The 72089-nt window shown below is 46.4% G+C and overlaps 1 protein-coding gene across 4 annotated transcripts; it reads left to right on the top strand.

The window, feature by feature from the left end:
• The first annotated feature begins 41153 nt into the window (after positions 1-41153).
• On the top strand, positions 41154-71323 carry LOC116943468 (uncharacterized). Of its 4 annotated transcripts, none has more exons than XR_012942201.1 (10): positions 41154-41452; positions 49338-49391; positions 49920-50029; positions 55249-55451; positions 60987-61066; positions 63497-63689; positions 64367-64543; positions 68117-68758; positions 69257-69422; positions 69623-69715. XR_012942201.1 is itself a non-coding variant. In XM_032956258.2 (10 exons), exons 2-10 carry the CDS (start codon positions 49339-49341, stop codon positions 69741-69743), a joined length of 1728 nt encoding a protein of 575 aa, XP_032812149.1. In that variant the 5' UTR covers positions 41155-41452; position 49338; the 3' UTR covers positions 69744-71323. The 4 variants fall into 4 exon arrangements, 2 of the variants coding, with proteins under 2 accessions (XP_032812149.1, XP_075924014.1); XR_012942202.1 differs by having other exon boundaries at positions 69628-69713; XM_032956258.2 differs by having other exon boundaries at positions 41155-41452; positions 69274-69422; positions 69623-71323.
• The last annotated feature ends 766 nt before the right edge of the window (positions 71324-72089 follow it).

Below are 72089 nucleotides of genomic sequence, written 5' to 3'. Positions count from 1 at the left end.
CCTGTGGGAGGCTCACTGAATAACACTGAACCCTATGGGAGTCTCACTGATTAACACTTAACCCTATGGGACTCTCACTGATTAACACTGAACCCTATGGGAGTCTCACTGATTAACACTGAACCCTATGGGAGTATCATTGATTAACACTGAACCCTGTGGGAGTCTCACTGGTTACCCCTGAACCCTGTGGGAGTCTCACTGATTAACACTGAACCCTGTGGGAGTCTAACTGATTAACACTGAACCCTGTGGGAGTCTCATTGATTAACACTGAACCCTGTGGGAGTCTTACTGATTAACACTGAATCCTGTGGGAGTCTTTGATTAACACTGAACCCTGTGGGAGTCTAACTGATTAACACTGAACCCTGTGGGAGTCTCACTGATTAACACTGAACCCTATGTGAGTCTCACTGATTAACACTGAACCCTAAGGGAGTCTCACTGATTAACACTGAAACCTGTGGGAGTTTCAGTGATTAACACTGAACCCTATGGGAGTCTCACTAATTAATACTGAAACCTGTGGGAGTCTCACTGATTAACACTGAACCCTGTGGGAGTCTCACTGATTAACACTGAACCCTATAGGAGTCTCACTGATTAACACTGAACCCTATGGGAGTTTCACTGATTAACACTGAAACCTGTGGGAGTCTCACTGAATAACACTGAACCCTATGGGAGTCTCACTGAATAACACTGAACCCTATGGGAGTCTCAGTGATTAATACTGAACCCTATAGGAGTCTCACTGATTAACACTGAACCCTATGGGAGTCTTTGAATAACACCGAACCCTATGGGAGTCTCACTGATTAACACTGAACCCTATGGGAGTCTCACTGATTAACACTGAACCCTATGGGAGTTTCACTGATTAACACTCAACTCTATGGGAGTCTCACTGATTAACATTGAAACCTGTGGGAGTCTCACTGAATAACACTGAACCCTATGGGAGTCTCACTGATTAACACAGAACCCTATGGGAGTCTCACTGATTAACACTGAACCCTATGGGAGTCTCACTGATTAACACTGAACCCTATGGGAGTCTCGTTGATTAACACTGAACCCTACGGGAGTCTCATTGATTAACACTGAACCCTACGGGAGTCTCACTGATTAACACTGAACCCTGTGGGAGTCTCAATGATTAACACTGGACCCTGTGGGAGTCTCACTGATTAACACTGGACCATGTGGGAGTCTCACTGATTAACACTGAACCCTATGGGAGTCTCACTGATTAACACTGAACCCTATAGGAGTCTCACTGAATAACACTGAACCCTATGTGAGTCTCAGTGATTAACACTGAACCCTATGGGAGTCTCACTGATTAACACTGAACCCTATGGGAGTCTTTGATTAACACCGAACCCTATGGGAGTCTCACTGATTAACACTGAACACTATGGGAGTCTCACTGATTAACACTGAACCCTATGGGAGTTTCACTGATTAACACTGAACCCTATGGGAGTCTCACTGATTAACACTGAAACCTGTGGGAGGCTCACTGAATAACACTGAACCCTATGGGAGTCTCACTGATTAACACTTAACCCTATGGGACTCTCACTGATTAACACTGAACCCTATGGGAGTCTCACTGATTAACACTGAACCCTATGGGAGTATCATTGATTAACACTGAACCCTACGGGAGTCTCACTGATTAACACTGAACCCTATGGGAGTCTCACTGATTAACACCGAACGCTATGGGAGTCTCATTGATTAACACTGAACCCTACGGGAGTCTCATTGATTAACACTGAATCCTACGGGAGTCTCACTTATTAACACTGATCCCTGTGGGAGTCTCAATGATTAACACTGGACCCTGTGGGAGTCTCACTGATTAACACTGGACCATGTGGGAGTCTCACTGATTAACATTGAAACCTGTGGGAGTCTCACTGATTAACACTGAAACCTGTGGGAGTCTCACTGATTAACACAGAACCCTATGGGAGTCTCACTGATTAACACTGAACCCTATGGGAGTCTCACTGATTAACACTGAACCCTATGGGAGTCTCATTGATTAACACTGAACCCTACGGGAGTCTCATTGATTAACACTGAACCCTACGGGAGTCTCACTGATTAACACTGAACCCTGTGGGAGTCTCAATGATTAACACTGGACCCTGTGGGAGTCTCACTGATTAACACTGGACCATGTGGGAGTCTCACTGATTAACACAGAACCCTATGGGAGTCTCACTGATTAACACTGAACCCTATGGGAGTCTCACTGATTAACACTGAACCCTATGGGAGTCTCGTTGATTAACACTGAACCCTACGGGAGTCTCATTGATTAACACTGAACCCTACGGGAGTCTCACTGATTAACACTGAACCCTGTGGGAGTCTCAATGATTAACACTGGACCCTGTGGGAGTCTCACTGATTAACACTGGACCATGTGGGAGTCTCACTGATTAACACTGAACCCTATGGGATTCTCACTGATTAACACTGAACCCTATAGGAGTCTCACTGAATAACACTGAACCCTATGGGAGTCTCAGTGATTAACACTGAACCCTGTGGGAGTCTCACTGGTTACCCCTGAACCCTGTGGGAGTCTCACTGATTAACACTGAACCCTGTGGGAGTCTCACTGATTAACACTGAACCCTGTGGGAGTCTCATTGATTAACACTGAACCCTGTGGGAGTCTTACTGATTAACACTGAATCCTGTGGGAGTCTTTGATTAACACTGAACCCTGTGGGAGTCTAACTGATTAACACTGAACCCTGTGGGAGTCTCACTGATTAACACTGAACCCTATGTGAGTCTCACTGATTAACACTGAACCCTAAGGGAGTCTCACTGATTAACACTGAAACCTGTGGGAGTTTCAGTGATTAACACTGAACCCTATGGGAGTCTCACTAATTAATACTGAAACCTGTGGGAGTCTCACTGATTAACACTGAACCCTGTGGGAGTCTCACTGATTAACACTGAAACCTGTGGGAGTTTCAGTGATTAACACTGAACCCTATGGGAGTCTCACTAATTAATACTGAAACCTGTGGGAGTCTCACTGATTAACACTGAACCCTGTGGGAGTCTCACTGAATAACACTGAACCCTATGGGAGTCTCACTGATTAACACAGAACCCTATGGGAGTCTCACTGATTAACACTGAACCCTATGGGAGTCTCACTGATTAACACTGAACCCTATGGGAGTCTCGTTGATTAACACTGAACCCTACGGGAGTCTCATTGATTAACACTGAACCCTACGGGAGTCTCACTGATTAACACTGAACCCTGTGGGAGTCTCAATGATTAACACTGGACCCTGTGGGAGTCTCACTGATTAACACTGGACCATGTGGGAGTCTCACTGATTAACACTGAACCCTATGGGATTCTCACTGATTAACACTGAACCCTATAGGAGTCTCACTGAATAACACTGAACCCTATGGGAGTCTCAGTGATTAACACTGAACCCTATGGGAGTCTCACTGATTAACACTGAACCCTATGGGAGTCTTTGATTAACACCGAACCCTATGGGAGTCTCACTGATTAACACTGAACACTATGGGAGTCTCACTGATTAACACTGAACCCTATGGGAGTTTCACTGATTAACACTGAACCCTATGGGAGTCTCACTGATTAACACTGAAACCTGTGGGAGGCTCACTGAATAACACTGAACCCTATGGGAGTCTCACTGATTAACACTTAACCCTATGGGACTCTCACTGATTAACACTGAACCCTATGGGAGTCTCACTGATTAACACTGAACCCTATGGGAGTATCATTGATTAACACTGAACCCTACGGGAGTCTCACTGATTAACACTGAACCCTATGGGAGTCTCACTGATTAACACCGAACGCTATGGGAGTCTCATTGATTAACACTGAACCCTACGGGAGTCTCATTGATTAACACTGAATCCTACGGGAGTCTCACTTATTAACACTGATCCCTGTGGGAGTCTCAATGATTAACACTGGACCCTGTGGGAGTCTCACTGATTAACACTGGACCATGTGGGAGTCTCACTGATTAACACTGAAGCCTATGGGAGTCTCACTGATTAACACTGAAACATGTGGGAATCTCACTGATTACCCCTGAACCCTGTGGGAGTCTCACTGATTACCCCTGAACCCTGTGGGAGTCTCACTGATTAACACTGAACCCTATGGGAATCTCACTGATTAACACTGAACCCTGTGGGAGTCTCACTAATTAAGACAAAACCCGGTGGGAGTCTCAGTGATTAACACTGAACCCTGTGGGAGTCCTACTGAATAACACTGAACCCTGTGGGAGTCCCACTGATTAACACTGAACCCTATGGGAGTCTCACTGATTAACACTGAACCCTGTGGGAGTCTCACTGATTAACACTGAACCCTGTGGGAGTCTCACTGATTAACACTGAACCCTGAACGAGTCTCACTGATTAACACTGAACCCTATGGGAGTCTCACTGATTAACACTGAACCCTGGGAGAGTCTCACTGATTAACACTGAACCCTATGGGATTCTCACTGATTAACCCTGAACCCTGTGGGAGTCTCACTGATTAGCACTGAACCCTGTGGGAGTCTCACTGATTAACACTGAACCCTGTGGGAGTCTCACTGATTAACACTGAACCCTGAACGAGTCTCACTGATTAACACTGAACCCTATGGGAGTCTCACTGATTAACACTGAACCCTGGGAGAGTCTCACTGATTAACACTGAACCCTATGGGATTCTCACTGATTAACCCTGAACCCTGTGGGAGTCTCACTGATTAGCACTGAACCCTGTGGGAGTCTCAATGATTAACACCGGACCCTGTGGGAGTCTCACTGATTAACACTGGACCATGTGGGAGTCTCACTGATTAACACTGAACCCTATGGGAGTCTCACTGATTAACACTGAACCCTATAGGAGTCTCACTGAATAACACTAAACCCTATGTTAGTCTCAGTGAATAACACTGAACCCTATGGGAGTCTCACTGATTAACACTGAACCCTATGGGAGTTTCACTGATTAACACTGAACCCTAGGGGAGTCTCACTGATTAACACTGAAACCTGTGGGAGGCTCACTGAATAACACTGAACCCTATGGTAGTCTCACTGATTAACACTTAACCCTATGGGACTCTCACTGATTAACACTGAACCCTATGGGAGTCTCACTGATTAACACTGAACCCGATGGGAGTATCATTGATTAACACTGAACCCTACGGGAGTCTCACTGATTAACACTGAACCCTATGGGAGTCTCACTGATTAACACCGAACGCTATGGGAGTCTCATTGATTAACACTGATCCCTACGGGAGTCTCATTGATTAACACTGAATCCTACGGGAGTCTCACTTATTAACACTGATCCCTGTGGGAGTCTCAATGATTAACACTGGACCCTGTGGGAGTCTCACTGATTAACACTGGACCATGTGGGAGTCTCACTGATTAACACTGAACCCTATGGGAGTCTCACTGATTAACACTGAACCATGTGGGAATCTCACTGATTACCCCTGAACCCTGTGGGAGTCTCACTGATTACCCCTGAACCCTGTGGGAGTCTCACTGATTAACACTGAACCCTATGGGAGTCTCACTGATTAACACTGAACCCTGTGGGAGTCTCACTAATTAAGACAAAACCCTGTGGGAGTCTCAGTGATTAACACTTAACCCTGTGGGAGTCCTACTGAATAACACTGAACCCTGTGGGAGTCCCACTGATTAACACTGAACCCTATGGGAGTCTCACTGATTAACACTGAACCCTGTGGGAGTCTCACTGATTAACACTGAACCCTGTGGGAGTCTCACTGATTAACACTGAACCCTGTGGGAGTCTCACTGATTAACACTGAACCCTATGGGAGTCTCACTGATTAACACTGAACCCTGGGGGAGTCTCACTGATGAACTCACGAACAATAGGGGAGTGTCACTGATTAACACTGAACCCTATGGGAGTCTCACTGATTAACACTGAACTCTGTGGGAGTCTCACTGATTAACACTTAACCCTGTGGGAGCCTCACTGATTAACACTGAACCCTATGGGAGTCTCACTGATTAACACTGAACCCTATGGGAGTCTCACTGATTGTCACTGAACCCTATGGGCGTCTCACTGATTAACACTGAACCCTGTGGGAGTCTCAATGATTAACACTGAACCCTGTGGGAGTCTCACTGATTAGCACTGAACCCTGTGGGAGTCTCACTGATTAACACTGAACCCTATGGGAGTCTCAATGATTAACACTGAACGCTGTGGGAGTCTCACTGCTTAACATTGAACTCTGTGGGAGTCTCACTGATTAACACTGAACCCTATGGGATGCTCATTAATTAACATTGAACCCTGAGGGAGTCTCACTGATTAACACTGAACCCTATGGGAGTCTCACTGATTAACATTGAACGCTGTGGGAGTCTCACTGATTAACACTGAACCCTGTGGGAGTCTAACTGATTAACACTGAACCCTGTGGGAGTCTCACTGATTAACACTGAACCCTATGCGAGTCTCAATGATTAACACTGAACCCTATGGGAGTCTCACTGATTAACACTGAAACCTGTGGGAGTTTCACTGATCAACACTGAACCCTGTGGGAGCCTCACTGATTAACACTGAACCCTGTGGGAGCCTCACTGATTAAGACTGAACCCTATGGGAGTCTCACTGATTAACACTGAACCTTGTGGGAGTCTCACTGATTAATACTGAACCCTGTGGGAGTCTCACTGATTAACACTGAACCCAGTGAGAGTCTCACTTATTAACATTGAACCCTGTGGGAGTCTCACTGATTAACACTGAACCCTATGGGAGTCGCACTGAATAACACTGAACCCTGTGGGATTCTCACTGATTAACACTGATCCCTATGGGAGTCAGCCTGATTAACACAGAACCCTGTGGGAGTCTCACTGATTAACACCGAACCCTATTGGAGTCTCACTGAATAACACTGAACCCTGTGGGAGTCTCACTGATTACCACTGAACCCTATTGGAGTCTCACTGATTAACACTGAACCCTATGGGAGTCTCACTGATTAACACTGAACCCTAAGGGAGTCTCACTGATTAACACTGAAACCTGTGGGAGTCTCACTGATTAACACTGAACCCTATGGGAGTCTCAGTGATTAACACTGAACCCTGTGGGAGTCTCACTGATTAACACTGGACCCTAAGGGAGTCTCACTGATTAACACTGAACCCTGTGGGACTCTCACTGATTAACACTGAACCCTGTGGGAGTCTCACTGATTAACACTGCACCCTATGGGAGTCTCACTGATTAACACTGAACCCTGTGGGAGTCTCACTGATTAACACTGAACCCTAAGGGAGTCTCACTGATTAACACTGAACCCTGTGGGAGTCTCACTGATTAGCACTGAACCCTGTGGGAGTCTCACTGATTAACACTGCACCCTATGGGAGTCTCACTGATTACCACTGAACCCTGTGGGAGTCTCACTGATTAACACTGAACCCTATGGGAGTCTCACTGATTAACACTGAACCCTATGGGAGTCTCACTTATTAACACTGAACCCTGTGGGAGTCTCACTGATTAACACTGAACCCTATTGGAGTCTCACTGATTAACACTGAACTCTATGAGAGTCTCACTGATTAACACTGAACCCTATGGGAGTCTCACTGATTAACACTGAACCCTATGGGAGTCTCACTGATTAACACTGAACCCTGTGAGAGTCTCACTGATTAACACTGAACCCTATGGGATTCTCACTGATTAACCCTGAACCCTGTGGGAGTCTCACTGATTAGCACTGAACCCTGTGGGAGTCTCACTGATTAACACTGAACCCTATGGGAGTCTCACTGATTAACACTGAACCCTGTGGGAGTCTCAATGATTAACACTGAACCCTATGTGATTCTCACGGATTAACCCTGAACCCTGTGGGAGTCTCACTGATTAACACTGAACCCTGTGGGAGTCTCACTGATTAACACTGAACCCTATGGGAGTCTCATTGATTAACACTGAACCCTATGGGAGTCTCACTTATTAACACTGAACCCTGTGGGAGTCTCACTGATTAACACTGAACCCTATTGGAGTCTCACTGATTAACACTGAACCCTATGAGAGTCTCACTGATTAACACTGAACCCTATGGGAGTCTCACTGATTAACACTGAACCCTATGGGAGTCTCACTGATTAACACTGAACCCTGTGAGAGTCTCACTGATTAACACTGAACCCTATGGGATTCTCACTGATTAACCCTGAACCCTGTGGGAGTCTCACTGATTAGCACTGAACCCTGTGGGAGTCTCACTGATTATCACTGAACCCTATGGGAGTCTCACTAATTAACACTGAACCCTGTGGGAGTCTCAATGATTAACACTGAACCATATGGGATTCTCACGGATTAACCCTGAACCCTGTGGGAGTCTCACTGATTAACACTGAACCCTGTGGGAGTCTCACTGATTAACACTGAACCCTATGGGAGTCTCATTGATTAACACTGAACCCTGTGGGAGTCTCACTGATTAACACTGAACCCTATTGGAGTCTCACTGATTAACACTGAACCCTATGGGAGTCTCACTGATTTACACTGAACCCTATGGGAGTCTCACTGATTAACACTGAACCCTAAGGGAGTCTCACTGAATAACACTGAACCCTGTGGGAGTCTCACTGATTAACACTGAACCCTATGGGAGTCTCAGTGATTAACACTGAACCCTGTGGGAGTCTCACTGATTAACACTGAACCCTAAGGGAGACTCACTGATTAACACTGAACCCTGTGGGAGTCTCACTGATTAACACTGAACCCTGTGGGAGTCTCACTGATTAACACTGCACCCTATGGGAGTCTCACTGATTAACACTGAACCCTGTCGGAGTCTCACTGATTAACACTGAACCCTATGGGAGTCTCACTGATTAACACTGAACCCTATGGGAGTCTCACTGATTAACACTGAACCCTGTGGGAGTCTCACTGATTAACACTGAACCTTATTGGAGTCTCACTGATTAACACTGAACCCTATGGGAGTCTCACTGATTAACACTGAACCCTATGGGAGTCTCACTGATTAACACTGAACCCGAAGGGAGTCTCACTGATTAACACTGAACCCTGTGGGAGTCTCACTGATTAACACTGAACCCTATGGGAGTCTCAGTGATTAACACTGAACCCTGTGGGAGTCTCACTGATTAGCACTGAACCCTGTGGGAGTCTCACTGATTAACACTGAACCCTATGGGAGTCTCACTGATTAACACCGAAACCTGTGGGTGTCTCACTGAATAACACTGAACCCTATGGGAGTCTCACTGATTAACACTGAAACCTATGGGAGTCTCAATGATTAACACTGAACCCTATGGGAGTCTCACTGATTAACACTGAACCTTATAGGAGTCTCACAGATTAACACTGACCCCTGTGGGAGTCTCACTGATTAACATTGCACCCTGTGGGAGTCTCACTGATTAACACTGAACCCTATGGGAGTCTCACTGATTAACACTGAACCCTGTGGGAGTCTCAATGATTAACACTGAACCCTATGGGATTCTCACGGATTAACCCTGAACCCTGTGGGAGTCTCACTGATTAACACTGAACCCTGTGGGAGTCTCACTGATTAACACTGAACCCTATGGGAGTCTCATTGATTAACACTGAACCCTGTGGGAGTCTCACTGATTAACACTGAACCCTATTGGAGTCTCACTGATTAACACTGAACCCTATGGGAGTCTCACTGATTAGCACTGAACCCTATGGGAGTCTCACTGATTAACACTGAACCCTAAGGGAGTCTCACTGAATAACACTGAACCCTGTGGGAGTCTCACTGATTAACACTGAACCCTATGGGAGTCTCAGTGATTAACACTGAACCCTGTGGGAGTCTCACTGATTAACACTGAACCCTAAGGGAGTCTCACTGATTAACACTGAACCCTGTGGGAGTCTCACTGATTAACACTGAACCCTGTGGGAGTCTCACTGATTAACACTGCACCCTATGGGAGTCTCACTGATTAACACTGAACCCTGTGGGAGTCTCACTGATTAACACTGAACCCTATGGGAGTCTCACTGATTAACACTGAACCCTATGGGAGTCTCACTGATTAACACTGAACCCTGTGGGAGTCTCACTGATTAACACTGAACCCTATTGGAGTCTCACTGATTAACACTGAACCCTATGGGAGTCTCACTGATTAACACTGAACCCTATGGGAGTCTCACTGATTAACACTGAACCCGAAGGGAGTCTTACTGATTAACACTGAACCCTGTGGGAGTCTCACTGATTAACACTGAACCCTATGGGAGTCTCAGTGATTAACACTGAACCCTGTGGGAGTCTCACTGATTAGCACTGAACCCTGTGGGAGTCTCACTGATTAACACTGAACCCTATGGGAGTCTCACTGATTAACACTGAAACCTGTGGGTGTCTCACTGAATAACACTGAACCCTATGGGAGTCTCACTGATTAACACTGAACCCTATGGGAGTCTCAATGATTAACACTGAACCCTATGGGAGTCTCACTGATTAACACTGAACCTTATAGGAGTCTCACAGATTAACACTGACCCCTGTGGGAGTCTCACTGATTAACATTGCACTCTGTGGGAGGATACCACCACAGTGAGTATGCAATGCTGTAGTCATAGCAGGATACCACCAGTCAGCATGCAATGCTGTAGTGATAGCAGGTATTACCACAGTCAGTATGCACTGCTCTAGGGAAAGCAGGTCCCACCAAAAGTAGGTATGCACCATATTATTGGTTCTATCGGTAAAGTCACGTAGAAGGGAAATAATAAAATAATAGAAATCAAACATAATATAATAAAATTCTCACGTTTAGGCCACAACGCAAGCAGCCGTCCTCAGGTGAAGAAACAGAGCTGTCGGAAAGACAGCGTCCTAATGAATACTGCTAAGCTTGGCAGCGTATTTTAAATTGGGTGGGAGGAGGAGAGCGTCTTGACAAAGAAGTTTACATAACAGAGGAATTTAGCATGTTTATGACAAATGCAGATATGGGATTAGTCACTCCTTGTGGAATGTGTAGGCAGGTGGGGTGTCTCAAAGTCATATTATGCTAGTGTATGATGTAGGATTGGCAATAATAAAGGGAGATACAATTTTAATAATAAAGAACTGCAACAGCCCAAACCACCGCGTATCAAGCTAGTGCATTATGTGGAAAATAAAAAAGGGAGTTTCTAAAGAACTACACATACCCTACTACCATGCAATAAACCGATGTGAAAAAAATAAATATAAACTACATCAATATAAATTTTGATTTAAAACTTTCGTGACTGCAGTAATTCATATTCTTAGTTTTTTCGGTAAAGTCACGTTGAAGAGAAACAACAAAATAACAAAATATATATAAAACAATAAAAAATTCTCACGACGTTTCGACCATAACTCAAACGGTCATCATCAGGTGTGTCGGTTTGCATAAATTTATTTTGAAAACGGCATATTTATTTATTTATATTTATATAAAAAAAAATAACGTTTGCGTCACGCGCAACTATGGCAGTTTGCCAGGACTAGTCCATCTATTTTTTGAAAAGAGGAGGGGGGAGACGAAATTTGTTTTTATGTATGCTGTCTGAAAGGCACTGTAAGCGTGAACAATCAATCAAGAACTGAAATGATTTATCAAATCTTTCCAATGATTGCTAAGATAGAATCCATCTTCTCGGTTGAAATTGTCTCTGTGTTTGTATATGTGGATAGCCTCATGAACGAATCTCTCATGGAAGCCAGATGGCTTACAAAGAACCTCCGTCTTGGAAAAGTCAATGGCATGTGAGCCTACTGAATTAGAACAATGATCTGCTACGGCCGAGGTGTTGGTCCTACCGTGATTCAACCGCATTAATTGATCAATCTAAACAGTTTTCGTTGAAACCTTCTGCTGCCAGGCCACCAAGATTATACGGCTTACCAAAAATACATAAAGTTGATACACCTCTTCGTCCCATAGTCTCTACTATCAGCTCCCCCACCTACAAACTAGCTCGTTTTTTGTCTGAAATCCTGCGTCCTTTCACTGGAAAGACCACCTCTGCGGTACAAAATTCTACTCACCTGGTATCAACAATCAAGGGTATTTCCCTGTCCCCAGACGACCTGCTTGTCAGTTTTGATGTAGTTTCCTTATTCACCAAGGTTCCTGTACCTGACACCATTGCAATCATTGAAGACTTGGTTCATCAAGGACTAAACACTGAGGTACCCCCCCTGGTGAGACACTGTTTAACCAATACATACTTCACTTGGAATGGAACTTTCTACAAACAAACTGAGGGCACCCCAATGGGCTCCCCCCTTTCTCCAGTTATAGCTAACATTTTCATGGAGAAATTTGAGACTGACGCCATCCAGACTGCCACTCTGCGCCCAACCTTATGGAAGAGGTACGTGGATGACACTTTTGTCATCTGGCCACATGGCCGGCCTGCTCTAGACCAATTCTTCGACCACATCAATTCCATACACCCAGCCATCAGATTTACCATGGAAGTCGAAATAGATGGCAAGATACCTTTTTTGGATGTCCTAATTAAAAAGAGACCTGATGGTTCAATGAGCCACTCTGTCTACAGGAAAGCTACCCATACGGATGCTTATCTGAAACCGGATTCCCACCACCATCCATCACAGAAGAATTCTCTCATCAAGACTCTGTATCATAGAGCCCAATGCATATCCGACCAGGAACACATAAGCAGTGAACTCAAGCACGTACACCAAGCTCTTAGGGCTAATGGTTACTCCGACTATACAATCCGCAAAGCTATCACTCAAACCATGAAGAAGAACCCTCTTGAGGAGCCTTTCAAAACCATCACTTTACCCTACATTGCTGGGATCACAAAAAAGATCTCCAAAATCTTGAATAAACACAAGATCCAGGTCCGTTTCAACACATTACATAAAATCCGTGATCTGGTTCCGTCTGTAAAAGATGTGATTCCGGACATACAATACCCTGGTGTCTACAAACTAAGTTGCCTCTGTGGTAGTAGTTACATTGGAGAAACCAAACGCCATATCTCGGACCGCATTCGTGAACATAAAGCAGACCTTAAACACGGTAGGACCAACACCTCGGCCGTAGCAGATCATTGTTCTAATTCAGTAGGCTCACATGCCATTGACTTTTCCAAGACGGAGGTTCTTTGTAAGCCATCTGGCTTCCATGAGAGATTCGTTCATGAGGCTATCCACATATACAAACACAGAGACAATTTCAACCGAGAAGATGGATTCTATCTTAGCAATCATTGGAAAGATTTGATAAATCATTTCAGTTCTTGATTGATTGTTCACGCTTACAGTGCCTTTCAGACAGCATACATAAAAACAAATTTCGTCTCCCCCCTCCTCTTTTCAAAAAATAGATGGACTAGTCCTGGCAAACTGCCATAGTTGCGCGTGACGCAAACGTTATTTTTTTATATAAATATAAATAAATAAATATGCCGTTTTCAAAATAAATTTATGCAAACCGACACACCTGATGATGACCGTTTGAGTTATGGTCGAAACGTCGTGAGAATTTTTTATTGTTTTATATATATTTTGTTATTTTGTTGTTTCTCTTCAACGTGACTTTACCGAAAAAACTAAGAATATACATCAATATAATCAATGTACTCAATATACTCTGCAATAAGCTGAGCTGTTAACATTAAGTAACTGGGTATACACTAAATTATATAATGACTACCATGTAGTAAACTGATAAAAAACTAAAATATAAACTACATCAATATTATCAATATACTCAATATACTCTCCAATAAGCTGAGGTTACATATCAGCAGAGGATTTTAGTATATTGACACTAAGCAACTGCAACTACCCTACTACTAACCATAAGTCATTATACATTACAATTTTACGTCACAAAAAATATAATATGCCTCCAACTAAACTTTTTTCTACATCACACGACTCTACCCCATCATATATAGTCAGTATAGTTGCGTGATGTAGAAAATGTCATGTCATGTTCAAGTGATGAGCTCAATTCATGTCACTTTCAAGTGATGAGTACACTGCATGTCACGTCCAAGTGATGAGCTCACTGCATGTCACATTCAAGTGGCGAGCTCACTGCATGTCTTATTCACGTAACGAGTGCACTGCATGTCACGTTGAAGTGGTGAGTTCACTGCATGTCACATTCAAGTGATGAGCACACTGCATGTCCCATTCAAGTGATGAGCGCACTGCATATCACATTTAAGTGATGAGCACACTGCATGTCATATTAAAGTGGCGAGCTCACTGCATGTCACATTCAAGTGGCGAGCTCATTGCATGTCACATTTAAGTGATGAGCGCACTGCATGTCACTTTCAAGTGGTGAGCTCATTGCATGTCACTTTCAAGTGATGAGCTCACTGCATGTCACATTCAAGTGTTGAGCTCACTGCATGTCACATTCAAGTGATGAGCGCACTGCATGACGTTCAAGTGGTCAGTGCACTACATGTCACATTCAAGTGTTGAGCTCACTGCATGTCACATTCAAGTGGTGAGCTCACTGCATGTCACATTCAAGTGGCGAGCTCACTGCATGTCACATACAAATGATGAGCGCACTGCATGTCACATTCAAGTGGTCAGTGCACTACATGTTACATTCAAGTGTTGAGCTCACTGCGTGTCACATTAAAGTGATGAGCTCACTGCATGTCCCATTCATTCATGTGATGAGCTTCCTGCATGTCACATTCAAGTGATGAGCTCACTGCATGTCACACTCAAGTGATGAGCGCACTGCATCTCACATTCAAGTGATAAGCTCACTGCTCGTCACATTCAAGTGGTGAGCTCACTGCTCGTCACATTCAAGTGATGAGCTCCTCCTCCTGCACGTAGCGTGGCAACCCATGGCACCTGTTGGGTCTGGGTTCCTGCGAGGAGGTGGGAGGTGGAGGAGGTTGAGGTGGAACTGGTGGTGGAGGAGGTGGACCCCTGACAAGGCCATTTTACCCCACCCTACCTGGCCATTATAACCCCACTCTCACTGGCCATTATAACCCCACCCTATATGGCCATTATAAACCCACCCTACCAGCCTATTATAAACCCCAGTGACACGACAAATATGGACCCAGAACCCACACATCACTGACAATTATCACGATTGGTAATACCCCTAGACAACAAAGCCGAGCCTAATTAGCATAATTGCATAAATTGACATAATTACCTAATTTTGTAAAATTACACTTTTTGCATTTTTCATTTCATTTTTATTATTTTTCAAGACAATATATACAACAATCCTGACCCTGATGCCTGTTGTATATTTGGAGTTCGCATGTTTCTCTCACTCTCCCCTTCGTTGTGTGAATTTTTGTCTGGCTCCTGTTTGTCACTCCACATTTATAGTTGCTGATATAAATTGACACGTAAAATGCCACTTAATTGGGCAATCATATGTGGCCAGGTTACGTCTGAAAAAGAGATATATATCTTATGGGCCTTACCTGGTAAAATAAACAAATAAGCAGGTGGCTAGGTGAGTGATTGAATGAGAGAGTGGCTGAGTGATTGAGTGAGTGGTTGAGGGAGTGAGTGGCTGAGTTAGTGAGTGGCTGAGTGAGAGGCTGAATGAGTGAGTGGTTGAGTGAGTGGGTAGCAGAGTGACTAAGCAGCTGAGTGAGTGGCTGGGTGAGTGAGTGGTTGATTGAGAGCTTGAGTACGTGAGTGGTTGAGTGAGTGGCTGAGTGAGTGGCTGGTGAGAGGCTGAGTGAGTGAGTGACTGAGTGAGTGAGTGGTTGAGTGACTGAGTGGTTGAGTGAGTGGCTGAGTGGGTGGCTGAGTGAGTGGCTGAGTAAGTTAGTGTTTGAGTGGCTGAGTGAGTGAGTGGTTGAGTGAGTGGCTGAGTGAGTGGCTGGTGAGAGGCTGAGTGAGTGAGTGACTGAGTGAGTGAGTGGTTGAGTGACTGAGTGGTTGAGTGAGTGGCTGAGTGGGTGGCTGAGTGAGTGGCTGAGTAAGTTAGTGTTTGAGTGGCTGAGTGAGTGAGTGGTTGAGTGAGTGGCTGAGTTGGTGGCTGAGTGGTTGCGTGATTGACAGGTTGAATGAGTGGCTAAGTGAATGAGTGGCTGAGTGAATGAGTGGCTGCGTGAGTGAGTGGCTGCGTGAGTGAGTGGCTGCGTGAGTGAGTGGTTGAGTGAGTGTTTGAGTGAGTGAGAGGTTAAGTGAGAGGTTGAGTGAGTGGCTAAGTGAGTCAGTGGCTGGGTGATTGAGTGGCAGAGTGACTGAGTGGTTGAGTGGCTGATTGAGTCAGTGGCTGGTGATTGAGTGGTTGAATGAGTAGCTGAGTGGGTGGCTGAGTGAGTGAGACACGGGAAGCAAGAGGGAGACAGGGGGAGATAGAAGAGTGAGACACGGGGAGAGAAAGGAGACACGGGGGGAGAGAGGAGGGAGACAGGGGGAGGTTGGAGAGGGAAAAGCGGGGAGAGAGAAGAGACACGGAGAAAGATAGGAGGGAAACGCGGGGAGGGAGAGGAGAGAGACACGGTGACATAGAGGAAGGAGACACGGGGAGAGAGAGGAGGGAGACCCTGGGAAAAAGAGAAAGGGGGAGACACGGGGAGGAGGTGAGAGGTAGGAGGAGAGTGCGTGGAGATGAGAGGGGAGAGATAGGAGGAGAGTGCCTAGAGGAGGCGAGGGCTCCTATAATGATGACTTCAAGGCATGCTGGGAGACAAGTTCATGTGACCCACATAGCACAGGGAGCCATCGCTGTTGGAACCGCATGGGCAGGGAACGTGGCCTCCAACCCACCACCTGCACCAGCCTCACCACCACAAACCAACAACCACAACTATAACTACAAATTCAACCACAAATGTAACCACAAATGTAACCACAGCCACAACCATAACCAACAACCATAACCACTATAACCACAACTATAACCAAAACCAACTACAATTATAACCACACCCACAACTATAACCACAATTATAACCATATCTATAACCACAACGCTAAGCACTAAAACCAGACACAACTATAACCACAACCATAATATAACCACTACAACTATAACCGCATCTCCGGTTATCACAGTTGGCAACATATGGTTCGAAAGAAGTTCAACACACATACAACAACAAAAGACAAAGACTTATTCTATAGCCTATAACAGACTGTTGGGGCAAGTTCTGTTAGCGAGCACCTATGGAGGCCCACAGTGTGGAACACAAGCAGGTGGGTGGCCAGCACTACACCCGACCGTCTTTGTCTCCCGAGTGGCGATGTTTATTACACACCACAACAGGTACTCATTTCAGGAAGAGTCGACGTAGGGGAAGCCCTGGACTGGTTCAGATGATCGTCACTGGTGTTGGCCGTGAGCGGGAATCGAACTTCCTCGGGTCCGTGGTGTGGCGTTCAACCGCTACTCTACCGCTCCCTACACATACAACAACCATGAAAGCCAACATAACCACCTTCACCACAACTATAACCACAAAAAACATAACATAACCATCACAACTTTGACCACAATCACAATTATAACCACAACCCCAAGTGAAACAACAACAATAACATAACCACAACTGTAACTATAACCATGAAAACCCCAACCTCCACGTACACAACTATAGCCACAAAAAATATACCCCCCACAACCGCAATTATTACCACAAACAAAAGGACCATAACAACCAACATAACCACCTACACCACAACTAAAACCTGAACCACCACTACAACCAGCGATACAACCACAACTATACCCGCAGCTACCACATCCAAAACCACCACAACCAACATCACCTCAACCACCACAACCATAACAAGCAACATAACCACAACAACCACATTGATGCTGATACTCTAACACCACCTACACAACCACTTTATCAAGGCTCTATGTATCCGTGTGTCCATGTGTCTCCGTGTATCTCCACATGTCCCTGTGGGTGGGTGAATAGATGGGTTAGTGGGTGAGTTGGTGAGTGGGCAAGTGAGTGGGTGGGTGTGTGGGCGATGTAATCGAACCTGCACCTCTGCAGTGCAAGTCCAGTGAGCTAACGACCCGCATGTGGTGGGGTAAAGTGTGGGTACGCCCACCTTGCTCCAAAACGTGGAGATCAGCGTGGAAGAGTAGAACAAATACCCTAATTAGCGGCGTCTAGTGGAGGCCTCCTCCGCCAGCACGCGATTCGCCTCCTTCACAATAAACCCTTCCTTGCAAAGATAAAAAAGTATATTTGACTCATCCCATCAGCCTCTCATCAGCAGCAATGGCTCAAATCGAGCGCCACTCTCGGCCGCTTTCCACCTTCAGTGCCTCAGCAGCAGAGCCAGGCTCTGCTTGAACCGATGCCGTGAGCCCAGCAGCTGTTTAGAAGCCTACGGCTGTGGGCCGCCTTTGTCTCTCCTCCACCACTGCTGAGGTGTCCACACCATGCGAGGTTCTCACCTTCAGGCTGAGTCGACCCAGAGGAGGCCCAGGCAGCGAACCGCTTCAGAAGTTGGCGCCACGTTCACCGGCGGAAGCGGAAGTAGAGAGAGCAGCAGAAGCATCGCGTGTGGGGAGCAGCTGAGGAGTGGATCAGAACTGTGTATTAGTGGTGGTGTGGTAGTGGTGGTGTGGTAGTGGTGGTGGGGTTGTTATTGGTGGTGGCGTTGTTAGTGGTGGGGTTGTTGTTAGTAGTGCTCTGTTAAGGCTGTATACGCGGGAGCTTTGTCTTTGGTGGTGTTAGTGGGTGGAGGGGGCGTAGGGGGGGGAAGGTGCTGGGGGGGAGGGGCTCACAGGATATTGCGTCACTGAGGGTGTGATCACCGAGCCCCGCCCCCACTTGCTTCTGCCGATCATTTTTCTCACGTGGCGGTAGAGAAGCACCGAGAGGACAGAAGCAGCGACTCTCTGGAGGAAGTGAGGAACTGTAGGTGAGTGGTGATGTGAGTGGTGAGGACGTGTGTGTTTGTGTAGTGTACTGGCAGGAGGAGTGGTGGCGTTAATGGTGTTACTGATAGTGATGGTGGTGTGTTGTGAGTGAGTCGTGACGATGTGAGTTCATGTCAGAATCAGAATATTTATACTGGAGTCAGATGAGCTATACAGCTCTTTCTCACAGATGTCCAGTGTTGTGGATGAGTGGTAAAGATGTAACCTCGTGTTGATGTGAGTTTCTTATTAATGATGTCGGTCCGTGTTAATGATGTGGGTTTGTGATTTAAAGCTTTTGTGGCTGCAGTAATTCATATTCTTAGTTCTTTTGGTAAAGTCACGTTGAAGGGAAACAATAAAATAATAAAATATATATAAAACAATAAAAATTCTCACGACGTTTCGACCATAACGCAAACGGTCGTCATCAGGTGTGTCGGTTTCCAATATTGATTTATTTTTAAACGGTGTATTTATTTACTTATTTAAAAAAAAACGTTAGCGCCACGCGCAGCGATTTCGCAATTTATTTAGAAGGACGAGTCCATCTATGTTCTGAAAAGAGGAGGGGGGAGACGAAAAATTTTATGTATGCTGTCTGAAAGCCACTGTAAGCGTGAACAATCAATTAAGACCTGAAATGGTTTATCAAATCTTTCCAATGATTGCTAAGCCAGAATCCATCTTCTCGGTTGAAATTGTCTCTGTGCTTGTATATGTGGATAGCCTCATGAACGAATCTCTCATGGTAGCCAGATGGCTTACAAAGAACCTCTGTATTGGAAAAGTCAATGTCATGTGAGCCTACTGAATTATAACAATGATCTGCCACGGCCGAGGTGTTGGTCTTACCGTGAATAAGGTCTGCTTTGTGTTCACGACTGCGGTCCGAGACATGGCGTTTGGTTTCTCCAATGTAACTACTACCACAGAGGCAACTTAGTTTGTAGATACCAGGGTATTGTATGTCCGGAATCACATCTTTTACAGACGGAACCAGATCACGGATTTTATGTAATGTGTTGAAACGGACCTGGATCTTGTGTTTATTCAAGATTGTGGAGATCTTTTTTTGTGATCCCCGCAATGTAGGGTAAAGTTATGGTTTTGAAAGGCTCCTCAAGAGGGTCCTTCTTCATGGTTTGAGTGATAGCTTTGCGGATTGTATAGTCGGAGTAACCATTAGCCTTAAGAGCTTGGTGTACGTGCTTGAGTTCACTGCCTATGTGTTCCTGGTCGGATTTGCATTGGGCTCTATGATACAGAGTCTTCTTCTTTGGTTCTTTCGGTAAAGTCACGTAGAATGAGAATAAAATAATAAATTGATAAAATAAAATAACACAATAATATTCTCATGACGTTTCGGCCACAACACAAGCAGCCTTCATCAGGTGAAGGGACGAGACTGTCTGGTAGGACAGCGCTGGAGTGAAAGAGACACGTTCAGATCACGGCCTTTAAGCTGTGTGAGAGGAACAAAGCGCCTTGACAAAGGAATTAGCATATAATTTAGCATTGAAATGGCTGAATGATTAGCTTGTGACTGGTCACAGAAATAGCTATGTTAAAAGTTAAAGCATACACATCCGCAGAGGCACCCCTTGTTAAAGGAATTAGCATAGAATTTAGCATTGAAATAGCTAAGTTAAAGCATACACATCCGCAGAGGCACCCCTTGACAATGGAATTAGCATAGAATTTAGCATTGAAATAGCTGAGTGAATAGCTTGTAACTGCTCACAGAAATAGCTACGTTAAAGTCAGAGCATACACATTCACCGAGGCACTTAGTACAAATCAAACAGGAGAATTTAGCATTGAAATAACTAGGCGAATTTAGCATTGAAATAACTGTGTGATTAGCTAGTGACTGGTCACAGAAATTACTATGTTGAAGTCAAGGCCTACACATCTGAGCTATTCACAGTACTATATAGTGAACCAATAAAAAACTAAAATATAAATTACCTTAATGTTATTCTCATTCTACGTGACTTTACCGAAAGAACCAAAGAAGATGAATCATTGCAGTCACGAAAGCTTTAAATCGAAGTTATCAATAAACTCTATATTCTCCAATCAGCTAAGCTACCAACAATAAGTCGTTATATATCACAATGCTATATGGCGAAAAAATGCGTGGATTCTTACCCTCAACTTTAGCACCACGGATAGCTACGGGCCCCGTTCAGACGGACGAGTTCGTCCATGGTCGAAACATAGGAGGGGGAGAGAGGCAGCTGCGAGGCGCTATTATACTCCATGTTGTAAAACCATACCATTAACCGTGGTGTGAGAGGTATTAAGAGTCAATGCTGGCAAAGGAGCTGCGGTCTGAAGGTCAACGCAAAAATACAATTAATTAAGAACAGAAATGATTTAAAACATCTTTCCAGTGGTTACTAAACCAGAATCCATCTTCTCGGTTGAAATTGTCTCTGTGCTTGTATATGTGAATGGCCTCATGAACGAATCTCTCATGGTAGCCGATTGGTTTGCAAAGAACCTCCGTCTTGGAGAAGTCAATGTCATGTGAGCCCACTGAATTATAACAGTGATCTGCCACGGCAGAGGAGTTCGTCCTACCGTGTTTCAAGTCTGCTTTATGTTCGCGGATGCGGTCCGAGATATGTCTTTTGGTTTCTCCAATGTAGCTACTACCACAGAGGCACTTTAGTTTGTAAACGCCCGGGTACTGTATGTCTGGAACAGCATCTTTTACAGATGGAACTAAATCACGGATTTTATGTACTGTGTTGAATCGGACCTGGATCTTGTGTTTATTCAGGATTTTGGAGATCTTTTTAGTGACCCCTGCAATGTTGGGTAAGGTGATGGTTTTGAGTGGCTCCACAAGAGGATCCTTCTTCATGACTGGAGTGATGGCTTTGCGGATTGTGTAGTCGGAGTAGCCATTAGCCCTGAGAGCCTGGTGTACGTGCTTGAGTTCACTGGTAATGTGTTCCTGGTCGGAAATGCATTGGGCTCTATGGTATAGAGTCTTGATGAGGGAGTTCTTCTGGGATGGATGGTGGTGGGAATCCGGTTTCAAGTAAGCATCTGTATGGGTAGCTTTCCTGTAGACAGAGTGGCTCATTGAACCATCATGTCTCCTATTAATTAAGACATCCAAAAAGGGTAGTTTGCAATCTTTTTCGACCTCCATGGTGAATCTGATGGCTGGTTGTATGGAATTGATGTGGTCGCGGAATTGGTCTAGAGCAGACTGGCCATGTGGCCAGATGACAAAGGTGTCATCAACGTACCTCTTCCATAAGGTCGGGCGTAGACTGGCAGTCTGGATGGCGTCATTTCAAATTTTTCCATGAATACGTTGGCTACAACCGGAGATAGGGGGGAGCCCATTGGGGTGCCCTCAGTTTGTTTGTAGAAAGTTCCATTCCAGGTGAAGTATGTGTTGGTTAAGCAATGTCTCACCAGGGGGGGGTACATCAGTATGCAGTCCTTGATGAACCAGGTCTTCAATGATAGCGATGGTGTCAGGTACCGGGACTTTGGTGAACAAGGACACCACATCAAAACTGACAAGCAGGTCGTTTGGGGACAGGGAAATGCCTTTGATTGTCGATACCAGGTGAGTAGAATTTAGTACCACAGAGGTGGTTTTTCCAGTGAAAGGTCGCAGTATATCAGCAAGAAAACGTGCCAGTTTGTAGGTGGGGGAGTTGATAGTAGAGACGATGGGACGAAGGGGTGTATCTTCTTTGTGTATCTTTGTATGGCCATATAATCTTGGTGGTCTGGCAGCAGAAGGTTTCAACGAGAACTGTTTGATCTCATCAATGAATGCTGTTGAATCAGAGATGATTTTGTTTGTTTTGGTTACCAGGCTGTTGGTGGGATCTCATTTTATTTTTGTATAGCTGCCATCGTTGAGTAGTTCTTGAATTTTGTTGTTATATTCTGTTTTGTCCATGATGACAGTGGCATTGCCCTTGTCGGCTGAGAGGACGACAATATCATCCCTCTTTTTTAATTGAGAACTACTCAACGATGGCAGCTATACAAAAATAAAAAGAGATCCCACCAACAGCCTGGTCACCAAAACGAACAAAATCATCTCTGATTCAACAGCATTAATTGATGAGATCAAATAGTTCTCGTTGAAACCTTCTGCTGCCAGACCACCAAGATAATATGGCCTTCCAAAGATACACAAAGAAGATACACCCCTTCGTCCCATCGTCTCTACTATCAACTCCCCCACCTACAAACTGGCACGTTTTCTTGCTGATATACTGCGACCTTTCACTGGAAAAAAACACCTCTGCGGTATTAAATTCTACTCACCTGGTATCGACAATCAAAGGCATTTCCCTGTCCGCAGACGACCTGCTTGTCAGGTTTGATGTGGTGTCCTTGTTCACCAAAGTCCCGGTACCTGACACCATCGCTATCATTGAAGACCTGGTTCATCAAGGACTGCATACTGGTGTACCCCCCCTGGTGAGACATTGCTTAACCAACACATACTTCACATGGAATGGAACTTTCTACAAACAAACTGAGGGCACCCCAATGGGCTCCCCCTATCTCCGGTTGTAGCCAACATATTCATGGAAAAATTTGAAACTGACCCCATCCAGACTGCCACTCTACGCCTGACCTTATGGAAGAGGTACGTTGATGAGACCTTTGTCATCTGGCCACATGGCCAGTCTGCTCTAGACCAATTCCGCGACCACATCAATTCCATACACCCAGCCATCAGATTTACCATGGAGGTCGAAAAAGATGGCAAACTACCCTTTGTGGATGTCTTAATTAAACGGAGACATGATGGTTCAATGAGCCACTCTGTCTACAGGAAAGCTACCCATACAGATGCTTACTTGAAACCGGATTCCCACCACCATCCATCCCAGAAGAACTCCCTCATCAAGACTCTAGACCATAGAGCCCAATGCATTTCCGACCAGGAACACATTACCAGTAAACTCAAGCACGTACACTAGGCTCTCAGGGCTAATGGTTACTCCAACTACACAATCCGCAAAGCCATCACTCCAGTCATGAAGAAGGATCCTCTTGTGGAGCCACTCAAAACCATCACCTTACCCTACATTGCAAGGGTCACTAAAAGATCTCCAAAATCCTGAATAAACACAAGATCCAGGTCCGATTCAACACAGTACATAAAATCCGTGATCTGGTTCCATCTGTAAAATATGCTGTTCCAGACATACAGTACCTGGGCGTTTAGAAACTAAAGTGCCTCTGTGGTAGTAGCTACATTGGAGAAACCAAACGACATATCTCGGACCGCATCCGCGAACATAAAGCAGACTTGAAACACGGTAGAACGAACTCCTCTGCCGTGGCAGATCATTGTTATAATTCAGTGGGCTCACATGACATTGACTTCTACAAGACGGAGGTTCTTTGCAAACCAACCGGCTACCATGAGAGATTCGTTCATGAGGCCATTCACATATACAAGCACAGAGACAATTTCAACCGAGAAGATGGATTCTGGCTTAGTAACCATTGGAAAGATGTTTTAAACCATTTCTGTTCTTAATTAATTGTATTTTACGATGACTTTCAGACCGCAGCTCTTTCGCCAGCATTGACTCTTAATACCTCTCACACCACGGTTAATGGTATGGTTTACAACATGGAGTATAATAGCGCCTCGCAGCTGTCTCTCTCCCCCTCCTCTGTTCCGACCATGGATGAACTCGTCCGTCTGAACGGGGCCCGTAGCTATCCGTGTTGCTAAAGTTGAGGGTAAGAATCCACCCATTTTTTCGCCATATAGCATTGTGATATATAACGACTTATTGTTGGTAGCTTAGCTGATTGGAGAATATAGAGTTTATTGATAACATTAAGGTAATTTATATTTTATTTTTTTATTGGTTAACTATATAGTACTGTGAATAGCTCAGATGTGTAGGCCTTGACTTCAACATAGCCATTTCTGTGACCAGTCACTAGCTAATCACTCAGTTATTTCAATGCTAAATTCGCCTAGTTATTTCAATGCTAAATTCTCCTGTTTGATTTGTACTAAGTGCCTCGGTGAATGTGTATGCTCTGACTTTAACATAGCTATTTCTCTGACCAGTTACAAGCTAATCACTCAGCTATTTCAATGCTAAATTCTATGCTAATTCCTTTGTCAATGGGTGCCTCTGCGGATGTGTATGCTTTAACTTAGCTATTTCAATACTAAATTCTATGGTAATTCCATTGTCAAGGGGTGCCTCTGCGGATGTGTATGCTTTAACTTTTAACATAGCCATTTCTGTGAGCAGTCACAAGCTAATCACTCATCCATTTCAATGCTAAATTATATGCTAATTCCTTTGTCAAGGTGCTTTGATTCCTCTCACACAGCTTAAAGGTCGTGATCTGAACGTGGCTTTTTCACTCCAGCGCTGTCCTACCAGACAGTCTCGTCCCTTCACCTGATGAAGGCCGCTTGTGTTGTGGCCGAAACGTCGTGAGAATATTATTGTGTTATTTTATTTTATCAATTTATTATTTTATTCTCATTCTACGTGACTTTACCGAAAGAACCAAAGAAGATGAATCATTGCAGTCACGAAAGCTTTAAATCAGACTCGTCCTTCTAAATAAACTGCCAAATCGCTGTGCGTGGTGCTAACGTTTTTAATAAATAAATACACCGTTTAATAATAAATACATTTATGCAAACCGACACACCTGATGACGACCGTTTGTGTTATGGTCGAAACGTCGTGATAATTTTTATTATTTTATATATATTATTTTATTGTTTCCCTTCAACGTGACTTTACCGAAAGAACTAAGAATATGAATTACTGCAGTCACGAAAGCTTTAAATCACAAACCCACATCATTAACACGGACCCACATCATTAATAAGAAACTCACATCAAGACGAGGTTACATCTTTACCACTCACCCACAACACTGGACATCTGTGAGAAAGAGCTGTATAGCTCATCTGACTCCAGTATAAATATTCTGATTCTGACATGAACTCACATCATCACGACTCACTCACAACACCTGATATGGTTTATCAAATCTTTCCAATGCTAAGCCAGCATCCATCTTCTCGGTTGAAATTGTCTCTGTGCTTGTATATGTGGATAGCCCTTCACTTGGAATGGAACTTTCTACAAACAAACTGAGGGCATCCCAATGGGCTCTCCCCTATCTCCAGTTATAGCTAACATTTTCATTGAGAAATTTGAGACTGACGCCATCCAGACTGCCACTCTGCGCCTAACCTTATGGAAGAGGTACGTGGATTACACTTTTGTCATCTGACCACATGGCCGGCCTGCTCTAGACCAATTCTTCGACCACATCAATTCCATACACCCAGCCATCAGATTTACCATGGAAGTCGAAAAAGATGGCAATCTACCGTTTTTGGATGTCCTAATTAAAAAGAGACCTGATGGTTCAATGAGCCACTGTCTACAGGAAAGCTACCCATACGGATGCTTATCTCAAACCGGATTCCCACCACCATCCATCACAGAAGAATTATCTCATCAAGACTCTGTATTTCGATTTAAAGCTTTCGTGACTGCAATGATTCATTTTCTTTGGTTCTTTCGGTAAAGTCACGTAAAATGAGAATAAAATAATAAATTGATAAAATAAAATAACACAATAATATTCTCACGACGTTTCGGCCACAACACAAGCGGCCTTCATCAGGTGAATGGACGAGACTGTCTGGTAGGACAGCGCTGGAGTGAAAGAGCCACGTTCAGATCACGGCCTTTAAGCTGTGTGAGAGGAACAAAGCGCCTTGACAAAGGAATTAGCATATAATTTAGCATTGAAATGGCTGAATGATTAGCTTGTGACTGGTCACAGAAATAGCTATGTTAAAAGTTAAAGCATACACATCCGCAGAGGCACCCCTTGTTAAAGGAATTAGCATAGAATTTAGCATTTAAATAGCTAAGTTAAAGCATACACATCCGCAGAGGCACCCCTTGTTAAAGGAATTAGCATATAATTTAGCATTGAAATAGCTAAGTTAAAGCATACACATCCGCAGAGGCACCCCTTGACAATGGAATTAGCATAGAATTTAGCATTGAAATAGCTGAGTGAATAGCTTGTAACTGCTCACAGAAATAGCTACGTTAAAGTCAGAGCATACACATTCACCGAGGCACTTAGTACAAATCAAACAGGAGAATTTAGCATTGAAATAACTAGGCGAATTTAGTATTGAAATAACTGAGTGATTAGCTAGTGACTGGTCACAGAAATGACTATGTTGAAGTCAAGGCCTACACATCTGAGCTATTCACAGTACTATATAGTGAACCAATAAAAAACTAAAATATAAATTACCTTAATGTTATCAATAAACTCTATATTCTCCAATCAGCTAAGCTACCAACAATAAGTCGTTATATATCACAATGCTATATGGCGAAAAAATGGGTGGATTCTTACCCTCAACTTTAGCACCACGGATAGCTACGGGCCCCGTTCAGACGGACGAGTTCGTCCATGGTCGGAACAGAGGAGGGGGAGAGAGACAGCTGCGAGGCGCTATTATACTCCATGTTGTAAAACCATACCATTAACCGTGGTGTGAGAGGTATTAAGAGTCAATGCTGGCGAAGAAGCTGCGGTCTGAAGGTCATCGTAAAAATACAATTAATTAAGAACAGAAATGATTTAAAACATCTTTCCAGTGGTTACTAAGCCAGAATCCATCTTCTCGGTTGAAATTGTCTCTGTGCTTGTATATGTGAATGGCCTCATGAACGAATCTCTCATGGTAGCCGGTTGGTTTGCAAAGAACCTCCGTCTTGGAGAAGTTAATGTCATGTGAGCCCACTGAATTATAACAGTGATCTGCCACGGCAGAGGAGTTCGTCCTACCGTGTTTCAAGTCTGCTTTATGTTCGCGGATGCGGTCCGAGATATGTCTTTTGGTTTCTCCAATGTAGCTACTACCACAGAGGCACTTTAGTTTGTAAACGCCCGGGTACTGTATGTCTGGAACAGCATCTTTTACAGATGGAACTAAATCACGGATTTTATGTACTGTGTTGAATCGGACCTGGATCTTGTGTTTATTCAGGATTTTGGAGATCTTTTTAGTGACCCCTGCAATGTAGGGTAAGGTGATGGTTTTGAGTGGCTCCACAAGAGGATCCTTCTTCATGACTGGAGTGATGGCTTTGCGGATTGTGTAGTCGGAGTAGCCATTATCCCTGAGAGCCTGGTGTACGGGCTTGAGTTCACTGGTAATGTGTTCCTGGTCGGAAATGCATTGGGCTCTATGGTATAGAGTCTTGATGAGGGAGGTCTTCTGGGATGGATGGTGGTGGGAATCCGGTTTCAAGTAAGCATCTATATGGGTAGCTTTCCTGTAGACAGAGTGGCTCATTGAACCATCATGTCTCCGTTTAATTAAGACATTCAAAAAGGGTAGTTTGCCATCTTTTTCGACCTCCATGGTGAATCTGATGGCTGGGTGTATGGAATTGATGTGGTCGCGGAATTGGTCTAGAGCAGGCTGGCCATGTGGCCAGATGACAAAGGTGTCATCAACGTACCTCTTCCATAAGGTCGGGCGTAGAGTGGCAGTCTGAATGGCGTCAGTTTCAAATTTTTCCATGAATACGTTGGCTACAACTGGAGATAGGGGGGAGCCCATTGGGGTGCCCTCAGTTTGTTTGTAGAAAGTTCCATTCCAGGTGAAGTATGTGTTGGTTAAGCAATGTCTCACCAGGGGGGGTACATCAGTATGCAGTCCTTGATGAACCAGGTCCTCAATGATAGCGATGGTGTCAGGTACCGGGACTTTGGTGAACAGGGACACCACATCAAAACTGACAAGCAGGTCGTTTGGGGACAGGGAAATGCCTTTGATTGTCGATACCAGGTGAGTAGAATTTAATACCGCAGAGGTGTTTTTTTCCAGTGAAAGGTCGCAGTACATCAGCAAGAAAACGTGCCAGTTTGTAGGTGGGGGAGTTGATAGTAGAGACGATGGGACGAAGGGGTGTATCTTCTTTGTGTATCTTTGGAAGGCCATATAATCTTGGTGGTCTGGCAGCAGAGGGTTTCAACGAGAACTGTTTGATCTCATCAATGAATGCTGTTGAATCAGAGATGATTTTGTTCGTTTTGGTGACCAGGCTGTTGGTGGGATCTCTTTTTATTTTTGTATAGCTGCCATCGTTGAGTAGTTCTTGAATTTTGTTGTTATATTCTGTTTTGTCCATGATGACAGTGGCATTGCCTTTGTCGGCTGAGAGGACGACAATATCATCCCTCTTTTTTAATTGAGATAATTCAAAACGTTCGTCTTTGCTGATGTTGCTGGGTGGCAACTTAGCGTTTTTGAGGGTTGCAGCGATTTCAGATCTTGCTAGGTCTGCAGAGATGTCACTCAAGCCCTTGAGTGCAACGTCGACATGGGCAATGATATCATTAACCGGTAAGTGTCTCGGTCTGACAGCAAAGTTTAGACCTTTAGCTAAAACGGATTTCAGACCATCAGAAATGGAACTGTTACTGTGATTAATTACGACTTTGTTGACGTCTATCTTTTCGGTGTGTGGATCCGATTTTTTGCTGGAGAGGTGATTGAATTTGGAAATCAAATTGTCCCTACATTTGTTCGACATAGTGGCAGCCGAAGAGGTAGTCATATTGTCTACATGTTCCCAATCCGATGTAGACATTGTTGCTGTCAATTTTAAGTGTGATTTGTAGAGTGTCTTGTCTAACTGATCGAGTTCGGTGCGTGTAAGTCTGGTTTTTTCCGAGATAAGAGCGATGCTAGTTCTAGCTAGAATTCGTTTTGCATTGAGAGAAGTTGCAACAGCAGAGGTTAGTGTAAATGCGGTTGGTATTCCCTTAGAGTCGCGGCATCTCTTCAGAAAGGTGAGAGACTCGATTAGTTGAGCCTTATGTTATCAATAAACTCTATATTGAGGTAATTTATATTTTAGGTTTTTATTGGTTCACTATATAGTATTCATTATATATTGTATTGTATACCCAGTTACTGTGAATAGCTCAGATGTGTAGGCCTTAACTTCAACATAGCCATTTCTGTGACCAGTCACAAGCTAATCACTCAGTTATTTCAATGCTAAATTCGCCAAGTTATTTGAATGCTAAATTCTCCTGTTTGATTTGTACTAGGTGCCTCGGTGAATGTATATGCTCTGACTTTAACATAGCTATTTCTGTGACCAGTTACAAGCTAATCACTCAGCTATTTCAATGCTAAATTCTATGCTAATTCCTTTGTCAAGGAGTGCCTCTGCGGATGTGTATACTTTAACTGAGCTATTTCAATGCTAAATTCTATGCTAATTCCTTTGTCAAGGGGTGCCTTTGCGGATGTGTATGCTTTAACTTTAACATAGCCTTTTCTATGACCAGTCACAAGCTAATCACTCAGCCATTTAAATGCTAAATTATATGCTAATTCCTTTGTCAAGGCGCTTCGTTTCTTCTCACACAGCTTAAAGGTCGTGATCTCAGCGTGGCTTTCTCACTCCAGCGCTGTCCTCCAGACAGTCTCGTCCCCTTCACCTGATGAAGGCCGCTTGTGTTATGGCCGAAACGTCGTGAGAATATTATTGTGTTATTTTATTTTATCAATTTATTATTTTATTCTCATTCTACGTGACTTTACCGAAAGAACCAAAGAAGATGAATCCTTGCAGTCACGAAAGCTTTAAATCGAAACAAGCATTCATCATTAGGTGTGAAAACTACAGCAAGAAAATTTGAAAAAAGTGGCGGTTTTTTTAACGTTAGCACCACGAAGAGCGATTTGGCAGTTATTCAGATGGACGAGTCCATCTATGTTCGGAAAAGAGGAGGGGGGAGACGAAAATAATGGATGCGGTCTGAAAGCCACCGTAAGCGAGAACAATAAATTAAGACCCGAAATGATTTATCAAATCCTTCCAATGATTGCTAAGCCAGAATCCATCTTCTCGGTTGAAATTGTCTCTGTGTTTGTATATGTGGACCCACACACCAAAAAGCTAGACGTTAACAAAGTCGTAATTAATCGCAGTAACAGTTCTATATCCGATGGTCTGAAATCCGTTTTAGCTAAAGGGCTAACCTTTGCAGTCACACCTAAACACATACCAGTTAATGATATAATTGCCCAAGTAGACATGGCTCTCAAGGGCGTGGGTCACATCGTTGCAGACGTAGAAAGATCTGAAATCGCTGCAACCCTAAAAAACACTAAGAAGCCAGCTAGCAACCTCAGCAAAGATGAGCGTTTGAATTATATAAATTAAAAAAGAGGGATGATATTGTAGTCCTCTCAGCCGACAAGGGCAATGCCACTGCCATCATGGATAAAATAGAATAAAACAACAAAATTCAAGAATTACTCAACGATGGCAGGTATACAAAAATAAAGAGACCCCCACCAACAGCCTCGTCATTCAAACCAACAAAATCATTTCTGATTCAACTGCATTAATTGATCAAACCAAACAGTTCTCGTTGAAACCTTCTGCTGCCAGGCCACCAAGATTATACGGCTTACCAAAAACACATAAAGTAGATACACCCCTTATTTCCATCGTCTCTACTATCAACTCCCCCACCTACAAACTGGCTCGTTTTCTGTCTGAAATCCTGCGGTCTTTCACTGGAAAAACCACCTCTGCGGTACAAAATTCTACTCACCTGGTATCGACAAGCACGGGTATTTCCCTGTCCCCAGACGACCTGCTTGTCAGTTTTGATGTAGTTTCCTTATTCACCAAAGTTCCTGTACATGACACCATCACAATCATTGGAATGGAACTTTATACAAACAAACTGAGGGCACCCCAATGGGTTCCCTCCTATCTCCGGTTGTAGCCAACATTTTCATGGAGAAATTTGAGACTGATGCCATCCAGACTGCCACTCTGCTGCGCCAAACCTTAAGGAAGAGGTACGTGGATGACACTTTTGTCATTTGGCCATATTGCCGGCCTGCTCTAGACCAATTCTTCTAACACATCAATTCCATACACCCAGCCATCAGATTTACCATGGAAGTCGAAAAAGATGGCAAGATACCTTTTTTGGATGTCCTACTAAAAAAGAGACCTGATGGTTCAATGAGCCATTCTGTCTACAGGAAAGCTCCCCATACGGATGCTTACCTGAAACCGGATTTCCACCACCATCCATCCCAGAAGAATTCCCTTATCAAGACTCTGCACCATAGAGCCCAATGCATATCCGACCAGGAACAAATAGCCAGTGAACTCAAGCACGTACACCAAGCTCTTAAGGCTAATGGTTACTCCGACTACACAATCCGCAAAGCTATCACTCCAACCATGAAGAAGGACCCTCTTGAAGAGCCTTTCAAAACCATCACTTTACCCTACATTGCGGGGATCCCAAAAAAGATCTCCAAAATCTTGAAAAAACACAAGATCCACATTACATAAAATCCGTGATCTGGTTCCGTCTGTAAAAGATGTGATTCCGGACATACAGTACCCTGGCGTCTACAAACTAAGTTGCCTCTGTGGTAGTAGTTACATTGGAGAAACCAAACCACATGTCTCGGACCGCATTCGTGAACACAAAGCAGTCTTAAAACACGGTAGGACCAACACCTCGGCCGTGGCAGATCACTGTTATAATTCAGTAGGCTCATATGACATTCACTTCTCCAAGACAAAGGTTCTTTGCAAGCCATCTGGCTGCCATGAGAGATTCGTTCATGAAAGCAAACGCACACTGATGCCTATCTGAATGCAGATTCGCATCATCATCCCGCTCAGAAATCCTCTCTTATCAAGATGCTCATACATCGGGCTAAAATAATGTCAGATGGTGAAAGTCTATTGAGAGAGATCAAACACGTTAAAGAAGCATTACGACGGAATGGCTACAATAATAATACTCAAATTAACAGAGCACTGAATGCCAAATCACGGTCGCAAAGCAACACTGCTGAAAGCGATCAGATTCTTAAAACAATTAAAATTCCATATCTCAGGAGTAACTGACAAATTAGCCCGTGTTTTGCAAAAGCAAAACATTACAGTAAGATTAGGTACAGTACACAAAATTCAAAAACTAGTATCTTGCACGAAAGACGAATTACCTAAATTATCAACAGAAGGTGTTTATCGGATTAATTGTTTATGTGGCAGATGCTATATTGGACAGACGGGACGTAACATCAGCATAAGACTAAAAGAACACCAAAGTAATATTAAATTATCTCAAACACAACTGTCGGCAGTGGCAGAACATGCTTGTCAACAAGGACACTCAATTGATTTTGATAACGTTGAAGTGTTGTGTAAAACTAATTATTACTGGCAAAGACTAATTAGAGAATCCATTGAAATTGAGAGAAACAGAAATAACTTTAATCGTTCTGATAGCTATAGGCTTAGTGCGGCTTGGAAGCGTATTATTAAATAATACATACCACAATTCCTTATAGGAGAAACACATATTAATTAACGGATTACTAATGTAACATATAATCACAATAACACACATTACAACTAATTACTAATCTACAACTCATTACTAATCATAACCATTGACTGATTACCAAACGATTATATAATTACAATACCCCCCCCCCCCCGCCTCAAATCACTGCACCTGAAATGAGTTAAATGATGACGTTACCCTGCTGCTCTATTTAAGACCGAGAGCAAGTGAGGGCTTTACCATTCTGGCGAATTGCCCGATGAGGCTGGAGGTAATCACCAGCGAAACCCGTTCCTGTTCTTCCTGAATTGCCACTGCGGCACACGTCGGCATCCCGTGGACTCTCCAGCCACCCCGGGGTTTGCGAGGGCCCCAGGCCAGGCGGTCTGGGGTGGCCTTGCTGCCGGAGGGTGGGGAAGCCACACGCGCTGCGGGGGAGGTGATCTCACCGCAACGAGCGCATCGAGACGGCAGGGAAGGAGATGGAGGCGCGGCATACGCCACGGACCATGCAGGGTACCCGCGGGGCCGGGAGTGACTGGAGGGACGGCGCGGGCCCGTCTGGAGCGGGGGAGGTGATGGGGGAGATGCAGCGAGGGAAGGGTGTGGAGATGGTGGATGGGCCGGAGGGGACGGGGAGGGAGGAGCGAAGAGGACGAGGGGAAGCGCCGGGAGGATGGGGAGGGAGTGCCCCCGAGCAGAGCACAGGGGAAGAAGCAGGAGGGGTGCCAGCAAGCCAGGGGCCGCGGGAGGGACAGTGGAGGAAGAGGACAGTGAACGCTGGCCCGGTGGGAGCGGGGAGACCCAGCGAAGGAGCGGGGAGGTGGCGCAGTGGAGCCGGGGCGGGCTTGACGCCAACGCACGCCAGGAGGCACAACTGCGTCAGGGTGGAATTCAAGGATGACGTGGAGGAGGAGGTGACACTGGATAGAACGACCTTTGTGAGGTCGGTGATGCTAGGAATGCTGCGGGTGGAGGTGGCGGATCTTTACTGCCTGATTGCTCTGCTGGGGGGGAGAGCTTTTGACGTGAGCTTTAATTAAAATCTCCTGCTGCAGAATTTCCTCACCTGCTTCGAGGAGAGGGCAGGGGAGAAGCCCCTGACATCCATGAGGATGCGGCTGCTGTCAGACCTGGAAACGAAGGTTGTGACCGTCTTTCTGTACAACGAGGCACTACATGACCAGGATGTGGGGTGTGGTTGAGGCAGCACTGCGTGCTGTTATCTGGCTGCAAGAGGGTGCAGGACTCGGCGGGGATATGGACGGGGGCCAGGCAGTGGAGGGTGCACCTGAAGACGGGGGGGGGGGCTCTGAAGCATATCCCGAGCGCCTTGAAGATCGGGGGGAACAAGGGGTATGTCGTATACGCGGGCCAGCCCAAACTGTGTAGGAGGTGTGGGGGAAGGGGGCACCTGGCGGCGGCATGCGAGGCACGGATCTGTTACAGGTGCAAGGCGCCGGATCACACGGTGGAGGAGTGCGGGGAGCCAGTCTGATGCAACCTCTGCGGTAGCAGAGGGCACCTGTATAGATCCTGCCCGGAATCATATGCCAACAGGGTGCGGGTGTATCGGAGTGGACAGGTAGGGGAGGTGGTGGAAGAGGCGGCCGGACGGGAATCGGGCCGGGAGCTTGGTAGGGAGGAGGAAGGAGAGGCGGCGGAACCGCGACCCGCCGGGGGGGGGGGGGGGGGGTGAGGGAGAGGGACCTGTGGGGAGGGAAGCAACACCACCACTGGACTGGGAGCGGGAGGAGGAGGGGAGGGAAGACGGGGGAGAAGACCCAGGAACCCCAGTGGGGGACTGGGCGGAGGCAATGGGCGAGGAGGAGGGCGAGGTAGAGCAACGGGTGGAGGAAGGAGCTGACGGGGCATGGGAGGAAACGTTTGGGAGGAAGAGGAAATTGGACAGAGCCCTAAAAGGGGCTGGCCCCCAGCATGACACGGGCCCTTCAGGCTCCTTGCCAGACACGGAGGAGTCCGGGTGGAGGAGGGCGGAAGGGGGGGGGGGACGGTTGAACCGGGGGAAGCCCCGGAGGTTAAAGGGGAGGAAGAAAGTGAGAGAGAAGGCGGACAAGGGCGGATGGGGGGAGCGTGCAGCGGAATCGGAAATGGAATAAAGTACACTTCGGCATGGACCTCTCCGTGGCGTCTATAAACGTGAGAGGGATGAAGGGGAAGGGAAGGAGAGGGGCAATCATGCACCTGTTAGAGACCACCAGAAGAGACGTGCCCTTCCTTCAAGAGTGCCACCTACCGTACACCCTGGGTTCGGAAGTCCTGCTGGAAGATTGGAACGGCCACTACGTATGGTCGGGTAGCAATGGGAACCAGTGTACTGGGGTGGTTACCCTCCTAGGCAGGAGGGAAATGAGGGTGGAAGGGACCCAGGAAGTGATACCGGGCCGGCTCCTTTGTGTGGATGTATCCTACCAAGGCGTGGAGTTGTGGCTGGTGAACGTGTACGCCCCGGTATGATACATGGAAAGGGTAGAGGTGTGGGAGAGCTTGGCAACCCTATTGGCCACCAGGCGACAAGTCATCGTAGGGGGTGATTTCAACTGCCCGCTATATTTGGCGGACCTGGTGTCGGCAAAGGGGAGGAGGAAATTGGACTCTTCCTCCAGAAAGCTGAAAGAGCTGATGGAGGACCTTGGTATGGTATACACATTCAGGAGGGTGCATGGTGCACGGCCCGGGTATACGTGGTCAGATAAGAGCAGGGGAACGCAGTCGCGGATAGACTTTATTTTCGCCTCTGCCAAAGTAGAAGTGGGAAGTGCGGGGGTGGAGCCATTTCCCCTCTCGGACCACAACATGGTCGTGGCAGGGCTCGCGATCCCAGGTGGGGCGAGGAGAGGGAAAGGAGTTTGGAAAATGAATATGGGTCTGTTGGAGGACCAGAAAGTGGTGGGGGACTTCGTGCAAAAATACAAAAGCTGGAGGACCTTGCAGGACTGGTTCCCCATGAGGGTGGAATGGTGGGGCCAGATAAAGGACAGGATAAAAACGCTCTTCCAGCACCATAGTAGGAGGAGGGGAGTGGGTAGGGAATTGAGGCAGTGGAATGCCAGGCTGGAGAAAATGTACAGGCTGCTAGAACTAGGGTTCCCGATGGGGGAAAGGATAGAGGAGTTGAAAGGGAGGGTAGCTTCAGTATGGGAAAGAAGGGATAGGCAGTTAGTGTACAGGGCGAGGGTCAGGGCAACGGAGGAAGGGGAGAGGTGCACGAGGTTTTTCTTCAAAACAGGTAGGGAGGGAGATAACGCAATGAGAGAATTGGTAAGTCCTACCAGGGGTAGGCAGACGACGACGGTAGGGATGATGAGCGTAGCGGAGCATTTTTATAGGGAGTTGTATGGGAGGAAGGGGATAGATGGGGGGAAGCGGGAGGAGCTACTGGTGGCATTGGAGAAGAGGATTGGGAACCCGGAGACGCTGGAGAAAAAGATTCGGCAGGGAGAAGTGGAAGAGGCGGTCAAGAGGTTGAACAGGAACAGAACCCCAGGACCGGATGGGATCCCAGCGAATTTCTACGTCAAATTCTGGGAGCTCCTGAAGGAGGACATGCTGAAAATTTGTAGGGAAACTTTAGAGGAGGGCTGGGTGCCGGATGATATGCGGGAGGGTCTGGTTACATTGATTTATAAAGGGATGGGGGACCGTAAGGACTTGGGAAGCTGGCGGCCGATAACTCTCCTAAACGCGGATTGCAAGATCTTGGCAAGGATAGTCACGGCGCGATTAGGGAAGGTGGTGGGGGAGGTGGTAGGGCCGGATCAGACGTGCGCGGTCCCGGGGAGGAGGATCGCGGACTCCTTGGTGGTACTGAGGGAGGCAATAGAAGGGGAAAGAGAGAGGGGGTGCCCGCTGGGGATTCTGAGCTTGGATTTGGACAAGGCTTTCGACCTTCTTTCACATGGATATATGCTGGCGGTAATGGCGAGGATGGGAATGAGTGGGCCTCTGGTGGAGTGGGTGGTACGACTCTATGGTGGGCTCAGAGCTAGACTTTTGATAAACGGGGAACGTTCGGGGGTCATTCAAGTAGGGTCGGGGGTACAGCAGGGATGCCCGATGTCCCCGGTCCTATTCGTTATGAGTATGGAGCCTCTAGCGCAGGTAATAAGAGACGACCAAAGGATTAGGGGGTGACAATACCGGGGAACAAGGAGCAAGGGAAGGTAACCTTGTATATGGACGATGTGGCCGTGCTGTGCAGGGACGTTGCGTCGGTGTGGAGAGCAATGGAGGGGACAGGGAGGTTCTGCGCGGCCACCGGCTTGAAGGTCAATGCGAGAAAGAGCGAGTCAATGGCCTTTGGGGACTCGAGGCTGTTCGAGGGTCGGCCGCTGGAACTGAGCTTGCAGACAGAAGAGATAATGGTGCTAGGGGTGACCTTTTGTAGGGATAGGTCGGGGGAACATAACTGGGAGAAGAGGGTAAGGAAGACAAAGGGTCGTCTGGGTAAGTGGGCAGGGAGGCGGCTCACGATGGCTGGCAGGATTATGGTGGTGAAGATGGAGATACTGCCAACTTTAAGCTAGCTGGCGCAGCTATTCCCACCTGGTAAGAGGGAGGTCAAGGTTTTGACCTCGGCGCTTTTCGGGTTTATCTGGGGGGGAGGGATGGAGAGGGTGAGGAGGGCCGTGCTGTGTATGCGGGTTGGGAACGGGGGGGAGGGGTGCCCCAAATATGGAGTACACCCTGAACTCGACCTTTGTATGTAACGCGCTGAGACTGTTCTTCTCCGCAGAGCCGCGGGGCAAGGCGGCGTGTTACATGCGGTATCACCTGACGTGGCGCCTGCGGGGCCTCGGGATGACCCAGGCACAGAGGAGTATACCTTTGGACTGGCCGGGGGGCTGGATCAGTGACGTGGTGGGGGACTACATTGGGCAGCACGGCCTGAACCGGTGGGGGGGCCGATGGACCCCCAGAGAGGTGCGGGCCGAGACGGAGAAAGAGGAGGCCTGTGATGAGGTGCCAGGTGCGAGGAGGGAGGTGCACCGACAAATTTGGAGAAACATGTCGTTGGCGGCACTCACGAAGGAACAGAGGGACTTGTCATGGCTGGCGGTCCGGGACAAGCTGGAGACGAGGGGTTTTATGTACGGCCGCCAAATGGCACACACCCCCAAGTGCCCGAGGGGCTGCAACGGGGACGAAAGTGCAGTGCACGTGATGGTGGCATGCCCCTTTGCCCAGGTGGTGTGGAGGCGGAGCAAGCCGTTGTTCGCCCGGTTCGCACTGTCGAGGGTGACAACATGGGACATTATGTGGGGGGAACTGCGGGGTGTGGGAAGAGAGGACAGGGACCGGGCGTGGGCTATAATAGGAGCAACGAAGGAGGCCTTGTGGAAAGCGCGGAAGAAGGAGCTGGAGGGGTCCCAGATGTCCCCATTGGAGGCATGCTATGTGGCAAGGAGGTTGTTGGAGAGGGTGGTGGAGGTGGACCGGGTGAGACTGGGACACGAAGTCGCAAGGGAAAGATGGAAGTGGCCGCTACCCAGGGTGGGTTAGGGTGGCCGGGGGGGGGGGGTGCCTTTTGCTGGCGCCCGGGGGAGAGGGCGTGCGTGGTTGGAGGGGAGGCAGCCCCTACAGGCACAGATGTGGCGAGTGCTGTGTCGGGGGCGATTCCGGTCCTGCGGATGGGTCGGTGGCCGAGCGGGGCCTTCGCGGTGCGAGGGAGGGGGCGGCCCCTCGGTTTTTGCTTTGTTTTGTTTCTCCGCTAAGACACTGAATACATTTTAAAAAATCGTAATTACCAGCGAAACGTCGTATTCAAACTGTAAATGTTGTGGATTCACTCTTCAACACACCGGTGGGCTAAAGTAGTGAACTAATTGTCTTTTGTCAACGTGACACTTTATTTTGCTGATTGGCCGTGTCGGGTGGTGGAGGGTTATGACACATTTATAAATAACGCGATCTAACCCAAAACCCTTTATTATGAACACATTGATTATATTGGTAAAAAGACAAAAATAAAAATAGATTTTCTGCATCAACACAAGCACTGCTTCCCCCCTATGTTCCGTTTGGAATTGAAAAAGCTACCATACTGCCTGTACTCGATTACTGTGATATCGTGTATAAATCAGCCCCAAGTACTGTACTGAAGAAGTTTGATTCCATCTATCACTCGGCCTTAAGATTTGCATTGAACTGCCCATATAGGATTCACCACTGTGATCTCTACATTGGGTCAAACTTAATATCTCTTCATGTTCGACGGCTTGTGCACCAGATCTTATTTATTCACGATGTACTTACAAAAGAAATCCGCAGACTACCTGCTGGATCTCCAATCTGTTTCAAAGAACAAATTTTAACCTCAGGTCTTTGCTCATTTACCAGCCTCGTGACGTCATGTGGAGTCGCGGTGCGGAGATGACATGACGTCACCCCCATCCAGAGCGTCTCGCGCCGGCGACGTGGCGGCGTAGCGGTTAACGCACTGCGCTATGAACCTGGTGACCCGAGTTCGATTCCCGCTAACGCCAGTGACGATTATCTGAACCGGTCCCGGGCCTCCTCTAGGTCGACTCGGCCTCAAATGAGTACCTGGTGCGTTGTGTAAAAAACATCCCCACTGTGGAGACAAAGGCGGCCGGGCGTGGTGCTGGCCACCCAACTCCCTGGTGTGCCATGCGATCTTCATAGGTGCTCGCTAATAGCAATTTCCCCGACAGTCTGTTAGAGACTATACGGGAGATCTGTGTTGTGAAGATCTGGACACATTCCCATTTGTGAAATCCGACCCGCATGCCCAAGCAGCTTCTGTTTGACCGGATAGAGGGGGCTAGACGGGCACGACACGGGATAGAGAAGAGATGGACGATTTTGGTCCAGAAAGATGTGGAGCTGACTGGACTTGCCGATGACAAGATCGGTCTCTGTGGAGGAGGCTTGTGAAGGACCCTACTGGGGAGCTGGAGGCAGTCGCCCTCCAGACACTTACGAGAGAGCAGAGGAGCAACGCTCACAGCAATGTGCAGCAGAGTGCCGTGTGACTAAAGCGCAGAAAATTGGCACAGTGAGGAGCACAGGTGGTTCATCTGCCAGTCTCTCAAGTCAGTCAACCCATGTCACCTGGTCTTTTCCGTGACCTGCCAGTGGGCCTTCGACACTTCACGTGGCCTCAAAGTGCACCTAGCATGGCACAAGTACTATGCTGACGTCGCCACGATGGGGATATGTTAACTATCTCGCCTGGTATACAGGTGGTCGTGGGTTCGATCGCGACCCTGACGTCTGTATATTTGTATGAGTGGTTGCATTGATTTTTCTCCGGGTTTTCCAGGTTTTCCCTCAACATTTAGAAACATGCGTTTAGAGTATGTGGCTTTTATACATTTCCACATGGTAAGCCACATCGTTGAGCTATCATATGTGGCCAGGTCGCTTCTGAAAAAGAGCTACATAGCTTACAGTCCTTGATCCTGCAGTGGATTCTGCTCTTCGTTTGCACTTGATGTACCATACAGGACCCACCATTGTGACATAAACTTAAAATGCAATCTAAGATCACTTGATGCAAAAGTAAATCTACTTTGGGCCCTGTTAATCCATAAAAATAATTTTTGACAAATCTGTGTGACAATGACACTGAGTGATACTGAGTGACACAGTGCTGGAGGCCACGCCCCGCGGCGCGAGCCACGTGACCGCGCACGCGATATTGCCGCCGGAAGAGCGAGTTGGATTTATATTTGCGTGTGCGCGTGGTTTAGTCACGCGTGGAGTGTGCATGGTGTGTGCGTGGCGTGTGTGGCGTGTACTTGTCAGGGTGTGATTGTATGCCAGAGAGCATGGTTAAGTAATCCGTGGCTGATTGTCAGGGAGTGCATCTGTTGTGTTAACAATGAAAGACCTGAGGCCTTAACCTCGAGGCGACGCCTCCTCTCACGGGCCTCGTCGCAGGAACGGCGACATCAACGGAATAAAGATTGTAAGTTAATTTAATTCGCTGAGATGTAATGTTTAAAGTTAATATAAGGATTAATCTAACATAAATGCAAGGGTTTGTAACGTGGGTGTGTGTGTTTGTGTCTTTTCCTCAGTGGGGAAGGGTAGTTTAACGGCTTGCGCGTTACGAACCCGTTGAACCGAGTTCGATTTCTGCTCACGGCCACAACCAGTGACGATTATCTGAGCCGGTCCTGGGCCTCCCCGAGGTCGACTCGGCCTCAAATGAGTACCTGCTGCGGTGTGTAAACATCGCCACTAGGGAGACAAAGGCGGCCGGGCGTGGTGTTGGACACCCACCTCCTCGTGTGCCGTGCAGGCCTTGATAGGTGCTACTAGCCTGTTAAAGCTACACAGGGGATCTTGTCTTTTCCACATAGCCCGGTACATGCGCTGTGGTAACGTCACCGCCACTTAGTAGCGAACAGGGGTTGCTGTTGCGCCAGTCACCTCACTGGCGGGTTTCCCGCGACCCGCCAGTGAGCCTTCCACTCTTCACGTGGCCGCAACGTGCACCTAGCCTGGCACAAGTTCTGCAGTGACGTCACCGCCACTCAAGTGCGAATGGTGGCTGTTAGGCGGGGTGTGTAACGGGTATTAAGTGATTGTAAGTGGTGTGTGTACCTGCTATGATATGTGAGTGAAGTGACGTGGAATGTGCAAGAGGTGCGTGCGTGTGACACATGGAGAGCGTGTGGGTGAGTGATTCGTGTGTGCAGTGTGTGTATGTACGTATGTATGTTGAACTGTCGACTGCCTCAAGTGAGTACCTGCTGCGGTGTATAGTAAACATGGCCACTAGGGAGACAAAGGCGGCCGGGCGTGGTGCTGGCCACCCGCCTGCGCGTTCATAGCGGCTAACAGCACTGCCGCACAGTCTGCGTGTGGAGCAGTCATTAACTTGTATACACGACTCCTGTCACTTCCATATTCGAGACTCTTCTATAGAGTCCACTTGCAAAACCGCGCCTTCGATGGTCATGTGATTCTTCCTTGTTCAGATGATGTAGCATATCCCATTGCAGTGGCCATTGCAGTGGCCATTGCTTGCATCGAAATCCCGAAGGAGCATAGTGCAGGAGGCCAACCTTCAGTTTGAGCAAGTGAGGTGGAAATCCATAAGGGTTGAAATGGTTCATGAATTCATTGTCCACTGTATCTGAGCTTTTGTAGACTCTTCAAAAGGCGTCTTCTGGTCCAACACCAATGGAGACTAGGCTCTAAGAAAAGCTGTCTCGGGTGTGGACCAATCAAATTCAAGGACAGTGCATATTATTATCAGAGTTGTCTTTTTTGTTTGCATTTTGACTGCTTGTGTTCTGGTTATTGCAAACATGATGCCTTGAATAAAGGTGTCAGTTTTTGTGGCAGTTAAAAGGGTAAAACCTATTCCTATATCTTGTTTCTGGCAAAGGAGGTCTCATAATGATGGTGGCAAGTGTTGTCTTGTTAAACTATGCCTTTAAAACTGAAAACTACTTACCTGCAGTACCTATATTTAAATACACTAGCGAAAAAATAATTGACACCTCTCTGTCAATCATTGTGTTACTCAGTGTGGATTTGTGAACACATTTTACAAACAGTACATAAAATAGTACGCGTTTTCAATGCGCTGTTCATATTGTAACAAGCGTTTATACCAATGTTACTCTACAGGGTAGTGGGTCGCCGCTCCTCTTATCTGCATTGATACGAGCGGTATGTGGGGACTATGGCTTAACCGCAAAAAAAACTATCTGCACAGATGTATATCTGCAGATAATAGGATTGTCATCGATTGATCTTGGCTGCAGACATTGGTAGGTCACAAATAGTAATGAAGATAAGAGAGCAGTTTGACTGTATTATGCATACTCTTATGACAAATAAAGGGCTTAAGTCGTGTAGGCAGTTTGAGGAGCTTTGCATAAGACTTATGATCCTGCCCATACCCGAGCATGGAGTGCATTCACTTGTTCAGCTCTTCTGCGCATTCGTCCTCACTGCGCTTGGATGAGATGACAACAGAATGATCCGCGCCAGGTGGGTCGCGGTGTTTGTGTGAGACGGAGTCGCAAAAAAATAAGTAATTAATTAATCGTGATTTTGACTTGCATTTATTTGGGACCCCGGGGTCCCGCCATGAGGTGCGTATGTCCCCCGAGTGCAGTGCTGAACATGACATTTATTTTTTTACTGAAATTGACATTCATTTGTAGCGAGTCCAACTGAGTCGCAGACGTTATTCTTTAGAGGCAACACATTTATTATATCAACCCTTAATACGCAAAGGGGTAACTGCCCCTTTACCAGATACAGCCTAGGGTGGTGACCACCCAGCTAACTACACTATATGGAGGAGTTACAGCTACGAAGGGTCGGACCCTCACTCGGGCCCTGGCCACGTGTTGATGCCTTGTAGGACGTAGAGCTTCCAGCTTGTAGGACGTAGAGCTTCCAGCTTGTAGAACGTGGAGCTTCCAGCTTGTAGAATGCAGCGATCCCGGTCCCTCTCAGGGACCCACCTTATATCCTCCTGGGTCGGGGCTGGCTCTGCCAAGGCCCCGCCCGCCTTCTTGAGCGTTCTAGCTCCCTCTCGATCCCTCTCGAGAGCTCTCCCCGGACACGTGATCACCCTCTAGCCCCCCCACCTGGGGCCCTCTCTGTGGACACTCTGGATAACGTGTCTACGGGGTCAACCAGAGTGCCACGGCCCGGGGCAACCCTGTCCCTGGGCTGACACTCTCCTGCTCTCCCTTGTGGGAGCCCGCGCTACACACTATGCGCGGTGCCCGCGCTATCTCAGTGTTCACCAAGCCCCGCTCGGGCTGGTACTACACCCATCTACGGGGTGTACACGATGACGGTGCATCGCACGCCATGCTATAGTAAAGCCGGCATTACACAGCAGTGCTGTCCGCGACGTAGGAACATCGCACGCAACGACCCTCCCGGGCCGGCACCATACAGTGATAACCCAGATGTTACTACGCATTTTTAATGTTTCCACCTTGCCTTCTTCCTTACTGTGCTTAAATGAGTTGACCTTTTGAAAACAAAAACTCGCCAACTTTCTACAAAGTTGCACAATAGAAACATCACTGTTAAAATGTGTTCAGTCACGTTGAAAGATGGATCGTAAATGAAGTTTCTGTGTCATAAATTAATGTGTGTCACATTTGATCCGGTCTTGTAAACCGGTTTGCAAACTGGATATAATCTTTCCCAAATGTTAAATCAACATTTTTCCTGACATGTATTTTCCCAAAAATACATTAAATCAATACTTAATTGAATCGACGTGACTTTACCAAAAGAAGCAAAGAGTATAATTGAATAATCTTTCACAAATGTTACGTGCTCAAAGAATGGGCTTTTAATTGTTTTATATTCCGGACAGACAAAACAGAGTAACAAACTCAAACTTGCTCCATTATCGTAATGATAACTAAATAAACGTTCCTCTGGTCTGCCTTTAAACAGTAGTAATACCCCGGTTTACATCGGGGATGCGTTCTTGAAAGGTGCTATGACGAATATCGAAATGACATCAAAGCGATTTGCAGGGTAGGTGGAGATGAAGGTCGAGGTGACGCATACGAGAAACATACCTGTTAACCCATTATCAGAGCCTTATAAATCTCAACGTTCATCTTCTTTGGTTCTTTCGGTAAAGTCACGTAGAATGAGAATAAAATAATAAATTGATAAAATAACACAATAAAATTCTCACGACGTTTCGGCCACAACACAAGCGGCCTTCATCAGGTGAAGGGACGAGACTGTCTGGAGGACAGCGCTGGAGTGAAAAAGCCACGCTCAGATCGCGACCTTTAAGCTGTGTGAGCATTGAAATAGCTGAGTGAATAGCTTGTGACTGGTCACAGAAATGGCTATGTTAAAGTTAAAGCATACACATCCACAGAGGCACCCCGTGACAAAGGAATTAGCATAGAATTTAGCATTGAAATAGCTGAGTGATTAGCTTGTGACTGGTCACAGAAATAGCTATGTTAAAGTCAGAGCATACACATTCACAGAGGCACCTAGTACAAATCAAACAGGAGAATTTAGCATTGAAATAGCTGAGTGATTAGCTTGTGACTGGTCACAGAAATGGCTATGTTAAAGTTAAAGCATACACATCCACAGAGGCACCCCGTGACAAAGGAATTAGCATAGAATTTAGCATTGAAATAGCTGAGTGATTAGCTTGTGACTGGTCACAGAAATAGCTATGTTAAAGTCAGAGCATACACATTCACAGAGGCACCTAGTACAAATCAAACAGGAGAATTTAGCATTGAAATAACTAGCAGAATTTAGCATTGAAATAACTGAGTGATTAGCTTGTGACTGGTCAGAAATGGCTATGTTGAAGTCGAAGCCTACACATCTTAGCTATTCACAGTAACTGGGTATACACTACAATATATAATGAATACTACATAGTGAACCAATAAAAAAACAAAATATAAATTACCTCAATGTTATCAATAAACTCTATATATTCTCCAATCAGTTAAGCTACCAACAATAAGTCGTTATATATCACAATGCTATATGGCGAAAAAAATGGGTGGATTCTTACCCTCAACTTTAGCAACACGGATAGCTACGGGCCCCGTTCAGACGGACGAGTTCATCCATGGTCGGAACAGGAGGGGGAGAGAGACAGCTGCGAGGCGCTGTTATACTCCATGTTGTAAACCATACCATTAACCGTGGTGTGAGAGGTATTAAGAGTCAATGCCAGCGAAAGAGCTGCGGTCTGAAGGTCATCGTAAAATACAATTAATTAAGAACGGAAATGGTTTAAAACATCTTTCCAATGGTTACTAAGCCAAAATCCATCTTCTCGGTTGAAATTGTCTCTGTGCTTGTATATGTGAATGGCCTCATGAACGAATCTCTCATGGTAGCCGGTTGGTTTGCAAAGAACCTCCGTCTTGGAGAAGTCAAAGTCATGTGAGCCCACTGAATTATAACAGTGATCTGCCACGGCAGAGGAGTTCGTTCTACCGTGTTTCAAGTCTGCTTCATGTTCGCGGATGCGGTCCGAGATATGTCGTTTGGTTTCTCCAATGTAGCTACTACCACAGAGGCACTTTAGTTTGTAAACGCCCGGGTACTGTATGTCTGGAACAGCATCTTTTACAGATGGAACTAGATCATGGATTTTATGTACTGTGTTGAATCGGACCTGGATCTTGTGTTTATTCAGGATTTTGGAGATCTTTTTAGTGACCCCTGCAATGTAGGGTAAGGTGATGGTATTGAGTGGCTCCACAAGAGGCTCGTTCTTCATGACTGGAGTGATGGCTTTGCGGATTGTGTAGTCGGCGTAACCATTAGCCCTGAGAGCCTGGTGTACGTGCTTGAGTTCACTGGTAATGTGTTCCTGGTCGGAAATGCATTGGGCTCTATGGTATAGAGTCTTGATGAGGGAGTTCTGGTATGGATGGTGGTGGGAATCCGGTTTCAAGTAAGCATCTGTATGGGTAGCTTTCCTGTAAACAGAGTGGCTCATTGAACCATCATGTCTCCTTTTAATTAAGACATCCAAAAGGGTAGTTTGCCATCTTTTTCGACCTCCATGGTAAATCTGATGGCTGGGTGTATGGAATTGATGTGGTCGCGGAATTGGTCTAGAGCAGGCTGGCCATGTGGCCAGATGACAAAGGTGTCATCCACGTACCTCTTCCATAAGGTCGGGCGTAGAGTGGCAGTCTGGATGGCGTCAGTTTCAAATTTTTCCATGAATACGTTGGCTACAACCGGAGATAGGGGGAGCCCATTGGGGTGCCCTCAGTTTGTTTGTAGAAAGTTCCATTCCAGGTGAAGTATGTGTTGGTTAAGCAATGTCTCACCAGGGGGGGTACATCAGTATGCAGTCCTTGATGAACCAGGTCTTCAATGATAGCGATGGTGTCAGGTACCGGGACTTTGGTGAACAAGGACACCACATCAAAACTGAAAAGCAGGTCGTCTGGGGACACTAACCTCTGCTGCTGCAACTTCTCTCAATGCAAAACGAATTCTAGCTAGAACTAGCTTCGCTCTTATCTCGGAAAAAATCAGACTTGCACGCACCGAACTCGATCAGTTAGACAAGACACTCTACAAATCACACTTAACATTGACAGCAACAATGTCTACATCGGATTGGGAACATGTAGACAATATGACTACCTCTTCGGCTGCCACTATGTCGACCAAATGTAGGGACAATTTGATTTCCAAATTCAATCACCTCTCCAACAAAAAATCGGATCCACACACCGAAAACATAGACGTCAACAAAGTCGTAATTAATCGCAGTAACAGTTCCATTTCTGATGGTCTGAAATCCGTTTTAGCTAAAGGTCTAAACTTTGCTGTCACACCGAGACACATACCGGTTAATGATATCATTGCCCATGTCGACATTGCACTCAAGGGCTTGAGTCACATCTCTGCAGACGTAGCAAGATCTGAAATCACTGCAACCCTCAATTAGCTTGTGACCAGTCACAAGGTAATCACTCAGCTATTTCAATGCTAAATTCTATGCTAATTCCTTTGTCAAGGGGTGCCTCTGTGGATGTGTATGCTTTAACTTTAACATAGCCATTTCTGTGACCAGTCACAAGCTAATCACTCAGCTATTTCAATGCTAAATTCTATGCTAATTCCTTTGTCAAGGCGCTTTGTTTCTTCTCACACAGCTTAAAGGTCGCGATCTGAGCGTGGCTTTTTCACTCCAGCGCTGTCCTCCAGACAGTCTCGTCCCTTCACCTGATGAAGGCCGCTTGTGTTGTGCCGAAACGTCGTGAGAATTTTATTGTGTTATTTTATCAATTTATTATTTTATTCTCATTCTACGTGACTTTACCGAAAGAACCAAAGAAGATGAATCCTTGCAGTCACGAAAGCTTTAAATCGAAACTCAACGTTCATGCTACAAAGTTCCATCACAAAGGAGAAACACAAACAAATAGACATTTTTTTGACCGTTTTGAAACTGCTGTATGCCGTATGGACCTGAAAACTAAATTTCCCTGTATAAAATTACGGGTATAATAACAGTAGAGTCAACTTACGGTGTGAGTGGACTAATGGCCATGGGAGGTAATGACAGTGAAGTTGGTCTGCAGTACAAATGGACTGGTGGCTACGGGAATGATTCAGAATAGGAGTGGCCAGGTGACGGAAGAGGACGGTAGAGTCTGCTGGTAGAGCGAGCAGTCTAGAACCAGTGAGAAGGTTCGGTATTGGAGGCGTGGCCTCGGGACTATATAAGGGAGATGCGCTCGAGACTCGGCTGTTGCAGTGGGGTCTCCGCCTGTCCCAAGTGTGAGCACATGGCTCCTTAAATGAAGAAACCATCTCAAGACAAGTGTGTCAAAGTCATCATTACATGGGTAAACCGTATGGGTTGAGAGGTATGGAGAAAGGACGGACCATGTCAGCGACGTAAGTGTGGGGTTGAGGCGACACTAATCAGGTCGCGGTGTTAATAAAGTGACAGCGTATTTGCGAAATTACGTAAAAGGGGGAGACGTAAAACGGGGTATTGCTGTAACTTATCTGGGGTGGAGTGGTGGTGCAGTGGTGATCTTACGGTGGTCCGAACCCAGCCACTTGAGTTTCATATCCTGGCCACGGCTAATATCAATGGTGAGTAATGCCTGACGCGGCTCAACCTCCCCATTCAGCTACCTGCACTGACCAACGTGGTGAAGTATGGTCTAGAAATCCTGTGGCCGGCATGAGGATGCCATGCATGATCCCACAGTGTATGAACAAGGGATGATTTGATTTTGTGAATCTACATGAAATTGACACTTGACTGTGATGCCACTTGGCAGTGTAAGGAGCATTGCTTGTGTTGGTGCTTTGTGCAGGATGGCCATGGATGCCTATGAGTGCAGCAGAGCTGTGCATCGCCACGTCTCACGGTACGGCTCGCAGGCCTCGCTCAGCACTGCACATGCACTTGGCTCCGTTTGGTGAATGTTTTGTCTCTCTACCCAACTCCAATACCCTGATTTAAGTCTCCCCCTTTTTACATCGTTTCGCAAATACTTTGTCACTTTTTTTAAACAACTACCTGATTTGCGTCGCCTCAACCCACACGTTGCTGACAGCATCATCCTTCCTCTTTCGTATCCATCACCTTGACTTTCGCCTCCATCTGCCCTGTAAATTGCTTTGATTGACGTCGTTTCGATATGTCATCGTACCTTTCAGGAATGTATCCCCGACATAAACCGGGGTATTGCTCTCGTGCTATTGACCTTGTGCCTGACTCGCTGCCTCTCTGCGATGTAACCATTAACACTGTTTCTGTCCAGCAACTTGAGACGCCGTTGCATTTAAACACCATATGATTGCAAATGGTGCGTATGTTGATGGCGTGGGCAGGCCTTCATTCAGTAGTGGATTGACACGGCGCTCTGACTTAACGCTTTTGTCCCACACCGTAGGTTGCAGAGGGCTCCGCGGCCGTGCGCGTGGCTTTGCGGAGACTGCGACGCCATCAGTGCCAACAGCTGCACCGCCTGTGGCAGCTGCGGAGCGTGCATCCATTCGCCCGGTAACGGTTCTGCTCTCGGGAATCGAGCGCGATTCTCTATTTAAGACCGAAACAGGAGGAGGATTTCTCCACAACTCTGGCTGTCGCCTGATGATGCTGGTTGTAATTACCGGTGAAACGTCGTACTCGAATTGTAAATTTTGTTGGTTTACTCTCCAAGACACCGGTGTGCTGTACTAATAGCGAATTTGCATGTTTTGTTAACGTGACAAACCTGGTGGGTTTAACAACATTTATATTTACGTGCTCTAACCCAAAAAAAACTCTTATTATGGGTGATTCTCACGTCTTAGTGATTTTTTTCTCTGCCTCTGTCATAATTAAAAAAGCGTAATGGGTTAAATAAATAGCCGTGCGAAAATAATAGCAATTGAGACGTAGTCTAGTTCCAGATGTAATGCATCCATATATCGGTTTGACTCGTGCGGCGATCGTTATGCTCTGTGGAAATAACAAAAATAACCGCCATTCGCCACTAAGTGGCAGTGACATCACCACGGCGCTTGTGCCAGGCTATGTGCACGTTAAGGCCACGTTAAGTGTCGAACGCCTGCTGGCCGGAGGTCACGGGGCAGACCCAGGTGCCATCATTCGACTGACTAAGATGACTGGCTGATGCACCGCCTGTGCCCTCTACTGTATCAATTTGCTGTGTTTTAGCCACCCAGCGTTTCGCTCGTTGTTGTGAGCATCACTCCTCTGCCCTCTGTTGTTGCGGTAGGGCGACTGCCTTCAACTGCCCAGTAACATCCTTCACAAGCCTCCTCCATAGAGGCCGATGTTGACACCACTGGTACCAGTCATAGGCAAGTTCCTTCAGCTCCACGTCCTCCTGTACCACATCACTCCATCTCTTCTCTAGCCCGTGCCGCGCCCTCTATTCGTCCGAACAAAAGCTATTTAGGCATGCGGTGGCTGGGCATGCGGGCTACATGACCCAGCCACTGCAGCCTTGCCTGCCGGAGGAGCTCACCGATGAAACTTTGTCCAGATCTTTCAAATATTTGTGAGCTTCTCACACAATTCTGCCTGGTTAAACCCAGGATGGATCGTAGGCAGGCCAGCCTAAATGTTTTTCACCGGCGATGATGTTCCATTAGGGGGGTCCACGTTTCGCAAGCATAGAGAAGGGAGGACATGACCATGGACGAGAAGACCCGAAGCTTAGTGTTGAGAGACAGACCAGATAGCTTCCACACAACGTTACGCGGCCGATGAAAAGATAATGCTGCTCGGCTGATTCGAAGTGAGACCTCTGCTGTCAAACCGGAGCCAGTCATGAGCACACTGCCCAGGTATGGAAAACTCTCTATTCTCTCCACAACTGCCCCATCACCAATCGGGGATTGTGGGGGCGGAGTGTCTGACAGTACAAAATACCCAGGCAGGTGCTTAGTTTTGGTGGGGCTGATGGTAAGGCCCCACCTCTTAGTGGCATGCTCCAGATTCAGCAGCAGCACCCCCAACTCCTCCTCTGAGTGAGCAGCAGTCACCATCATCGGCATACATAAAATGGTTGACCAATAGGGAGCCATCGTTTGACCGCACCCGGGCATCGATTAGCCTCCCATTGTATCTGTACCAGATGGAAATTCCTCCGGTACAGCCATCGAAGACTTCACGAACTACGTGGTCAAAAGGTAATGGCTCCGACTCCCGGCCAAGTAATTTTACCATTGGCTTGCTCACCATCATGAAGGTCCTTAATGATTGTGAGCAGAGAGTCGGGGACTCCGAAAGCACGAAGAACAACCCAGAGCCCAGGCCTACTGATGGTATCATAGGACTTGACCTGGTCAATAAAGCAAAGATGTAGGTCCTGTTGGAATTCCTTACACCTCTGCTGTAGCAGACGGACATAAAATTTGGCATCTGTGCAGGACCGCCCTTTCCTGAAATCACATTGGGGCTCCGCAAGCTTCTCTTCAGCATGCCTGGCAAGGTGATGTTGAATGATCCTTGCCAGGACCTTTCCCGACACACTGAGGAGGGAGATGCCCCGGTAGTTGTTACAGTCTGTGTGGTCCCCCTTCTTAAAGAGAGGGACCACCAGGGCATCCTTCCAATCCTGCGGAACCCGTCTCCAGACTGAGGTCCAGACTGTTATTATGATGTCATGTAGGGAAGTCTACGCACAAATGCCATCCTCCCTCAGCTTTTCGATTGGGAGATCATCTCTGCCCGGTGCTTTTCCTGGTTTCAGACTCTGGATCACCTTCTGTACTTCCTCAAAAGATGCAACCTCAACCAGCCACTCACAGGAGGTGAATACTTCCAATATTCATCTTCTTTGGTTCTTTCGGTAAAGTCACGTAGAATGAAAATATTATTGTGAGAATATTATTGTGTTATTTTATTTTATCAATGTATTATTTTATTCTCATTCTACGTGACTTTACCGAAAGAACCAAAGAAGATGAATCATTGCAGTCACGAAAGCTTTAAATCGAAACTTCCAATATTGTAGGCACCGTAGCCTCAGCAGGGTCATCCCCACTTTTCCCAAAGATGTTTTCCAGGCTGAGGGATTTCCCCTCCCGCAAGACCTCACAGAAATGCTCAGAAAATCTGCAATCCTGTTCCTGGGGGTTGGGGATCGGATCACCTTTTTTCCATGGTGATAGATGTGGCGCTGCTCTGCAGCAGGGCGGGTGTGACATTGCTGCCCCCTGTTGTATGTGTAGTGACATAGAAACAGTCACATCGCAGCATAGCGCTGGCTGCTGGCAGGGAAGGGGATCTGTAGTTCACAGCAGCCCTGACTGACAGCAGGCCACGTGATAGACCGGAGATTGATCTAGGGGAAAGGTTATGGAAGGGTCACATCGAGAACCCGCTGGAAGGTTCCAGAAGGGGGCGTGGCTCGGGGCGGAGCCAGGCCACGCTGACAGTATAAGAGGGGCCCTGGGAGGGGACCCTCGGGGCTGTCGTATGGAGTGGGATCCCGTCGTGCTGCTGGAGTTTAAACCGTCATCTCCGTCTTCACCATCTCGGCGTCGCCAGTCAGGTAGTCTACCAGCTGTCCTAACTGGGAACTGTAGTTACTAAGTGTTACTGTCAGGCCGTGTTAATAAACCAGAGTTCCTCCTACTCTTAGTGTCTCTGAGTCAGTCACTACATATGGACCAGAGCTCAATTGCAGGCATCTCAGAAGTAGTTATATAAGATCTGCTGCTTTGGGCTGTTCTCTGATGGGGTGATGCACTTCTCTGCAAGAGATGCAAATTGAGTCTGTCTTGTGACACGACGACACCGGTAGCGCTCGGGATCACTGGGAGGAAGAGACAGAGACGTGCGATGGTGTCGCAGAACGTGCGCCATGGTTGCGAGATCATACGACCTCGCTTGGTATGCAGGAGGTCGTGGGTTTGATTCCGACCCTGACACCTGCTGTTTATTTGGAGTTTGCATGTTCTCCCCGTGGTCGTGTGGATTTTTTTCCTGGTCCTCCAGTTTTTCCCTCCACATTTAGAAACATGCGTTTAGAGCAGCGGTTCTTAACCTTTACTGCAACCTTGCACCCCTTTGGTTCTGAATCGAATTTTTTTAAAGATAATGTTAATACATATATAGGTTTGATGAAAGAAAGTAGTTGGGCTTATGTGGCCGTGCTTAATTTGTGTTTCGATGATTACCTTCTAAAAAAATCTGGCATGTCTCGCACCCCCAGAAAGGGTATCTCACACCCCCTGGTGGTACGTGCACCCAGGATAAGAACCACTGGTTTAGAGTATTTGGCTGCTATACATTTCCATGTGATAAACCACTTCATTGAGCTATCATTTGTAGCCAGGTCACTTCTGAAAAAGAGCTACGTAGCTCAGTTAAATAGTTAATAGTGCGGTGGCTTTGTCTTGTGCATCTTCCTGGCTGTATAATTCTGGGGACACTTGCCTGGTGAGGTGACTCCACGTGGTGGTTCTGTGGTGTGTACAATATTCCAGAGCTGGTTGGCAAAATGTTTCATACATGTGGTTTGCTTCTTCATATTCGCCTCTTGTTGCTGGAGTATTAACTTGGAAGTCTGTAATTTATAGCGGTGCGGTCGTCTTGATGTTACCTGCACACTTCCATCTACGGAAGACTTGAAGCCTAAGAATACCAACTGCTTCATAATCACCATCAACTCTCCCTCTAAACTAGCAGAGGTTGACTGAAAATGTCCCGAATACGATTGCACGAGCCTTTGGGTGCAAGCGTTCCACACAGATGCAGTGTTACATCAGTGTAGCGTGGTGCACCTTTGGTAGCGCGATTGTAATAACTCTGCATTGCTCTAATGGTGAAAACGTGTTCCTAGTTTGGTTGTTGCTCCACGTGCAGATTAGTTGCTGCTCCTAGTGTGCAGGTACACTTCTGTACTCCCCCCCATCTCTCAGTGTAAGTTGACAGATGTGGGCATACCTCAATATACGTTTGGGTTGTGTTCCTGAAAACCTGAATGTAAAGGGAAAAATTGTAAATGGAAACATTTTTTCCCATAAAATTCCATTTTATAAACTAAACAAAAATGTAATAATTTTATAAGGTAAGGCTTTTTTTCAGAAGCGACTTGGCCACAAATGATAGCTCAACGGTAAGTGGCTTATCACGTGGATATTTCTAGCAGCCGAATACACTAAACACATGTTGATTCTAAATGTGGAGGGAAAAACTAGAGGACCTGGAGAAAATGGACGCGACCACAGGGAGAACATGGAAACTTAAGTTATACAAGTGTCACGGTCAGGATCGAACCCACGACCTGTGTACCTCCTGAGAGAGTTAATATCTCGCCACTGGGGTGGGTGTGTGAGGTGATGCTGTGGCGAGGAGTGGAGGGGCGACTGGGAAATGTGAGGGAGGGGCAGTAGGAGGGTCTGCCTCCCCTGCGGGTCATCGGACATAATAACGAAATAAACAATACGTACACCGACAAAAAAGTGTTCATTTTCAATTAATGTATTAACGAATCATTTTAAATGGCATTGACCTATATCGGGCTTGTTTCCTACACTTTGTTTTGCCACTCCTTTGCCAGTCTCGATGACCGGCCATCTTCCCTGCCAAGGACATGTCCTGCCTCAGCCCGCTCTTCTTAGCATGCGTTCCTCTGTCCGTCTCTCGGTGTAATTCCAAGCGTGCCCCCTCTCCCACTCCAGAAACGACAGAGAGGAGTGAGAGAGAAGAATGAGAAACAGGACCGTAACTTGCGCACTCTTTGTGTTGCCTTCACTTAGGCCCGAGTGTTTCTGAAGCTTCCACGACCTTATCCAGCTCAGCAGCTAAGGGTGCTCATCTCCTCACGTTACTGGAGACGTTCATGCAGAGTGAAAGCTCAGCTCGGAGTCAATGTGGGGCCAATACTGACGATGTCAGTGTGAGTGGAGCTCGGCAAAATGCCTCAATCACTGAAGACGACTTCTTCGATTCAAGTGATGTTGTGAGTATAATGGTGACGTTAGCGATGCCTTGAGTCATAATACTACCGATGCTTCACAGCCCTTGACATTTTGCAGCTGTTAAGGACCTCCGTGTGATATGTCTGTTGTGGGGGTTATTTGGTTGCTTCTTCCCCTCGTTCAGTGTGGGTTGGTGAAGTGGAGGCACAGGACCTTTTCAGATCTTGTTTTGCCACTGATCTTAGCCGTGACCTGGAAGCTCACTCACGTCTCCGGGTTCAGAGTGCAGTCCACCTAGTATGCTGCTTCTCCCACCCGTGCACTTTTTCTTGACATGAATACCAAGTCTTCTTTGGTTCTTTCGGTAAAGTCACGTAGAATGAGAAAACAATAACACAATAAAATTATCACGACGTTTCGGCCACAACGCAAGCGGCCGTCTTCAGGTGAAAGAAACAGACCTGTCGGGACGACAAAGCTTCAATGAACGATGTTAGGATTCGTAGCAACTTTTAAGCTGGTTGGGAGAAGTGAGGCACCTTGACAAAGGGGTTTATATATCAAATAGCTGAGGGATTAGCTTGTGACTGGTCACAGAAATGGTTATGTTAAAGTCAAAACCTACACATCCACAGAGGCAACTAGTAATTTAGCATTGAAATAGCTAAGGGAATAGCTTGTGCAAATTGCTGAGGGATTAGCTTGTGACTGGTCGCAGAAATGGCTATGTTAAAGTCAAAACCTACACATCCACAGAGGCAACTAGTAGTTTAGCATTGAAATAGCTAAGGGATTAGCTTGTGACTGGTCACAGAAATAGATGTTAAAGTAAAGGCCTACACATCCACAGAGCTTCAATGAACGCTGTTCAGATTCGTAGCGACTTTAAGCTGGTTGGGAGAAGTGAGGCCCTTGACAAAAGGGGGTTTGCATATAAAATAGCTGAGGGATTAGCTTGTGACTGGTCGCGGAAATGGCTATGTTAAAGTCAAAACCTACACATCCACAGAGGCAACTAGTAGTTTAGCATTGAAATAGCTAAGGGATTAGCTTGTGACTGGTCACAGAAATAGATGTTAAAGTCAAAGCCTACACATCCACAGAGGCACCTCGTACATGGACGCCAAAGGGGGGCTGCAACAACTCAACTGTCATACAGTAAACCGATGTGAAAAACCTAATTCTAAATTACATCAATATAATAATGTACTCAATATATTCTTCAATAAGCTGAGATATTAACATTAACTGGGTATACACTACACTATATAATGAATACAATATAGTAAACCAATAAACTAAAATATAAACAACCTCAATGTTTTATCACAATGTTATATGGTGAAAAAACAGGTGGATTCTTACCTTCCACTTCAGCACCACGGACAGCTACGAGCCCCGCTCAGACGGACGAGTCCATCCATGGTCGGAGCGGAGGAGGAAGGAGGGGAGAAACAGCTGCGAGGTGCTGTTATACTCCATGTTATAAACCATACCATTTAACCGTGGTGTGAGAGGTATTAAGAGTCAGTGCCAGCGAAAGAGCTGCAGTCTGAAGTTCCTCGGAAAATACAATTAATTAAGAACCGAAATGGTTTAAAACGTCTTTCCAATAGTTACTAAGCCAGAATCCATTTTCTCGGTTGAAATTGTCTCTGTGTTTGTATATGTGGATGGCCTCATGAACGAATCTCTCATAGTAGCCGGTTGGTTTGCAAAGAACCTCTGTCTTGGAGAAGTCAATGTCATGTGAGCCCACTGAATTATAACAGTGATCTGCCACGGCAGAGGAGTTCGTTCTGCCGTGTTTCAAGTCTGCTTTATGTTCGCGGATGCGGTCCGAGATGTGTCGTTTGGTTTCTCCAATGTAGCTACTACCACAGAGGCACTTTAGTTTATAAACGCCCGGGTACTGTATGTCTGGAACAGCATCTTTTACAGATGGAACCAGATCACGGATTTTATGTACTGTGTTGAATCGGACCTGGATCTTGTGTTTATTCAGGATTTTGGAGATCTCTTTTGTGACCCCTGCAATGTAGGGTAAGGTGATGGTTTTGAGTGGCTCCACAAGAGGATCCTTCCTCCTGACTGGAGTGATGGCTTTGCGGATTGTGTAGTCGGAGTAACCATTAGCTCTGAGAGCCTGGTGTACGTGCTTGAGTTCACTGGTAATGTGTTCCTGGTCGGAAATGCATTGGGCTCTATGGTATAGAGTCTTGATGAGGGAATTATTCTGGGATGGATGGTGGTGGGAATCCGGTTTCAAGTAAGCATCTGTATGGGTAGCTTTCCTGTAGACAGAGTGGCTCATTGAACCATCAGGTCTCCTTTTAATTAAGACATCCAAAAAGGGTAGTTTGCCATCTTTTTCGACCTCCATGGTAAATCTGATGGCTGGGTGTATGGAATTGATGTGGTCGCAGAATTGGTCTAGAGCAGGCTGGCCATGTGGCCAGATGACAAAAGTGTCATCCACATACCTCTTCCATAAGGTCGGGCGTAGAGTGGCAGTCTGGATGGCGTCAGTTTCAAATTTTTCCATGAATACGTTGGCTACAACCGGAGATAGGGGGGAGCCCATTGGGGTGCCCTCAGTTTGTTTGTAGAAAGTTCCATTCCAGGTGAAGTATGTGTTGGTTAAGCAATGTCTCACCAGGGGGGGGGTACATCAGTGTGCAGTCCTTGATGAACCAGGTCTTCAATGATAGCGATGGTGTCAGGTACCGGAACTTTGGTGAATAAGGAAACTACATCAAAACTGACAAGCAGGTCGTCTGGGGACAGGGAAATGCCTTTGATTGTCGATACTAGGTGAGTGGAATTTAGTACCGCAGAGGTGGACCGCAGCTCTTTCGCTGGCACTGACTCTTAATACCTCTCACACCACGGTTAATGGTATGGTTTATAACATGGAGTATAACAGCGCCTCGCAGCTGTTTCTCCCCTCCTTCCTCCTCCGCTCCGACCATGGATGGACTCGTCCGTCTGAACGGGGCTTGTAGCTGTCCGTGGTGCTGAAGTGGAAGGTAAGAATCCACCCGTTTTTTCACCATATAACATTGTGATATAACATTGAGGTTGTTTATATTTTAGTTTTTATTGGTTTACTATATGGTATTCATTATATAGTGTAGTGTATATCCAGTTAATGTTAATAGCTCAGCTTATTGAAGAATATATTGAGTACATTTATTATATTGATGTAATTTAGAATAAGGTTTTTCACATTGGTTTACTGTATGACAGTTGAGTTGTTGCAGCCCCCCTTTGGCGTCCATGTACGAGGTGCCTCTGTGGATGTGTAGGCTTTGACTTTAACATCTTTCTGTGACCAGTCACAAGCTAATCCCTTAGCTATTTCATTGCTAAATTACTAGTTGCCTCTGTGGATGTGTAGGTTTTGACTTTAACATAGCCATTTCCGTGACCAGTCACAAGCTAATCCCTCAGCTATTTGATATGTAAACCCCCTTTGTCAAGGTGCCTCACTTCTCCCAACCAGCTTAAAGTCGCTACGAATCTTAACAGCGTTCATTGAAGCTCTGTGGATGTGTAGGCCTTCACTTTAACATCTATTTCTGTGACCAGTCACAAGCTAATCCTCCCTTAGCTATTTCAATGCTAAATTACTAGTTGTCTCTGTGGATGTGTAGGTTTTGACTTTAACATAGCCATTTCCGTGACCAGTCACAAGCTAATCCCTCAGCTATTTGATATGCAAACCCCCTTTTGTCAAGGGCCTCACTTCTCCCAACCAGCTTAAAGTCGCTACGAATCTTAACAGTGTTCATTGAAGCTCTATGGATGTGTAGGCCTTTACTTTAACATTTATTTCTGTGACCAGTCAAAAGCTAATCCTCCCTTAGCTATTTCAATGCTAAATTACTAGTTGCCTCTGTGGATGTGTAGGTTTTGACTTTAACATAGCCATTTCCATGACCAGTCACAAGCTAATCCCTCAGCTATTTGATATGTAAACCCCCTTTGTCAAGGTGCCTCACTTCTCCCAACCAGCTTAAAGTCGCTACGAATCTTAACAGCGTTCATTGAAGCTCTGTGGATGTGTAGGCCTTCACTTTAACATCTATTTCTGTGACCAGTCACAAGCTAATCCTCCCTTAGCTGTTTCAATGCTAAATTACTAGTTGTCTCTGTGGATGTGTAGGTTTTGACTTTAACATAGCCATTTCTGCGACCAGTCACAAGCTAATCCCTCAGCAATTTGCACAAGCTAATCCCTTAGCTATTTCAATGCTAAATTACTTGTTGCCTCTGTGGATGTGTAGGTTTTGACTTTAACATAGCCATTTCTGTGACCAGTCACAAGCTAATCCCTCAGCTATTTGATATGTAAACCCCTTTGTCAAGGTGCCTCACTTCTCCCAACCAGCTTAAAAGTCGCTACGAATCCTAACATCGTTCATTGAAACTCTGTCGTCCCGACAGGTCTGTTCCTTTCACCTGAAGACGGCCGCTTGCATTGTGGCCGAAACATCGTGAGAATTTTATTGTGTTATTTTTTTTCTCATTCTACGTGACTTTACCGAAAGAACCAAAGAAGATGAATACTTGCAATCACGAAAGCTTTAAATCGAAATGAATACCAAGTCATTGACAGTCCTTGGTCAATTCCTTGCTGAATGAAAACCAGCTTGTGCAGGATGGTAGAGGAGAGATCCATGACCAATTTTGGATGTTGCTTATCACATGTTATAGTGCAGCGCATGGTCTGGTATTTAGATGCTTTTAGACAATGTATTTGTGTTTCGCGAATTGTTTCTCAGTGCTGGTAGCAGCTTAAGTTAAAAACAAACACGTATTCATTAGGGCTTGCTTGCTTTGGACTGGGTAGAAATTTTGTCTCTAATCTTATATGTGTGCGGAGAGTGATGGTGCAGTGGTTAGCACAGTGTGGTTTGCATTTTTTTGAGAGCTTGGATGACTCAATCTCTGCTGAGTCGAATGCATATTCATTGTCGACAAAGGCCAGGCGCCATTGTAATCAGAATTCATTGGTCACTTCCAGACAGATTTATAGTGCGTGTGATTGATGGTAAGTCTTTTTTAAACTCTGTCTGCTCCCGTCTAATTTGTTATTATGTTCCCAGTGATCTTCATGAGTAAATTATATCTGTGCGATGAGTGCTTCATGGGTGTGCAGTTATTCAAGTTTGTTTTATCTCCATTTTGAATAGAAGGATTGACCTAAGCATTGATCCAAGTTTCGATTTAAAGCTTTCGTGACTGCAAGGATTCATCTTCTTTGGTTCTTTCGGTAAAGTCACGTAGAATGAGAATAGGTAGGACAGCGCTGTCCTACCAGACAGTCTCGTCCCTTCACCTGATGAAGGCCGCTTGTGTTGTGGCCGAAACGTCGTGAGAATATTATTGTGTTATTTTGTCAATTTATTATTTTATTCTCATTCTACGTGACTTTACCGAAAGAACCAAAGAACATTGCTCCAAGGTTGCGTGTTTGACTCGTTTATAGTGATGGAGTCAGTCACTTATGAGCCACAGTGTTATCATCTCTTCATCTGGATTTGTCAATGGAAGTGACTCTGTCTCCGCAGGCATCTGATCTTTACATCACCTGGCAATGCCTGATAACATCTCTCAGAAGAAACAAAAAATTCATGATCATCAATAAGAGGTACCATTTCTATTGCAATCTCAGCAATAAAATGCAAGCTTTATCTCGTATTCTCCATGCTTAATTCACTCTACTCCCCTCTGCCACATCTCATCTCTCTCCTCTGCTTCACTTTCTCTCGTCTACAGCAACCAATGCTTCCTGTCAGAACCTTCATTCAAATGTTGCTCAATCGGGGTTGCCCCCTTCTCTGCTGCTGCCCCTATAGTCTGGAGCTATTGTCAACAGCCCATCCCCAATACTGAGAACCATCACCTGCTCCAAGTCCAGGCTCTCAGTACTCCACTTCCCTTGCACCTGTGACTGTCTCTGCTGGTGAATTGTATTAATTTACTCTTCTCCCATGAGCTCTGAGCAATGATTACAGTGCTGTAAACATTCTCAATCCCCATTTTTACCTCCCTGGATGCGCGCGTTCCCTGATGTCCTTACAGCGTCTTGTGGGGAGCGGTTATGCAACAGTTAGTGCGCTTCGCTAGGAGCCACGTGACCCAAGTTCGATTCCCGCTCACGGCCACCAACACCAGTGACTATTGTCTGAACCGGTCCTGGGCCTCCCCTAGGTCGACTCAGCCTCAAATTAGTACCTCGTGTGGTGTGTAAACATCATGACTGGGGAGACAAAGGCGGCTGGGCGTGGTGTTGACCTCCCACCTCGTGCGTCGTGCCGGCCTAACTAGGTGCCTGCACCTCTCATCACGGTTGGCTATGTACGTTGCGAAAGAACTTCAACATACATACGTACATACTTGCTTCAACAGTCTGAAGGGTATACTGGGGTTTTCTTTGTCGTATGCAGCGTCTTGGAGTGCGGTCACGTGTGTTCCCTTCACAGATCCAGAGTGAGTTGTGTTTGCTTTGTATCAATGGGATTCACGAACCTCTGTGTTCCAGTCATCGTATTAAATGGATTGACGCCTCTCCCCCTGTTAACGTGCGTTCATGATCAGCGGCTCGGGGGGATGGTGGCACGACACTTGGTGCATGGCGCTGTGAACCCGGTAACCCAAATTTGATTCCCGGCCAAGGTGAATCGACAACATCGAGACGATAGTTTAATTCGTCCCAAACGCCTCTCAAAGTGTATTCTTCCACTGAAGTCTCCGCTGCCGTGATTCTGTTTTTGAGGTCATCCAGATTAGTCGCTAATGGTGGCACACAAACATGGTCTTTTGTGCCACCATGCTCTTTGACATTGGCGGATCAATGCCAAAACGCCGTTGAAACGCACGCTGCACCGCAATTACGGATTCGGTCTTGCTGAACTGCAGAACGCAAAACGCCTTGTGTTGCGGGGTCGCAATCTTGCGAATGACTGAGGCTAGTGGCTGTTTGTGCGCTAAGAGAGGTATCTGGTGGAACTCATTTGAAACTCTATGCCCCGCCCTTTCAAGTGTTAAGAATTTCATTCATGGGCGGTTCGTGGTTGAAGAGATATAGCGATTTAAAATCAGGTACATCTTTTTGAAACACCCTGTATGTTCAAATAACCACCATGACTGACACGGCGTGGGGAGGCTTTCAGCTAGAATGGTGTTCGCAAAACGCTCGTGTTGGTTTTAATAATGTTATTAATCATCCATTTTGTTAATAACCAATCAAAGTTTTCCTGAGAAGCCTTTACCATCCCTCCACGCATGTGGGGAAGGTGTCGAATTGGGCCTTGTGGTGCAGGCTCTGCGGATCACTTGTAACAACGTGCGTCTCCTCGGTCATCCACCGCTGCAAGAAGGTCGCGCCGTTAGCCATGCTTCATCACGCCGGTCACTGTTTGTGAAGTTGGGGTAGCCCAGGATCGATTCAGATATCGCCCGCCACATTTGGGGCAGCCACGGCTGGGAATAGAACACGGGTTGCCAGGTTCGTAGCGCAGTGTGTGAACCGCCACTGCACCCGCGTTACCTGTAAACGTGGGCGTTTATCAACTTTGTTATCAGATAAACAACGTCACGTGAGTAATTGTGCCCTTCTTACAATTAAGGACTTCCCTTCCATATACATTACCTAAATACGGTCAACTCTCGATTATCTGGGGTATAAGGGGAGTGGACTCCCGGGTAAAACAAAACAGGTAACGCAAAATGCGTGGGAATGAAGTTTTAAAACACGTTCATTGTGAATTAAGTGAAGACACAAAATGTGGCATCTATTTAAATTGCTTTTTAAAGTAATTGGTTTACATACCGATGTGTTTTGTGGTCAACTGATATACTGACCTTCGACGAGTGAGGAGCAACTAATATTCAGCTCACGAGTAAAATTACTTCACTTATGTTTTTCATAAGCTCAGATACTGTGCAACGCGAATCTTCTGCGTAGGAATAATATCAAGTCGTCAACAGTGGTTTACCTGGTTCTATCAGCTGGTATAGATAATGCCAGCTCTGGTTGCATAAAATCTGATAGAATTCACACGACTGCTTCTGCCAGGCTGCGCGAGCAGCTGAAAGCCACCGCTCATGCAGAGGGACCCGGGAGCGGCGAGGAAAGTCCCACCCAGCTCGACGACAGAAGACGTGCGGAGATCTCTGAGTTGAGGTTGCTGGAGGTGCAATACCAGCTGTGCCTGCGGGAATACAACAGAGCTCTGTGCCCCGCTTCAGATGCACTTAGAGAACAGAGGGTCAGTCATGCGCATCCCTTGCACCCACTCTCTTGCGTGTACGATTGTGATCTGTCCACGGTGTACCCGTCTTTATCAATCCACTGCTGGATGAAGGCCTCTTTTGTGGGTTTGTTAAAGGAGTGGCCCAGGACTGGTTCAGAAATCGCTTGCCACTGATGTTAGCCGTGGCCGGGAATCAAACTTTGGTTCCCCGGTTCATAGCCCAGTACATGAACCACGGTGCCATGCCTCAATCTGAATGATGTTAAAAGAATAATTTCCCGTGTCAAACCACACTGTGCCACACTTTTCAAGTGAGGTAAAAGTTACGTATGTGTGTGTATCTCTTTTGATACCCTATGAGACTGTGTGAATAATAGTTTTTAAAACCGTGAGACTCCCATCAGGGTGGAGCAGTGGCAGGCAACACGCTATGAACACAGCAAACAGAGTTCGATTCGTTTCCGTGGGCAAAATGCGTGGCGAGCGATATATTCTAGCCACTCCTGAGCACTCCCTTCACAATCCTGCGCTGATCGGGGTAGCGAAGTTTAGTGCAACAGCCCTTGTAGCCGAAAGCGGCAGGGGGGGCATCATCCAGCAGTGGGTCGATAAAAGGTTGTACATCACAAACACGAGTGGCTGAGTCGGTATAAGGCTGACGCGTTGCCGTTGTCTGCGCGCGTCTGCTACAGAACTCAGCGGATCGGGAATTTGTGCGCATCGCAGCAACGGCACTGGAGCAGTTGAACTGCAATTATCAGAAGATTCAGCGCTTCCTTGAGAACGGGGGCCACCTCGATGCAACAGAGCCCCTCTCCTTCGCTCTGCATTCTCTACGCTACTTGATCAAGCCGTACTGTCCCTGGAAGGTGCTGTATTCCCGTTTGCTTTGTGATAGCGTGCAGGTTCCCATATCTTGGCAGCGTGCTCACGATCAACTCCAGTTTGACAGAAGAGGTCTCGCTCCGAATCAGTCGAGCGGCATATTTTAGTTGGCCACTTAACGCTATGTGGAAGTCGTCTGGCCTGTTGCTTCCTACGAAGCTCCGGGTCTTCTTGATCACGTCAGCATCGTCCATCACCGCCACGTGAGGGACTCCCCACGCCGTCACCACCATTCGTGGTCTCGCAATGCCGCGCTCCTTCCTGCACGCGAGCTGGTCACGTCGCTCCATCTCCGTGGTGGTCCCCTTGAGGGCGTTCTGACAGCCGTGCCATTGTTAGGCTCATCCGTCGGGCATTGCCCCTTCTAGCAGAGGATCCTGCACAAATAACTGCCATTAACAGTCAATGTGAGGTCTCCCATTTGTGTTTGTTGTGTTCTCAAGACTATTCTTTACTCATTCTCTCAGTGTATGTGCAAGTATGCATATCTCCTTGCTTCTCTGCGCACGTTTAAGCTTGTGTTCCTTCTCTTTGTCAGTGTGTGTCCGTACGTCACATTCGGCAGCGCAAACTGATGGAAACTTTCTTTTGGCACATGATTGCGTTGATTTTCATTGTCAAATTCAGCTTTCCAAAAGCATTCCATCCTGTTCTTTCACCTCTTTTTGCCATAAGTTTGAGCCTGATCAGCGTTCAGTGGCCTCCTGGCCTACCTGATCCATCCTGGGTTTACCCAAGCTGGATTAATAATTGTGTGGCACTTTGTTTATTATTTAAAATCTCAGTCATTTAAATTTGTGACATTCAGTGCCATGAACAGAGTAACCACGTTTATAATTATGACACTGGCATAGCCTCACAGTCTCAGATGTCTTCTTGGTTCTTTCGGTAAAGTCATGTAGAATGGGGATACAATAATAATAAAAAATAAAAATTCTCACGACGTTTCGGAGGTAACACAAGCTTCCGTCTTCAGGTGGGACAGTCACAGCAAGATCGCTGATCAAGTGGGGAGGCTGTGAGAGCCTCGAGCTTAAATACAGGTTAAGGGCGGGGCCAAGTGGGGGACATTGATGGGGTGTGGGGCTAAGTTAATCATTTTTTTGTTCTGTTGATGGTGTGGTACATCCGGTGGGCCACTGCACGGGGGCAGTGGGAAAATTAAGTTAATAATTCTTTTGTTCTGTTGATGGTGCGGTACGTCCGGTAAACCACTGCACGGGGGCAGTGGGAACATTTTTTGAGTTATACAATGCGTTACTGTGCACTACCCTATACTTAAGACTATACAAATATTAGACTTGTAATATTACACTGTCTTATTCTGTCAACCTTAATGTATGACACACTGCTGTATATTCATTATGCAATTACGATACTATATATTGCCTTATGAATTATGTTAAACATTACGATGCTGTACTATTTATTATTATACTACATGTTATAAACCATACCATTGACTGTGGTGTGAAAGATATCAAGAGGCAGTGCTAGCGAATGGACTGCGGTCTGAAAGTCACCGTAAAATACAATCAATTAAGAACTAAAATGGTTTATAACATCTTTCCAATGGTTACTAAGCCAGAATCCATCTTCTTGGTTGAAATTGTCTCTGTGTTTGTATATGTGGATGGCCTCATGAACGAATCTCTCATGGTAGCCGGATGGCTTACAAAGAACCTCCGTCTTGGAGAAGTCAATGTCATGTGAGCCCACGGAATTATAACAGTGATCTGCCACGGTCGAGGAGCTAGTCCTACTGTGTTTCAAGTCTGCTTTATGTTCGCGGATGCGGTCCGAGATATGTCGTTTGGTTTCTCCAATGTAGCTGCTACCACAGAGGCAACTTAGTTTGTAAACACCCGGGTACTGTATATCTGGAACAGCATCTATTACAGACGGAACCAGATCACGGATTTTATGTACTGTGTTGAATCGGACCTGGATCTTGTGTTTATTCTGGATTTTGGCAATCTTTTTTGTGACCCCAGCAATGTAGGGTATGGTGATGGTTTTGAATGGCTCCTAAAGAGGAACCTTCGTGACTGGAGTGGTGGCTTTGCGGATTGTGTAGTCGGAGTAACCATTAGCCTTGAGAGCTTGGTGTACGTGTTTGAGTTCACTGGCAATATGATCCTGCTCGGAAATGCACTGGGCTCTATGGTATAGAGTCTTGATGAGGGAATTCTTCTGGGATGGATGGTGGTGTGAATCCGGTTTTAAGTAAGCATCCGTATGGGTAGCTTTCCTGTAGACAGAGTGACTCATTGAACCATCAGGTCTCCTTTTAATTAAGACATCCAAAAAAAAGTCTCAGATGTCTTGCTGTGAGGCAATGAAAATATTTTCATTAAATCAGCGTCATGCAATGAGGTGAAGAATCCATCGGGGGACGTGACAGCAGCGTCCTGTGTGTCAAAGAATGGGTGACAGCAGAGATTTTGTTACAGGGACTTGTCCAAAATTCTTAAAAGTGGCAATTCTGTTGCTCATACACTAGGGGGTGCACTCGTCCTCACTACTGTGAGGTGTTAATGTGACACCTAAAACAATAAAGGCAGACCTTGCTTAGCACTCAAGATGCGTTCCTGGAACAAGTGAGCGCTAATCCAATCAGCACTAAACTGGGTCATAATACCATTGTATATAAGGGGATGCGTTCCCGACCGCGTTATTTTTTACATATTAGCAATATATGAGGGCTTCATTGGGGTATCAGTAATCGCGTTAATAATATAGATGGTAAGTCTTTTTATTTATCTGTGTTATTTCCTGTACTCCCCAGTGCATCGACCTGATGCTCGCCTGCCCCGACCTGCCTTATCACTTGCATTTTAACATCCAAAGTGATAATTTTCCTTGACACTTTGGTCACATATCTAGCACTAACACTTGCAGGCCTTTTTACAGACATGGGTCTAAAATGCTCAACAACATACAAACAACATACCAGAACAAGACAGAGAGAGAGAGACCAAGGCGGAGTAAACGCACGTTGGCGGGCGGCGTGTTGTAATAACTAGCAAGCGCTGCTCGGCTCAGAGCGCCTCACTCTCATTGGCTCAGCGAATATAAACAAAGATGGCATCGGGTGCTTTTAAGATTTAACATTTTTTAAGCAGCATTTTTTTCCAGGACAAAGTGGTGTAACAGAATCGGCCTTCTACCGGGTAGCGCTAAGCGAGGTCTGCCTGTATTTTGAATTATCAGAGCAGAAATTTAGTTAAATTAAGAGCAAAACCAAAATCAAACGACTTTTATTTGTCTAATAAATGATTGGTGGCCAGGCTGAGACCATCAACTTACCACACTCGAGAACCCAGTTTAATCGCTGGCGGTTGAAGCCTATGTTTGCACCTAGGGTCTAAGTGGTGTTAGCACAGACACTTATGTCCTCTGAGCCACCATAATTAAGCCTTTTCTGTCTTACATTTAGAGTGGTTTGCAGTTGAATATTTTCCCGAAATAAAATTTTCATGGTGATCCTCTTGTAATAAGTGACGTAGAAGTGCATTTTGTTTCAATTAAAATGTTTTCTGGTTTTGTTTCTGTAGGTGCTCTTTGGGACAGACCACTACTCTGACTCTTTCCCAGAAACACAACCTAAAGGAGAGGTCGTAGAGATACTGGGCAGTAATTACGCAGACAAAGCAGCGCCAGGGGTGCCGCAGCTGGGAATCCAGCAGCCTGGTGCAATGCCTCAGTGCGGCGCCATCTCACGTGCTTCCATTGCACTTGAGCAACCGATTCAATTGGTGTTTGAAACCAAGACCCAGGAACCAGTGTTTGGTCAAAACTGTTCCGCTGTGCATAGCTCTCCGGGAGACCACGAGCTCGCGTCGCCGTCGAGCCACCGCTGTCTCGGATTTCCCACCACCACGCCTACCTGGACTCAATCGAGCTATTTCATGCTGGCGCGACCCAAGTCGGACACGGCGGTCCCACGGGAAACGATCACCCGGAGCGAAACTCAACCTGAAGATGCCCGTGCTGTCGCTGTCACTGCCGCTGTCACTGCCGCTGTTGCTGCCGTGGATTCAAAGCCCAATTCGGCAGAATGGGCCGCTGCAGCTACTTGCAGTGGTGGTCCGCCAGACAAACCAGAAGACCAGGGGAACAACAGTGGTGGGATTCTGAAGCAGAGGCTCGGTGTGCAGCAGGAACATGGAGAAGTGGACATCGCAGACACAAACACGGTGCCAATAACCTCACTCATTACTGCGCGGGACGGGGGTGGTTTGTGTGACTAAACTCATTGGGTGGTAGGGGGAGTCAGGATCCATTAAGATATAATTCTCCGCTGATTATAGCCATGGACAGGAATTTACTTTGGATCGTTGGGATCATAGCTCCGTGAGATAACCGCTCTGCCACCGCTCCGCGTAGAGAGGCGCAGGGAAGAGAGAGGAGCCACTGGGAGGGTTTTGCTGGGAGACATCACGTAATAAATCTCCGCCACACTCTGACACAAGCCCACTGCTCTGAGATTCTACTTCTGTCTCATCGCATGACACTGACAGCAAGGGTAAACTATATGGGAGAAAACAACTTTATACGATGTACTTATATTGCATCAGCTTTACGAGGGTCACTCGACCCCCTCCGCTATGGACGGATGAACAAAGCTAACGTGCAGCTCACTTCTAGAGCAGCAGCGTTGGGCATTGCCTGAGCAGGCGCCTGTGAACCCCCAGCCGTTTGCTGTGTTTAGGGTGAGAGCGGAGGGCCTGTTCCGGCCCCGGGAGCGGCCGCACTTCCTCCGGACCCCACCGCCAGCCCTGCAGCCACTGGCGCCGGCGTGAGCGACGGCGTGAGGCGGCTGCTGATGTTGCTACACCAGCAGCATCCCCACCACACCAGGTCGGTGGCCACTGCTGTGTGGGCGCAGTCTTCCATTTCGCGGTGGCATTTGAAAAGCGACGGAGTTTACAACTGTGTGTGTCGGCGGTGGAGATGTTTCTCACTTAAGCAGCAGTAGCAGCAGCGCTGACGGTTGCATTTGCAATGTGGAAAGCGTTTTGCTCTCCAGTGGAACATCGTGATCCTTGTTTGTTGCTCAGTGCAGAGATCATTGAGGCTCTGAAGAAAGTCCAGGTTGCATACGGAAGTCACTTCAGCAGCCAGTCCATCCGCTCCATCGTGGAATTCGTGTCCTTCGCCCTGTCCAGCCAGAGGCCATAGCGGCAGCAAACAGTCCGCTCGCTGGAGGAAGCTTCCTGGTGCAATGCCTACGGCTGCCTCTCTCCACAGAATGAATGCACCCACATGTAGCGCGCAGGGTCTTGAGACGCGGTCACAAAGTATTCGCTGTGATTGTGTTGTTTCCTAAATTCAGCGATGTTGCCTACATCAGTATCTGTGCTTAGTCTACAATGATTAACCATTTTTGATAACCAGTGATAATTGTTGTGAAATGAATGTAGTTAACGGCAATTAGAGTATAGTGTACATATTTAAAAAAAATCTAATTTTAGAGATGGAAGGAGGGCTGTGGTCGGCACTTGAGCTGATTCTGGGTTTTAGCTGCTTGTAGTTCTCAAGTTCAGTGATTTAAACGTCTCAGCCTGGTTACCAAAGTTGTTTTTTTGTCACAGGGGACAGGAACTCGGTGGGACAGTACAGACGGGGACAGGCACATTAGGACAAGGAGGGGTTTGCAACGTAGGAGGGGTTTGCAACGTAGAAGGGGTGCGGATGCACTGGGATAACGTGTAGAGGACGGGGCACCTGAGGACTCTAGGGGGGCGGAGAGATTGGCAGGACCTTGGTAAAACGTAGAATAGGGGAAGGGGACCAAGGGGAGGGGATGGCATGGGTAGAGACGGCAGCCGCAAAGAAGGTTTTAGTTTCGTGCTGCCGATCAGCGCGTGGACTGTTGAGGGTGGGTATGGGTAGCGGGTGGCACACAGCACACTGATCGATGCAATGTGCATTATTTCTCTGCTGATAGTTTATGTTCAACTTTGTTAATAAACCCGCCCAACGTTTAAAGAGAAGACTTGTTTCGTCCGAGGTCACCTCGCCACCCTCTTTACACTGGTGGGAGCGGTGTCTTAACAACCCCATGCACTACCACACGGGCAACACGGACGGATGACCATTGCACCGCCGAAGAAAATTGAAACCAACGGCACATGAAGGGGACGGACAAGCGGCAGAGGGAAGAACCGTCCACCAGGCCACCGAGGCCCCCACCATCGCTGTGTATATCTCCGGTGCGACCCATGACGGTGACCCCACAATAGCTTTAAGAACTTCTGACCTACCTGGCGTCCTGGTTCATCATTTCATTATTGGACACGCTCACCACTCACACTGACAATGCTCACCATACACGCTCACCTCGCTCGGAACAAGCCTCACCTCGGGCCTGCACTGCAGGCTGTACGAAGCAATTCCGCCAGCATCATAATTTAATTAAAACTGCGATCTGAGTGCTCATATTCATCAGTCTGCTCCACTCTAATGGTCACGTGGTATGTGCCGGTCCACTCCCCTGTCAATCGTTGCCATCATCGCTCAGCAGCTCATGGTGACCACCTGATCATTCCACACACTCGGCGAGATTTGAACCTCGCAGCTTTGCAGTGAGCGGTCCATCGGCCTGGAACTCATTGCCGCTTCACGATGTTTAAAACTCTACAGATATTTAACAAGCTCAGGAGAATATGCAAGGCAGAACTTGAATAGAGCTTACAATGTATGAATATTGCGCACTCGTGATAATATAGTAGGTTATAAGAGTTGCGTGTTTTATAAGTGTACTTACTAAATGTACTTAGAGATGTATTTACATCCACGGGGGACCTTGCCTCGCCCGAGCAGTGCTCAAGGATACAAGAGCATTCAGTGGCTCTGGCCCCAGACCTCAGGTACTCGAATGTATGTACAGTATGGTGAGCTTCTTTTACACCATACGTAGCCAGCCGTGCTGATAGAAGGTGCGGATCATGCTGCGGGAAGCGCTTGAGAGGCCCTCTAGCAGGAGGAGTTCTGTAGACAGATCTCTCTAAACAGTAAAGGTTAAAATATTGGTGATTTTTCTCGGAGAAACCCAACATACCCATTTAATTTTATGGTCAAAATCTGAAAAATTACTCTTTTGAATTTAATACGGAATTTATACCATGCAGTGAAAAAAATTGGTAACATGTTTTTCCTATTTTTATATGAAAACTGATTTAATACCAAGCTGTGATAGTAAATGTATTACATCCCCTAACCTCACCATAACCCCTCACAACTAAACCCTAACCCTTACCCCTAATCTCTAACCCTAACCAAAATCACTAATTCCTACTCCTTTAACCCTAGCCTAACCCTAATCCTAAACCCCTACCCTAACCATACAATTAAATCTGAATTGACTGCATGGCTTGTGTCTCCATGATAAGGATGTTACTATGTTCAAAGGCGTTGATGCCACCACCACTGCCGCTGCACATCTAGCCAACCCTCGCCATCACCTTCTTGCTCGACTCAGGAACAGCTGCTGCTGAATAGGGGAGGAGCAGCCACTTCCAACAT

The sequence above is a fragment of the Petromyzon marinus genome, chromosome 18 (genome assembly GCF_048934315.1).
Source record: "Petromyzon marinus isolate PM22_M1 ecotype Great Lakes invasive population chromosome 18, UKy_Petmar_22M1.pri1.0, whole genome shotgun sequence".
Taxonomy (NCBI): domain Eukaryota; kingdom Metazoa; phylum Chordata; class Hyperoartia; order Petromyzontiformes; family Petromyzontidae; genus Petromyzon; species Petromyzon marinus.
This window is presented reverse-complemented; position numbering and strand designations above follow the sequence as displayed.

Bases quoted from the DNA above. Each gene is read 5' to 3' on its own strand.
- LOC116943468 (XM_032956258.2), top strand. From the start codon at position 49,339: ATGGCCATGGATGCCTATGAGTGCAGCAGAGCTGTGCATCGCCACGTC. The intron at 64,544-68,116 runs GTGCTGTATTCC...TTGTTTCTGTAG, and splicing joins AGCCGTACTGTCCCTGGAAG to GTGCTCTTTGGGACAGACCA. The intron at 69,423-69,622 runs GTCGGTGGCCAC...TTTGTTGCTCAG, and splicing joins CAGCATCCCCACCACACCAG to TGCAGAGATCATTGAGGCTC.